The sequence below is a fragment of the Heliconius melpomene genome, chromosome 16, assembly GCF_056956725.1.
Source record: "Heliconius melpomene rosina isolate 202511_hmr_F chromosome 16, ASM5695672v1, whole genome shotgun sequence".
In the NCBI taxonomy this organism is placed as follows: domain Eukaryota; kingdom Metazoa; phylum Arthropoda; class Insecta; order Lepidoptera; family Nymphalidae; genus Heliconius; species Heliconius melpomene.
In genome coordinates this window covers 2,673,429-2,745,517 of record NC_140404.1, presented here as the reverse complement: position 1 = coordinate 2,745,517, position 72,089 = coordinate 2,673,429, and the positions used below count along the sequence as shown (strand labels likewise).

General features: G+C 31.8%; 1 protein-coding gene across 1 annotated transcript; it reads right to left on the bottom strand.

The window, feature by feature from the left end:
* Positions 1–21,214: 21,214 nt before the first annotated feature.
* On the bottom strand, positions 21,215–54,400 carry LOC146530684 (uncharacterized). Its single transcript, XM_085199550.1, has 3 exons — positions 54,306–54,400; positions 31,191–32,252; positions 21,215–23,023 (listed from the first exon to the last, which is right to left on the bottom strand). The coding sequence occupies exons 2-3, from the start codon at positions 32,236–32,238 to the stop codon at positions 22,587–22,589; spliced, it is 1,485 nt and encodes a 494-aa protein (XP_085055676.1). The 5' UTR covers positions 32,239–32,252; positions 54,306–54,400; the 3' UTR covers positions 21,215–22,586.
* Positions 54,401–72,089: the final 17,689 nt, after the last annotated feature.

Here is a 72,089-nt window from a genome sequence, read left to right as displayed (position 1 = left end):
GTAAAGGAAACATGTGATAGGGGAAATGTATTGTTGCCTCTTAGATTTAAGTTTATGTTTGCTTTCTATTACTGTTTTTAGACATTTGAAATCATTATTATTTATAACGGCTTGTTATTCGTTATCATTATTCGCATTATGGCGAAAGTTAATATGAAAAGTAATACGTACGTGAAGCTCTGCCACTTAAAATGCAATATCTCGAAAATTAAGTGAAAAGTGGGTAAGAAAATTTCTTAATAATAGTTTAAATATGAAAAATCGTCTCAGGGCAATTATGATCTAAATTCTAAATTAGCATTATCAAACAAAGTAAGTAATATGTAGTCAATTGATTGACAATAATTATTATTTACTTCATACAAAAGACGTTAAAGGTTAAGCAACAAAAAAGTAGTAATTGTTTTTTATATTTAAAATTTCGAAACATAAACAAATAAAAAATAATAAAAAGAATAAAGGAAAAAAACAGCAAAACACGTGAGACATTAATAACAGCAAAAAAATAATACATAATATGCAAATAGCACTAATATAATTACTATAAAACGTATGACTTACGACCTGTTGTAGTCCACTTTAATATATGTACGACACGCACGTCAGTATTATAATCAAAATATGAAATATACTCCATATGAGACCTAGGCCAGGTTTATTGTTAATTCTATTGTTATCTCACGTTTTTTTTTACGAATTATAACTGTAGCTTTTAAGTGAAGTTAAAAATATCTTTTTTCTGTTAATTTTTTGACGTAATCGCACAAGCTTGCGACTGTAAACAGGTTTGTATTTACCAGGAAGAGATTTCTTTTAAAAAAAACCTCACCTTTGTCAATTAAGATTCTTATTGTTGTTTTATTTGCATGGAATATACATAAATAACTATTTTATTTTTTAATAAAAAGATATTTTTCTTTTGTCTCTCGAAACAATTCTAAAAGAAGGTATATATATAACAATAGTATAAATTAAATAATTTTTCATACACAAAAATTATTCTCAAACTGTATGAATGGTAGTTGAAATGTATGAAGTAATAGCTAGAGTTAATGTTAAAATAACAAATGCTTACTAAACTCATGTAATTAAATTAAATACCGCTATTAGTACTGTAGGTTATGTTTATTTTATTTTGAATTTCTACGTTTACAGTAGTAGCTTGTTAATTAAATGGTTATATTGTACTGTATTTATATTTTCTTAAAATATTTTTCTATTCTCGTGTGGAATAAAACTTGAAAAATGTAAAGAAAGCAAGTCAATTGCCAGTGGAATTTGCGGGTTCCGTTTCTATTTCAGGAGTATAGGTTAAATGAATTACAATAAGTACGACTTATAAAATATACGATTTTTTTTGTACTTGTACTAAGTTATCATTTCTTCTAAAATTTCATTGTATGTCCAGGGGAAGTATATAAGTTTTGATTTCGCGGTGAATTTCTACGCAAAAACAATGCTTTAATACTCGTATATTTTGATTGATTTGACTTAGACGCTTATGTTTCATTATAATTCGTGAAGCTGAAAAAAAACATTAAAAATTAATTAAAACGTTTAAAAATTTATTCAAAAATATTTTTGTCAGTTGAGAATAGAAATTTTTCTTTTTATTTTATAAACAAAAGTGAAAAGAAGGTTAAAAAATCACAAGTTTTAATCATCGTATTTATATTAATAATTAATAAATTATTAAAAAGAATATAAAAATCCAAAATCCTAACATTAACTACTCCACATAATAATAATAATCTATTAATAACTCCGTACAATGTAATCTAATTCGTCATCGCTTCTTCCACAATTCGTTTTATCTGACAACGAGCACTCGTGTATAATATCCTAATAGAAGCTTTGAAGGGACATAAATTACTGGCTATTCAAACGGCGCTTATTAGCCGTGAGGGTCCCTCATTCAATCACGGTAAGATTTCCAACTATTAGCCGGATTTATCGAGTTGCCTCATGTTATTAGGTTTCGTATACATGGGTATATGTTATTTTCATTTGGCAGTATTTTATTATTTAATTTTTTGAGGCCAGTATTGGCGTAGGAGTACGAGAGCGCGACTTGACTTATTGGGTTCAATTTCCACTCGAGGTAATGAAATCTTTTATGTTTGTATTTGCTCCAGGATTCGGTGAAAAGTGGTGAATGGTATTATCTTAATACTAGGTTTCTAGGTCTCCTCTGCCTCCCCAGCTGTATGCAGAATATAGGGTGAAGCTATAAAATATATCTTAATTTGTGGGAATTGAGTGTTTGGACACTAGGTTGTATGTGCCCATTATTCTAACTTTAATACGTAAAAATTTTCGTCTTGTTTATATAATGAATCAGGCTCATCATTTAATTTTTCGCCTCACAAAATACACATAAAACCGCAGTACTTTTACTAACTTAACTATTATTTTGGTCCGAATGTGATGACATAAACCAAACTATGTATATAAACTTTATGATGACACATGACTGTCACATTGTGTCATGTTGACTTAAAAGAACATAAAATAAAACTAGTGAATACGCGTATAAAGTAGAAACTCTGGTAGAATAGAAAGACTAGAATATTCTTTTATTTTTCAGCTTTTAGCGTAGGTGTATATATATAGATAGATAGATTTGGATTTAAATCTGAATCGTGATATTATTTAAACGCGTTATTAGTAAGATCTCAAGCAGGGATTTAGAGGTGGCATGTCTCATTTTTTTTCGAGAGAGAATTGAGATACTCTTTGTTTGGCCCAGAAAAATATATTTTATCCTTTTGAGTTTACGCAGCAGGATAAACAGTGAAACTAGTGTTTTTTGTAGAGTTTTGGAATTTTTTCGTGTTAAGTAGCTCAACGCCGCACTTTTGCTTCTACGCCAGGAAAAAATGAAAATATTAAATATTACATTTTCTCGAGTAAGAATCGAATCCATAACCTGCCGTGTTTACAGCCACACGTTTGTTCCCCTGAACTACAACTGGCCTCAGTTTCCATAAACAATAAATTGTACAATTACAAATATAAATGAAATTATAGCGTTATATAGCCCAAAACACAAACAACGACGTGGCTATGCGAAATATGAGTATTTCAAAATATTTCTACATATTAATATGATTATTTCAAAAATATTTTCTGGCAACTGAAATAAATAATTACGACTTTCATCGAGTTTCAGGAAAATAAGCTTTGTATTTACATGTTTTTAAACATGAGCCTTATTAAATAAAAATACGAAAGAATACACATTTCGCTTAGTATTTCTCATATTTTTTAAATTTTTCTCATGTACCTGTCGTAGCTCATCCTCTAGGTGTTCAGCATCGCAGAGGTGAGGTTGGGCTTTCTGAAACAGCAAACAGCATCGCAGATTCATTTTTGAGGTTTAGATGTGAAGGTATTGGAGTGCATGGGCTTAAAATATACTGTACCATTAAGATTTTTTATGCAATACAAAGTGCGGCACAGAGTTCTGCCACTCAGGAGTGTCTAAACACTAGGTTTCGTCTGCCTACCGTAATGTGTGCGGGATACGGATTTTTTTTTAATTTAAGCAAATATTTGAATTCAATGTATAAACATCAACATACATGCATAAATTACATAAAAATAGCAAACATTTCTTTCACTTGCTCTCTTGCTCTGCTATCACACTGTTTGAAAAACTTAAATCGAATACACAAAGTTGCTAAGGATAAGTTTTAACTACTTCTTTATGTTTCCTCAGTTTACCACGTAATTTAAAAGAAATCCTCTTAAACAAGATTCTAGGAATAAAAAATACGACGAATACAGATACGTAACTCTAAATAAGAGCAAGTTTAACTAACAATTCATACTATAAATAAATATATATTTTTTTTTATGGAAAAAGGACAAGGCAAACAAGCGTTCGGGTCACCTGATGATGATCACCGCCGCCCACGACCCCGTGCAGCACCAGAGGAGCTACAGAAATAAATAGAAATTAAGATTGGATGCCATGTTCAACCGATGGTTATAAGCGGAATCTTTATTAAAAATACCATTATATTTATTAAAATTGATTGATTTCCAGACCGTATTTTGAAAGCGGCGCTGGTAAAATAATTTCGAATTTCGTTGTGGTGAGAGACTCCTCTCTCTCTCTCTCTCGAACAGCGGAGACGAGCATTAATGCTCATTTCAAAATGGTTCGTAAAACCACATTTGGGTTACGAGTCCCTCGCAGGCTCTTTCTTTCAGGAATCTCTTTTTTTAAATCAGTGAATAAAAATAAAATATTATTAAGTCCAGTCTACACTCGGTCTAGGCAGGAAATTCCTGAACGCAATCACAAACGCACATGTCACCTTCACTGATTGAACAAGTTAAATCGAACGCCCAACTCGCTTACGGAGAACTAAAAAATCCCTCCATGGAAACTTTTATGTAGTTTCGGTAATAAGAAAACTAATGTGATCAATTATTTACTTTGTTAGAATAGGGAACTTTCCTTATTTCCTTCTAACGTAAAAAAATATGGGGTTTTTTTATTATTAATTCATTTTGGATGAAATCATTTGTTTAATGAAATTTAAAGCTTATTTGTAGTTGGTATGTTTATTTGTTTATTTCTGTCAAATAAAAAAAATAAATTTTCACGAAATAATTGAATATTTAAAGCATTTACGTTTCCTCGTATCACAAAACATTTTCCAGGCAATGCCTGGAATTCTCGCGAAAATAGCGAAATGTTGGAAAAAAGACCGGAAGTTATTTTTTTAAAAAATCTTTCAAGGAAGTGTGGAACGAAATTGTCTTAATGGGAACGGCGTTCCTTAACACCCTCTCCCTATGTTCCCTCTACCTACTCTGCTATTTCCGGGATAAAGCATGATGCTCAAAAACTAAAAACACGTTATACCTATATCTTATAAAAAACTTATTCTGTATAGTTTCAACAGCTTTCATATTAGCCAATAATGTAGTTTTTCTAATATGGATGGCCGAGGATTTATTTATTTCATAATAGCAAGCGTGTATCTGACAATGTTCATTATCGCTATTTCCAATAAGCCACAGAGTAGACGCAACGATATTTTATTATGTCTTATAATTTATTGAGGAGACTGATTAAATATCAGGCTTTTGAAATACCAAATTAAAGGCCAGTTCTTACTCAGGGGTGACTGCAAACGAGATTGGTTGTAGGTTCGATTCCCACTCGATGAAATGAAATATTTAATATTTTCATTTCTTTCGCTCTGGTGTCGACGCGAAAGTGGCTTTGAATTCCTCCACTCAACACGCTATACGTCCAGAATTCAAGATCTAAGATTCAGAATTTTTAGTACAACACCACTTAACAATAAGTCGTGGTCACAGGCAGAGAGGCAGATTTATAATTTGTTTTTATCACGTGATAGGCATTTGGCGTGATAGGATTGCTATTTATACACAAAACATATAATATATTCTCTAGGATCAGCAGAGGGAACCCCCTTCCCCCTAGTGCCGGTTCCCTAGAAAAATAAAACACTACGTCCATTATTCTTGGAGTAGAATATGAACCCACTTCTATTATATTAATTTCATTCTACATCAATACTTTTTTAACGTAGAAGCTAACGCTAAAAATATAATGGAATATTAAATTTGATATTTTTTCATATAAAGTTTGACATTTTGTTTTATCGCCCGGGGATTACAATTTCAAATTACTAGAACAGAGATTAGGTCAATTTGTCCCTTTTCACTTTTATGTGCCACTTGAACTTTTACATCACTTACGTTTTATTTAGCTTATTTATTACTATTCCTTTTTTTGCTTCACGCTGTATCCCGCACATAGTGGGAAACAGCGGGAACCTAACATTTTCATTTTCGACTTTCCGACTTTTCTGCAGACATTTTGATCCCAAATTCCGTCTAATTTTAGAAACATTACCTTTTGAGTGGCGAAACTCAACGCCGCTCTTGGCATGTTACCGGAGTATTGAATTAAAAATAATTAATTTTCCTGATTAAGAATAAAACTCCACAGACAATCCACCATGACGGTCTCGTCAAATGAATTTTCATTTTTCAACCCAACAGACATAATGTATTTTAAGTATCAAAACCCAATATCCAATAGACGAATTAATAAGATAGAGTTCCTCGAATGGGAATCGAACCCACAAACACACGCTTGTGCCCTTCCACCACGACTAATCTCATAACTGGCGTCTGCTATTTATGAAAATTAAGAAAATAAGGTAAACCTTCAAAATATATAACAGTGGATTCCTTATCCGCGTTGGCGATGGCTAATGGAATAACAGATGAAATCAGCATTGTCAGGCGCACGCTCATATCTTAATGAGGGGAAGTCAATAAGACTTCGTGACATGCATGTTATTTATTGTGATAAACGCCGTTATGTCATTTTAGTAGTTAGATTATTGCAGATTTTCGGCAGGTTATGGGTTCGATTCTCACTCGAGGAAATGAAATATTTTAATAATCATTTCTCTGGTACCGAGGCAAACTGCATCGTTGATTTTCGCAACTCAACACGCATTACCTCCAGAATTTGGCTAAAAGTGGGCAGTGGAGTGTCTCAATACCAAGTTACCTCTGTCTATCCTGCTACATGCGGGATACAGCGTGATGCTAAAAAAAAAAAAAAAAACTTATAATTAAATATTCTCATAATTTTGTAAGCATCATCAATTTGGCATCTTTCCTTTGGCGTAGTACCGACGACGACTTTCGACTGTCAGACTCAGTCTTAAACTAAAGAGCAATTAGGTCTCGTGTTATTAAGAACGTTTACCTAATGTTAATTATGTTTTACAATTAATTATTTAATATTGAAAAGTAATAGGTATGCTTAAAATAATTTTAATATAATTTTGTAACATCAATTGTTTTTTTTTTATTAAAATAAACACATTTCATTAATAAGGTTTCATGTATCTATGAAGTCAATGAAAAATCTAATTGTAATTGTTTGAAGTCATAGTGGCTCAGTGGGAGTAGGTTAGACTGTAAACGTAATGTTTGTGGATACAATCCCCACTCTGGGAAATCAATTACATATGCTAGCTTCTAAATCTATCTGTGACAAGTCAAAGTGCTATCAAATTCCGCCGCTCAACACTTAATGTCTAGAATTCTGTTGAAAAGCGGAGAAAAGTCACGAGTAAAGCTAACGAGAGAAAAACCTTCGCCTATACCTTCTTGGTTTTGGATAAAACGTCTTAAATGATCCATTATGGGGTGAACCTTTTTGCCGCGCGTGGTAACGGATGTACAGAACATTAATCAAAAAATTTCTTCCTTTTATTTTGAATTTTAAAGTGAAATTTTATAAACATAAAATAAAATATGTGGTGCTAATATTTTTATATTATTTAACATTAAATTTTTATTATATTATTTTTTTTAGCTTCAGTCCGTATTCGAATATAGCAGAGAAGAAAAAGAAATCTTAGTGTTAAAACATTCCGTTTTCCAATTTCTAAACATTTTTCGAGAAATCCCATGTTGAGTAGCGAAACTCGACGCTTATTTCTGCATTGTTTCAAGCAATTCAATATAAAGTCTCAATTTAATTCTGTTTCTAAATAACAATTGCCCGAAAATAAAGTGAATTTATGGCCAAAATTTACTTATTATCTTAATTAGAAGAACCCTCTGTATTTTACAAGCAGCATATTTTAGAATATTTTCCAATATTAAATATTCAAATACATATTCTAGATACTATAATAAATTATACTGTAATAAAGTATCTATGTTTAATATAATAAAGCTAAAATTATTGTTTGGTTAAGCGCACTAACCTCGGGAAGTACTGGTTCGAATTAAAAAAAACTTTTGTGTTGGATATTCCATCTACGAAAGTAAGCTTAACATCACATTTATCATTTTCATGTAATCCAGTAATCATGCGGTCAGAATTACACTATTAAGAATATTAGTTTATATTGCTATTCCTATCTCTCTTGTAAAATGTCTTATTTCCACTATGTATGCAATAAAGAGTTTTATCTATCTATCTATCTAAGAAAATATTGAAAGATAATTTTAAAAACTTTTTAGTATAATCATTAAAAATATACTCACTTAATGTAATTAGCGTTTCTCAACTGTGCCATGGGAATAGAAACAAATTATTGTCGTAGTTCAACGACGTAGCGTCTGACTGTAAACACTATAGTTTCAGATTCGATTTCCACGCGGTGCAATGAATTATTTTCATCTCTTCACTGTGGTAGACAAAGATAAGAACGTTGAAAAGTGTGAAGGCGAAGTGTGTTAACACTAGATTTCCTTTGCCCATATCCACCTCGCCATGTACGAGTTACAGCTAGCTAAAATATATATATATATATATATATATATAGAGAAACAAATGAAAACATAGAGTCAGTCAAGGAGAAGTATAATAAATACGTACGATAAGCCTTCGCTTTTAGAACAACTTTGTTTCAATTTATCGTCGACGCTCGTAATACATTTAAAGTTAGCTTCAGAATGCTAATATATTATTATTATTTGGATAAAATATATTATGCAAGAAGTTATTTGAGTAATCAAAATCTATTTCCATGTACAAGGTAGTAAGCCAAGAAAAAATAGAATGAAGACACTCCCTTCTTAATTTTCCGGAAGAACTCGAGACATTGTGAGTCGTTTGGTAGTATTTTTAACCGACTTCTGTAAGTAATGTGAGGTAACCTCAATCCTCAAAACCTCATAACTTTTGACTGGGTAAACCGATTTTGAAATTTTTTTTGTTTGAAAGGAAGCTTCCCGAATGGTCCCATTTTTTTTGGTCCATGTCTGACAATGGTATCTATGAGAAAATCACATAAGTCTTAAATTTGCATTAGGTATGTGCGCGACAAATAGACGAATAACTCAATGTCGCGCCAACCGATTTTGATGATTCTTTTTTTATTTGAAAGGAAACACTTCAAGGTTTAATTTGGTGAAAGTTTGGTTAGGTTCCGATTATGGGATCCGGTGAAAATTGAGAAAGTTTGTTTTTTTTTTGGTAAAAAATTGATTATACTATAATAGTTACAAAAACTTTTTAAATTGATGTCAGAAGTTAGATTCCTGATCGTTGCATTTCTTTTCGACCAACCTCAAAAAAGGGGAGGTTCTCATTTTCAACCAACTTCAAAAAAGGGAGATTCTCAATTCACCCGAATATTTTTTATGTATGTTCTTGTCAATATACCAAAGTGTAACTTTGCACAAAAATAATACCTAATTAAATAAAGTTTTACTTAAGACAACCACAACCACCCGTTGACAACCACTACCACCACCATCACCACTCGATTAAGAAGCATCATTTTAAGATCTACCCATCACTTAAAATTGTAAAATAAATTAATTTTTAACTAAAAGAAAACCGACTTCTAACAACGAATTAAAAAGTGAAAAATAATTATACAAAGATTTTATAATTTTGAAGTCGGTGTCGAGCTAATGCTACAACACCTTTACTACAATATCTAATAATAAGCCTGTTTGTTTTACTGAGCAGCGACTTCAAAATTATAAAATCTTTGTATAATTATTTTTCACTTTTTAGTTCGTTGTTAGAAGTCGGTTTTCTTTTTGTTAAAAATTAATTTATTTTAAAAATATACTGGAAGTGTATTCCGTTCTCTGTTTTAAGGAATGGAATATCTTAACACAAAGTTTCCATTCATTTATCTACCCTGCTATGTGCGGCAGTATAAAAAAAGCCTTAAAATTGTAGATTACAACAAAAAAAAATATTTTGCTAACGCTTCATACATTTACAAATACTGCTAACACCTAATAAAAAAAATTAGACTCGTAAAGGAAAGCGAAAGATTAATGATGCGTAAAAAGGATCTACTTTAAATAATGGGAAAGGAACCTGACTTGTGTTTTTATATTTTTATTTATCTGCGTCGTTAGGTATCGATACGAATACATTTGTTTTTTTTATAGCTTTTACAATTTTTTCCTTTGCTCAGTTTTTGACTTAACACGGCTGGATGTGAATACGATGTTTTATTTATATAAATATTTATGATTATTATGTTGTTTCTATATTACATTTTTCTTTTATATTTTACTTACCGTCGTGCAGGTATCGTTTACGTTCCGTACAGGTCGCCGTGGTGCAAATGTACAAGCGTGCAGTGGTGTAGTAGCAAGGGGGGCATCATGCCATGGGCGCCGCTCATAAAGAGGCGCCAAACAATCTGCAAAACTATTTAAACATATATATGAAATTATATTGTGTTCGCCTGGGGGGCGCTGTAAAAGTATGTTTCCCGGGCGCGAGTTGAGCTTGCTACGCCACTGCAAGCGTGCAACGGGAAACGTGACGGCAGTGGGTTCAATTCCCACTTGGTGATCGAATTTTTTATTATTTTTTATTTGTTAGCTCTGGTAATGAGGCAAAGCACGGCGTTAAGTTCAAAAATAGAAGTAACATGAAAAATGAAAAATTTTAATTGGATTTTTATTTACGTCATACAAACGATCAAATACTATGTACGACTCGTACATCGTAATGTAAAGAGACAATAACTCAGTGTAAACATTGTTAACGTGGCGTCTACCGGTGAATTGGGAAACCGTTTGATAGCTTTCGCTCTCTATTCATCGGACAGGCCATTAAAATGAATAGAAAGAGTGAAAAGCGAATTCTAATTTGATATTACTTAACCTATTTAGGTTTGGTTTTTCACGTTTTATCTTAGATACAGGATAGAGGGGGTAAATTAGAGTCAAGATTTTGCGTTCTCCACTTTGGTAACACATATAATAGGGTAGATAGAGAGATCTTGGGTGAACCTTTCAGCTTCAAGCTGTACAGCTGTACCCCGTATGTAGAAGGGGTTACTACATACGCTACTACTATTGTGTTCTCAGCTTCCTGCTGCAGTCTCGGGCCTGTCCGTGTGGTCAATGTGACCAGAATCTCGTGTCTCTATTAGAAAGAATAATGGAAATATCAATAAAATATGATAATCGAATAAGCAACCATCGCGATTACACTCAGAGGTTTTTTCACTGCGCCAAAACGATCTTTTATAGATGGCAGCATAGCCTATGTATATCAGTTATCAATATCTGTCACCATATCTACGCATAGAGCCTAATATGATCAAACCCTGAGCTACAATGGTTCGTATCAAATTCGATAAGGGATTCCAAAAGCCCTAAGGCGTTACTCAATAAGCCTAGAAACCTAACACTGTATTAGATATTAAATTAGCTTCGAACTTACATTTAAGCCCCGAAGGAGATAACTTTCATATAACTTATGAAAGAAAAACCTTTGACATTTACAATACTTTTTCTTCAGTTTCATGCTTTATTTCGTGTGTAATAAGGCAGAAGGAGCTGAGTGTTAAAACATTCCGCTTTCCACTTTCTATAGAATTCTGGAGGCATTGCGGAACTCAACGCCGTCTTTACACAGTGCCAAGAAACTCGAATGGGAATCGAACCCAGAACCTGTCGCATTTACGGTCCTACACTTGTACCTCTGCGCCGCGACTGACTTAAAAAAATCATATAACGATAAAATTCCCACCACCCACAGATTTTGAGGTACAAATCTCTTATTGTCTAAGCTAAATAACCTTTTATCTCCAGTTCCTCCAGCTTGCTCTCATTTGACATTCCTCACCCGGTTGTTTCATTACACATTCCGGGTTTACCTCTGAAGTGCTACTGAAATTTAGTAGTAGTTAACCTCTTAATAATATTCACGTAGAATTTTAAGATTTTTTTTAAAAAAAATTTTGAGATTGAAATTTGTAAAGAAATAACTTTTTTTTATTTAAAACTAGTGGAACCGAACGCGGCTACGCCCGCTTCAACTATACGGATTTTTATTAAATATATTTATGTAATTATTTTCAGTTTTCAATAGAGAGATGCGTTAAGCAAACTCATTTTGGGTGACGTTTTCTAACAATAAACTTTGCAAATCGTTGCTTAGCAACGGCGGTTGTTATAAACATGGCGGAATAAATTGCATGTCAAATTAATAAGTGTTTTAATATATTGATATATATCGAAAATAAGACAAATATGAGAAAAAAAAGTATCCTATGTTCATCCTGAGACCCTCAAGTATCTCTATATGAGTATTTATCACAATTAAATTAGCGGTTTGGCCCTGATTGCGTAAAAGACAGACAGACAGACAGACAGAGTTACTTTCGAATTTATAATATAGGTATGGATAATTCAAAATGTATTTATAAAAATCAATAAAAATAACTCCATTCCCCACTTTTTGCCTAATTTCGAGGCATTGCGTGTTCAGTGGTAGAACTTAACGCCGCTTATTGTCTTGTTGAGAGTGAGAAAGCCACCCGAATTCCCCCTCTATCATCAGTTATCAATTCCACTAAAAAGGCTATTTATTATTCTATTTTCTTCTGCTTAGTTTGCCTTTTTTATAATTTATTTTAGCCTAACTAGTTTAATATAACTTTTCTATATTTTACAGAATTACTATTAAAAAAATTCTTTTTCCGAATATTTGAATCTTATCTTCCAAAACAGTACTATACTTAACAAATGTACATACAGACACGAACATGAGAATATTGGAAAGGTACTTAAATATTTAATTAACGGTATACGAAATAAGCTCGGTCTTATGGAGGAGGATATACGTACAAATGTGTATTTTCCATTTCATGTAATTCAAATTAACAGGAAAATGTAATGAATGTGTTATATTTATTGATGTAGAATTTTGTAACGGGTATTATGAAATTATTTTTAGTAATAATGTTATTATCTTAGATACAGGTTAATAATTTTAATTTTGAACGGAATCGTTGAGTGGTGGTGGAAATCGTCTCTCTTGGTGTGCTTAATGATCTTTAACCACATTTTGAACACAGGAAGCCGCTACTCACCTGAAAAAATAAAGCAGATGCAAGTGCCTTACTAAATTAGTCCCTGCAGTGAGACCTTTCGGACGCCAAAGGAAGCGTTGGTTGGAAGTCGTAACGAAGAACATGAGAGCCAATGGTCCAACCATCGAGGACGCTAAAGACCCTGAATAGGATGAGCCGGCAGGCAGACCCTGGCAAACGCCGAAATGAATGCCAGGAGGAAAAAGGAAGAAAAAGGTTAAATATTTGAAATATAGTGGCCATTATATACAATGTTATCATAAAGAAAGCATATTTCAAATTAGAAAAAAAAAGTCGAAAATAAATGAATTTATAAAAGTTTATTGGTTGGGATAGGATTTCCAATAAGTTTTATTTACGTAAAACATTTATATAAATAAAAGTTCTATACTTTTTAAATTGTTATTAAAAGGCTTTAATTTTAATTCTAGGCTTAAGATATAAATAAAACAGTATAATTGGGCTAAGTGGATCAAATGTAGACAACGTGTTGCTAACTACGAGACGACACTTCTTGGTGTTTTGTATGGCGCTCTCGACCTAATCTCATTTACAACTAAAAGAAAAAGGCTTTTTATTTATGTGTAATATGAAATATTTTTGTTTCTTATATGATGAAATAAGAGTACCGCAGGATATGTGTAAATATCTATACTAATGTTAATGTTATGAAATTAAAATGTTTGATTGTTTGGAACGCGCTATACTCTAGGAACAACTAGTTTTATTATTTTTTTCTTTTTTATTCAGATGATTGTACCTCATATATTTGTGTTAGAAAGCGCATGTCGATGCACCTCACTGAACCGGTGGGGGTTAGAGTCACTTCATGCACTAAATTCATCATACTTACCCTGAGAAGAATTTAGGAAGAAGCAAAGAAAAATATGCTTGCACGACATTGAAACTCATACATTATAACAAATAATAACTAACGGAAATTCCGTTAAACACTATTCAGAACCAACAAAAAATTCGAAACGCTACTAAAAATATATCCATATACAAATATTCGAGTACATTTTGCATACATCAATAGTTTGATAGAACATCAAAGGAGTATGCCCATCGCCAGGCAACGGAATATTAAAAGTTTCTTTTGAACACGTGTTTGTGTGAGATATTGAAGCGAATATAATACTTTACTTATTTTATTGACAAAAGGTAGAAATATCTTTATATCGAGTTTATTATGCTTAATACTGCTCTAGTTTACAAAGCCTTTATGAAATTGGAAGAGGTGCTTAGAAAATATATATAAAATGTTTAGACATGAAGTGTTTTTTCAATGTTTTATAATAAGATTAGTTGGGTATTATTTTCTATTGTGAAACTTATTGGGTCCGAGAAATTATTTTCTTGTGTTTTTGATTATTATCTTTTGTTGAAAATATTTTTGATCGATTCATATGTAAATTTTATTTAATTTCATGATGTTAGTTTAAATTGTGGATGTATTTTTATATATCGGCTAAGCAATATAAATATAGTTTCTCATGTCCTCATTAACAATTAAATTTCTTCCTACATATAAAGATAAAAAATATTAATTTTCTCGTTCTGGTAACGAGGAAAAGCGCGGCGTTAAGTTCCGCCACTTAACAATACGGTGGCTCCAGATTTCGGCGGAAACTGTGGAACGAAGTTTCTTAATACTAGGTTCCCAAGTTTACTTCTGTCTACCCTGCTATCTGCGGGATACAGCGTACCCCGAAAAAATAGCATATTCTGAATCGTATGTATCGATTTTTCCTTTGAAATGACTAAGAATTATATTAATTCTATTGTTCGTGTAATCTTTTAGGAGATATTAACTACTACTATTTAACATATCCCAAAATTTAAAAAAAAGAAATTATCTGAAAAAAGGAGAGATGTTCAATAAATCCATATCAATAGAACTTATAAGTGACCATCAGGATATAAATCCTGAGTCAAGACCAAATAAACGTATGAAAGCTGGACAAGAAGCACTATCTGTGAGTGGCCAGGATAAACATGATGCATTTGGGAATAATGCTGAATATTCACCGGAAATATCCTCTGTCAGGTTCCTTTCAACTCAGCATTTCGCAATTTCAAGTTAAATTCAAAGTTCTATTGAGGTATTTATATTATAAAGTTTGATAAAGTGGAATATGGCCACGTCTGTCTACGTTTTCATATTCACACGTCTAATAATATACCGTGATATGCTAGTTAGAATAAATGGAGGTGGTCTTTATATGTAATTTTTTAGTTATTTTCAGTATAAAATGACTTGCCTCTCAAATGATACTTGTCTCTCAACTGTTCTTATAGTTTCACATCTGATATAGAAATTGTGGGGACGATAAATCTATTAATAGATAGTTATATTTTTTTATCTTTTGTTTTATCTTTATTTAAAATCTAATGTCGTTGTGAGATGCAAGTAGTCTGATTTGACCACTTATTTAATAGAAAAATAAAGATCGATAGCTCTCAAACTTCCCTTGCAATAGCATAAAAAAATCTGCCAGCACCATTATTGTTTATGTATTCTTTTCTTTCAGCTTCACACTGTATCCCGCATGTATTAAAGTAGGCAGAGGGAGCCTAGTGTTAGATACTCTGTTCCCCAATTTCCACCATGCTTCAGCTCGACACCAGAGCGAAAAAATTAAAAAATATATTATATATATTTATATTCCTCGAATAGAATCAAACCCACAAGTAGTTGCGGTTACAGTCACAGATTGGGATCCTGTGCCATGACTGGCCTCAAAATCAACTATCAAATAAGCAAACAATGTAATCAGATAATGTAAAAGCATAATGTATATATTTTTAATTTCGCTAAAAAAACAAAAAGCTTCTTAATTTATATAAAGCCTCAAAATCAATAACTTTCAGATTAACTTTAGTCACAAGCAAGATTCATTTTCATTATTCGCGGCGTCCCCGAGGAACTCACAAACGATTACTATACTTTATTACTCGCATTAAAAACAAAATTGTTCCGGAGTTCCAGAGATCCCTGAGACACCGAACCTTCTAAATAAGATTTAAGGCCAGCTCCAAGCAAAGGCTTAGGCGTTGGAATTTAAATATTCATACTGTATATCCTTGGACGGATGAAATATCTGTGTGATGCGTTATTAAGAACACATTTTGGAATGGGCAATTTGTTTTGGGGGGTAAGCGGAACAGAAAATAAGATATATAAACATTGTGATATGATAAAACTTGATAGGAACCTATGGCCTAGTGCTGCTTTTTAGGGCTCCGGACTCAAATTCTTAGATAGGATAGGAATAAGATTCTGCTATCTATCCTTTGTCTATCTGTCCGTCTGTCGAAAACTGATGTATATCTATTGCCGTTATAGTACCAAATACTAAAAACCTAATATAATAAATATTTAAGTGGGTTCCCACACAACATTTTTTCATTCCACAACACTTAGCTTCGTTAGTATGATAATCCGCAATCCAGTACCAGATTACACTCGAGGTAATTTGAGATAATACGATTCGTCGTTCCTCTTTTGCTTCGTTATTTACAAAGGTTAAGCCGTTGACGGCGCGTAGGTGAACTTTGAGGTTCCTTCAGCCTATTTGTCAGCTTAGTCTGAAATATACATCCATTTTCAGAGAGTAAGCACTTTATTCTTATTTTGGGAAGTTGACATGGTTAATTATAACAAAATTACATAAAATTAATTTGTTTATCCTTTATTTATTATAGACAGTCGTGGCGCAGTGGTGACTATAAACGCGATGTTGTGAGTTCGATTTCCTCCGGGGGAATGAATTGTTACTGATTAATTATTTTACGTTGGTTATCTATACTATTATGTATTTAAAAAATCGTAAATAAAGTTGGGCGTTAAGTTCTGCCACCCAACACGGAATTCTTCGAAAAATTCGACTTAAAGTGGGGAACGAAGTGTCTTAACAGTAGGTTTCCTTTGCACGCAGTAGGACGGCGTGCGGGACATAGCGTGTGTATAAATGTCAGGTGGTAAGTATAAGAAAATACGCGAGTCAGAATAACGACGTACTGACTCAATCCATCAAAAACGTCACTTTTTATAGCCGTTCCCTTCCTCTTTTATAAATAATTATGTGGGTATTATTATTTTATTTTCTGTAAAATACCTTCACACTGACAATTGTCTTACACATGAAGCCTATTTGAATCTTTTGGAATTTTATTTTATTTTGTTTGCCAAAATGTAGTATTAGAAAAATGTGTAGATTTAATCTTATTTATTTGTGTTTTGGTATCGAAAAGGCACATGGAAAAACACAATTAATTTTAAATCACAGACAGACACTGCAATACTATTCATATATATAGATGTCACATGAAACTGACATGTCAAAAGAAAAATGAACTTCAACAAAATAAAGACATATTGCAGTAAACTAGCTTAATTCAAACATTATTCGCCAGTTTGAAGGTCAATGTATTCAATAAAACCACGAAGTATACAAATTGAGTAGTTTATATGTCAAGGTCATTCATGGCTGCAATGTGGCGTGCGCTGTGTAATGTCGATCTATACATTATGAACGGGTTTTTTTTTTATTTTAGGTTCACTATTTATTCCGCTTAACAAGGTAGACAGTTACAACGGAATGTTAAGACACTATGTACTATGTCTCTTAAAGTAATGTCGAGACATTGCATATTTACAATTGTTAATGTGGGTTTTTTTTAAGTTTTTACGCAATTCTTAAACACCGTTCGTTTTTTTTTATTTAATTTGCCCACTCTCTTGCAAGGGAAAGTGAAACGATGCAAATTTGTTTTATTGCTATTTTTAACTATTAATGTGAGTAGTTAGTCGATTAGATACACGCTTAAAATATGCATATTTTCTTGAAATTTAGAAAAAAAAAATCAATTAAACTTAAAAGATTAAAAGCGCAATAAAAATATTTGCTAAAACTATTTTTTATTTTTCTTAAAGAAATATAAATATTTTTAATTTTTCATTTTCGATATACTTAGGAACCATTGAAGTATCTTGTAGTCCAAGTGCAAATTTAAGGGGCCCCTTTAAAATTATATTATTATTAATTTTGTCTTATATTTATTATTCTATCATTATTATTAATAATTAAAAATTTCAAAAGATGTGATAAGTGAAAATGCAAATACGTGTAGAAATATTTATTACAACAGAAACTGAGCTATCCACAACATTAGTTAGTACATGAGATCTATTTTCTTACAAACTTTTGTACAATCGTTGCATAAATGAGATGAAAACGCTAAATCTTACAGGTAAAGAAAAAACAATAAAAATGTTATTAATTTTAAGCTACAACTAAAGTTGAAAATGTATCTATACATATTTGTACAGAATTATTAAATGAATATTGTTATTTGTATTATAAATTCGAAATTTTAAATTTAAAACTCTTTGGCGTTATACTAAGGCAATTGTTGCACGCTATGGTCATAGGTTCGAGCCTGTTCGAGAATGTTTGTATTTTGCTTATTTGGTGGAACAATAACGTAATTCTACTTTGTCTAAAATTTTGATGACGCTTCCTAAAATATTTAAAAAAGTGAAAATGAGAAACGAAAGTGTTATGGAAAACTGAATATCTTACTAGGTTTCCCCTAGTACCCTCTGCTTATCCTGCTATGTGCGAAACAGCGCAAAGCTAAAAATATTATCATTGTCGTGCCAAATAAGCCATTTCTTCAATAGTGGTGTTCATCATCAAATCGTAGGAATGTGCTAAAATAAAAACTATTTGAATGAAAATAAATCAATGACACACTATGAAACATATGAATGTATATGTACCTTAAAAGAAGAAGGAAAATAACGGGAAAATTATTTCAAATATCCGTAGAATATAGACAAACTTGAAAACCTTAAAATATTTTTCTAATATAAAACTTGCAATATTGAACATTTAAATACCGTCTAATGAAAGATATAGTTGAAAATACGTAATGTATATAACAAAGATTTTTTTAAATATTATCCACCTAAAGATATTACTATAAATCGAAAAATATTAAACAAGTGATTTTGTAATATTTCATAATTATATTCTTGAACTGTAATTAAAAGTATAAGAAACTATTTTAATTAATTATAATAGTTATTTTTACTTTACGCAATTTTTTGCACATTTTTTTTCTATGTTCATAAATAAAATAAAAATAATTAACATGTAATGATCCGTCCAAATATTTAATTTATTACTATCATTATTTACATTTTACTTAACTTAAAAATCGTCTTATATCTATTGAAACAGATTTTCTAGAGTATTTTAAAGTTTTATGTAATTGAAAAACTATTTTTATGAGTATTGCAATTTTTCGTGATTTAAAAAGGCTAATATAAAACAAAACTTATTTAATGAAACTTTTTCTTTCAATAATATTCACAAAACGTGTAAAATTAGCTTATAATTGCGGCTTTTATAATTTAATACAATTTTTAAATTATAAACAACTAGCGGACGCGCGCAGCTTCGCTTGCGTATTTAGGGGGTGAATTCTAAAAAACCATGAAACACATGTTCAATTAAATATTTTTAAGAGTCTAAATTTCAAATTTTATAATAATAGGTGGCGTTTTAAGATTTTTCCATACAAACTTTCAACCCTTTATTTGCACCCTTAGGGGGTGAATTCGAAAGAACCATGAAACACATGTTCAATTAAATATTTTTAATAGTCAAAATTTCAAGTTTTATAATAATCGGTGGCGTTTAAAAGATGTTTCCATACAAACTTTCAACCCCTTATTTGCACCCTTAGGGGGAGAATTCTAGAAAACGATGAAACACGTTTTCAATTAAATACTTTTAAAAATCTAAATTTCAAATTTTATAAAAATCGGTGCCGATTTAAATTTTTTTCCATACAAACTTTGAACCCCTATTTCACCCCTTTAAGGTTAAAATTTTTCAAAATCCCTTCTTAGTGGATGTCCAGATTACGAAAGTGAACTTTTGTCCAAATTTAACGTTTCTACGCACAGCGGTTACGGCTGTGCGTGCGTCTTACCTCAGTCAGTGAGGACAAGTCCTTTTATATATATAGACTAGCGACCCTATTGCGGCTTCGCCCGCTTTTACTACTGGATTATTCATATAATGTATGTTTGCAAAGCACTTAAGATAATGTGAAAATTAATTAAACCCTAATGCAACCCGCATTTTCGTAGTTTCAATAAGGATTTTCCAATTGTTTTACACAGCAAGGATTTTTTAGTAGGTACCGTAATTTTAAATCTTTGCTACTAATCTTTTCAAGTACTTATTAAAATATGTTTAAATTACTATTTTTAGATAGTTATAGACATTAAATAATACATTCAACTCGAATTATCCAATACGTGCAAACGCATCTAAATCTTCGTTGCTATAAAGGCAGGCGGGTTTTTTTTTTTCGAGCTTGTGGTTAATGCTGAAGGGGGTATTCTGTCTCTGATGAAAAGCAAGCACTACGTGGCTGCCTGTGACGAAAATTAAATAGAATGCATCGGCCGGTAATTGAACCCGGGCTGCCCGCGTGGCAGGCGAGCATTCTACCACTGAACCACCGATGCGTGTAAGGCAGGCGGGCGCGGCGCACTCGCTTGTATAAGCATAACGTCGCGAGGCGCGTTTCGCAGCAAGGATTTTTTGATATTGTAACAACTTCTAAAGTACTTATTAAAATGAAAAACAGAAAAGACAGTTTTGATCTATATTAAATGGCCAACGTAACTAATATACTTATTTATATGCTGAGAGTAAGGGATAAGTGAAACTTGACTCGATACAGTTGATGTGTGAACGGCGTGATGTGTCAATAATTAAATGCGTTTTTCTCTAAAACTATTCGCAATTTCGAAATAGTTTAAAAAGCAAATTTTATCTTCGTTTAACGTAGAAATTTAAAAAAGTATTTTAAAGGATAAGGATTAATACCATTATGGAAAAATATCCCTCACAATAAAAAATATATTGAAATTACTATTTTTAGACAGAAATATGATCACTACACGTTATTCTTAAAAGATATGAATATGCCATCGCGGACTTTTTTGTAGATCTTATTAAGAGAAACAATACTCCAGTACATTTTTTTCATGTAGTACTTACCATTAAAGCAGCGCATGCGCCAAAGTGTCTGAACGGGTAGGACTTTATACATATTTATCGTATTTATGTTAATTTACATAAGAATGTACAAATAATAAGCTATATATAAACCTTCCCTGAGAAATACTCGACCTAATGGTGAAAACCGCATCCAAATCCGTTGGGTGATTTAGAAGAAGAAGAGTTAGAAAGTTCAGACAGACACAAAAAGCGACTTTGTTTTATAAGATATAGGATTATTCAATTCGCGCCACTATGTAGTTTCGGAGATTAACGCGACCAACCAAACTAACGCTTCAGCTTTATAATATTAGTATACATACAGATTCTTAAACATAATAAAACCAGCAAAAAATTAAAAATAAACAATATTTTCATAAAATGTATATAACATAAAATATTGCTTGGCAACTAATTTCAAAAATTGCCAAAAAAAATTTGAATACGAAAATAAATAAAAATAAATCAAGACCTGTCTAAGTATACAATTTCGTTATCTTCATAATATATTTTCCACGAGGGATCATATTTTCACTTAAGCACGGGATCGCGACAAAAGTTTTCACATTTCATTTAATATTTAAGAGTAGCTGCTTAAGACTGTAAAAACTCGATCAAAAGAAACTTTGGACTATTTTATGAGTGAGATTATTATTTTAAACGTGTCAATTAAAATTATTTTGAAAATTCTCTTCCTGTGCAGATATTTTTTTATAAAAACAGAAAAAAAAATCAATTAAAATAATGAATCTATAATATCCAAATCCTTTTTGCCACACCACTGCAACGTATCGATGTAAATATTTTGCACACGTATATTCAATAGTTCACAGATTTTTACGATTTAATCGACCTCTTTCAAGAAATAATTAATATTCAATTACGTAATAATATTCTATACACAGTATATCTTTTTCTATATGTATTTACCTATATATTTTTTAATTGTCATACAATAATAGATGTTTTAATTAATTTAAAATACAAAGTTTGCTTGATAAATTACTAACTAAACTAAATGAAACATTAAGAAAAACACCAAAACACCGTTTAAGATCAATAGCAGATACTTAAATTTTACATCTTTTTAAATATTATTTTTAAATACTATTGCTTTGTTATAAATTACTTTATCCTTACGTACATCGTTATATGTGAAGACTAAATAGAATCGAGAACTTGACATCAACATTCTAAAGTAAGTGCGTAAAACGACGATAATTATATAAACGACGAGTTCGATCGCTTGGTGCAACAATGACGCAATTGTATTAAGAAAAACGAACAATTTTATATACTCCAACATAAGCGGAAAGACGGAGTATTTATACACTAAAACGAATGTTCTGGATTTTTTTGCGTAAATACGTCGTTTTGCACCAATAGAACGACATGCATTAAATACAACGTTCAATATAATATATTCTCACGGCAATCATATTACAATACAAATATTTACAATAATTTTCAAATTTGTACACTAACATGACATTTAAACAGAGGCTTAGCCTAATTTAACACTTATCTATATTTTACAAGGGATCCGATACTAAATAGATATGCGAAAATTTATACTAATATCACAAAGATTTTGTCTTTAAATGTTTAAATTTCAATGCAGCACTAGTACAGTCACTATAACAATTAACATCAACGAACTGGAAACAATTCTTTGGACATTAGAAAACGCCTTCAGCCTAATTTCATTTTGTACTGGATGTCCGTACGTCTCTTCTATAGTCTGCATCAATTCCTTAGGACACGGTAAGGTCTCCAGAGGATAATCGATCAATTTGATAGATTTATTCGAATTCCCCTTCTCTTTGTCCTTATCTGTGTAATCGTCGGTTTTGTCGTAATATTCGTAATTATCGTTAGTCAAAACATTACCGCCCTCCACGTCCTCGTCTTTCATCTCGCTTCGTCTGTCAGCAGTCGGTTCTGGTATACAGGATATCTTTTCCAGGGCATGTTTCATTGTGTTGTCTTGGGTTTCGTTACGCAGCATATATATCCAGGAAAGGCGGCAATTACAGTTGAGTGGGTTACCTGAAAACAAAAGAGGGTATTAGATTTAACGTGCAGAACCGTTGCAAATGAGAGCGATTTAAAGATCCACAATTAGTACAGTCAGGCTTTGTGTCATTAACCCTGGATTTTGCGTCGGATACTTAATATGCATTAGTGGAGCTGAGATTTCGATTAGAATTTAAATTTTTCATATATTTTTTTCTCTAATCCACCGAGATACTAATGGGTCTAATTAAAATTTTATGCGCATTTAGTTCATTTCAGTTCAGTTCACTTCAGTTTAGTTCTGTGCAAATGCATTCTCTTTCCATATATATCCGTTGCCATTACGCCTAGAGGACTCATTATTTTCTGGAGTAGCAACTAAGAAGTGCCATTATCAAACAAAGAGAAAAGTGCGGTGCCTACCCACCGGTGTCATTAACTGCGTTGAGTCTTTAAATCATTATGATAAATATACGCTGTTGTTATAGAGGAGAAAAGTTTGTTTTTATAATAAGTGATTCCAGTTTTTTTTCATTTTTGATATTACATTTTTTGATAATATTTTTTAATTAATAATAATATCTTGATAGTTTTGGGTTGTGGGTTCAATTTCCACTCGAGGAAATTAAGTATTTAATATTTTAATTTCTGTCGTTTTGAAAATATCATACATTTTCTAAAATATATAAACAAAGAGGCATTTATTTTCTTTTGATTACTATTACAATAACGGTACACGAAGCAACGTTGACGTTGAAATATTGTATATTGCTATTACAATCTCATGTCTGACAAATATTGAAACAATCTAAGACAGTTTGATAGCATCTATTAGTTAGGGAGGCGAAGCAGCAAACTGTGGAGTCACTCGAGCGTCATGGAGACCTATTGGGTTGCGAAGCTTAGATGATAACAAGAAAAAAAAGTCATATAAAAAATTTCGTTTGACCGGTGGGTTGAGGGGTTATAGATTTTCAAAAATGTAAAAAAAAACTGTTCCATGGACATACTCGAGCGCGTCAGATATTGATATCATCAATTGCCTACGTCTTCTTAAGCATGAAAATATGTTAATCTGACAGTTTCCATGGTGGAGGTGGTCGTACGTAAGAGTTAAAAATGGCAAAAAAAAAAATATTATCGAGCGCGTCAGATTTTCTAAGGGGGTGTTAAGTGAACCTAAAAAAAAGCTCTTATGTAATAATCTGACGATTTGGATGTGACGCAAGCTCGTAATCGTTGTTTGAAAATGCAAAAAAAAATCGTCATCTTGAAATACTCGAGCGCGTCAGATTAAGATATATATGGTTCATCTTCATGCCCTAGACGTGATATCTCAAAATCAGACGATTATCTGAAGGGACTTGCTTAATCTGACAATTATTAATATTTTTTTAAACCAATACAAGAAACAAGTCAGCTTTACGTTGTATCCCGCACACAGCAGGGTAGGCAGAGGGAACCTAAGGTTAAGACACTCTGTTCCCCACTTTCTGCCAAATTTTGAAGGCATTGAGTGTTGAGTAGCAGCACTTAACGTCACTGTTTTGCCTCGACACCAGAGCGAAGAAATGGAAATATAAATTTCAATAAATATTTCATCTCCTGGAATGGAGATTGAACCCACAACCAGTCTGTTTTACTGTCACACTTTGTGCCACTGCGCCACGACTGGCCTCAATTTTTTTATTCATTGAACGCAATCAATAGAAAAGCTCAAGAAATAGAATGTAACTAAAAGAATGTATGTTTGAAATAGAATACTTGTATTTATAAAAAAAAAGTACAAAAAAAATTTTTTTTTTCAAGTATTTTTTTTAATTTATCATCTTCATTGATGAGTTAGGGACCAATAAATTAAAAAAGAGTGCGATAGGAATAGAAATACGGTGAGAGGAATATATGCAATTCTTAGGTATATTAAACTTTATCAATCAATTTCTATTACTTCGGTTTGTGGAATTTGTCAGATTATATGTTTTTCGTAATCCTTGAATGATTCCCTTCAAAATAAAAAAAAAATTAGCCGCGCTCGAGAATGTCCAGATAACGTTTTTTTTTACAACTTTGGAGCCCTCTCCCTCCTTTGCGTCACTCTCAAATTGTCAGATTAGTGGAATATACACGATTTAGCATGTAACTAACTTACCCTATCTTAATCTGACGCGCTCGAGAATGTCCGATGATCAATTTTTTTTTACTAATCTGATCCTATATCCTAGACGCGCGGCCATACATAGGAAGCTCATATTTGGTGGAAGTACGTAACCGAGTACAAGGAATCCCCAGTATCTTAATCTGATGCGCTCGAATGACTCCACAAAGTCCCCTCTTCGCCGCCCCTACTATATTTACAAATGTCACGTAGGTATTAATATTTATATATAAACACTAGTATTGTTTCTTGTTTGCATTAGCAAGGTAGTTTTGGGTTCAATTTTTTTAAGAATATTTATATGTAGATAGAAGTAACTTGTAGTTTCTTTACTATGTCATATTTTTTTACTCCTCGCATATATTAGTGTAGGCTAAGAGAACTTTCTGTCAACACATTCAGATGACTGAGTGCGAATATTACTTACAAAAAAAATTCAAATATTGTTTAAATTTTTCATATACTCGTACGAGTATTTTCAAATAAAAAATGAAAACAGTAAATTTTAAAATACTACCAACATTTAAAATTCTCACTAAAGTCAAAATGCTACTCGAGTAAGTTTTAATTACTTCCTTTAATTAAAAGAGCACATATGAGTTTCTGACAGCTCACGTAGAAAATATCGATACGTATTGCGTCGGCTGTGAAGAATTATTATTATTATTATTATTATATATATGTCAACCTACTTTTATTGTATATGTATAATATATATTATAGGATTCATTGTTTAATTACAAAAGTAAAATTTCATAATTAATTCATTAATTTATTTATTTTAAGCTTAAAATTAAAATTCATGATTTTGTTGTAACTCAACACGCAATACCTCCAGAATCCGGAAAGTGAGGAACGGAGTGTCTTAACACTAGGTTCCCTCAGCCTACCTTGCTGTGTGCGGGATACAGAGTGAAGCGTGATCACATGACAAAAATTCAGCTGTTGCAAGCAAGTGTTGAGTGGCAGAACTAAACTCCGCGCTTTGCCTCGAAACCAGAGTGAAGAAATGGAAATATAAACGTAAATAAATATTTCACTACCTCGAGTGGGGATCGAACTCACATACGTCGCGTTACAGTCACACCCTTGTGCCGCTGCGCCACGATGGCCTTGATTTTATTAATAATTTAATTCATTTAATCTCTCTCTAATAAAGAATTCACTTATTAGAGTTCTATAAAATCATAAAAAAATATAGCTAATAAATTGTCTACTTACAGACATTAAGGCTCTGAACATTCTCAACAATTATTTTAATTTAAGTTTCTCCAACAATGAAATGTGAAGAACAGAGAGAGTGCTTTGTCAATAAATTTTCATTGTTACGTCTGTTGGTGTTTGGATTAGATGTAATTCATTAAAAGTACTACAGAAGCTTTGTAATTTCAAAACTCGCTCGAGTGTAATGTTTGACTTAAGCTATAAGTTTTAGACAAAAATAATAATATAACAACGGTATTTTCAGGTAAAGGTAAAGATAAAGGTAAATTATAATTCAATATCTTAAACTTACAAGTATTCAATTAATTTTAGTAAAGCCACGGTTTACCGGTAAACTTTAGTGATTTGAAAGCACTAGGGAACTACTTTCAACAAATCAACTAAAACAACAAACTAATTTTGTATTTATAAATAGTTTCTATGTTCCGTAGCTTTTGCTTGCGGTTTTCATACTTAGTTTTACGTTTCCTTTACTATAATCTGACATCGGCGATGGGAACGAGCAGCTCCTTCTACTAACTACAGATCTTAACAAAGGTATGAAAATTTTTCAAGTAAAATGTAAAATAGCAATTTATTTTTATTAGAATAAACAATCATCTGAAAAAATATATATTTCATTTCTTTGAGTGGGAGTCGAACTCACAACCTGCCACGTTTACAGTCACACGCTTGTGCCCTTGGGCCACGACTAGCCTAATACTAAAATAATCAACCATTTTTTCTCAAATTCCAAATTCTCCTAAATAATATTAAATAAATATTCGTTTAGTTCAAGCCGCGCGGGGGTCGCTAGTTTCTAGTGAACTTAAAAGATTTTGTGAAATCAAATAAAAACTTAACTTATCAAAAGACTTTTCTTTTCAATAGATTTTTTTACTAAATAAATCGTACTATTACATTGTACTCAAAGAGAACATCGGTAATAAAGTTAAGAAATTACAACATTTTCTTCTAATTAAATTAGTAAAAGAAATCTACGCATTACATCCAACTTCATCCCGGAATTGATAAAAAAACAATTGATCATTTTTTAATGAAATTCAAGATGAGTAGATTAAGCACGAGTTCATTATCAGTTCTCATTCATTATTAATTCTTTCGTGTAAATTAGTCGCTAATGTGGATTAGAATTAATTATTTATTATAAACCGTAACCATGTGTTAAGGCTATATTGGCGTAGTGGGACAATATCTGCCTATTAACGCAATGGTTGCGAGTTCGATTCCAACTTCAGGAAAGTTATTATTTTTATTTTTGTCAACGTGCGACGTTTCAAATACGGAAGATAAAGAGAAAACATAAATTTCTTCAGAATACAGTTTGCTACATATTCTAAAAAAAACTCTCCCATTAAAACACTTCTAAATTCTGAAGGCAATGCGTATTTAGTGGCGGAACTAAACTCCGCTTTTCTCTCATTATTTGACCGACAAAATGAGAATAATTATGAAATATTTCATTTGCTTCCAATGGAAATGGAACCCACATCCTTTCGTGTTTACAGTTGAAAGATTGTGCCTTTGCGGGCCTAAAACTGGCCGCTTCTGTACTTACTATTATTTCAATCGTAAGAGGTTGCTTCATTCTCCAGAGTATTTCAATATTTACCGCATGTAATATTCACAATGACACCGTCGTCGTTTGAGCTTCATGTATGTAAATGTTTTATCATGGCCCTCGTCTTCGGTATTTAGTAGGATAGATAATAAACTAATGTAAAACGTTTGTATATTATTTAAATTTGAATTTCCTAGTGGTATATATCCACAAATAGCATTAAAGATAAATCGTAATAAGTGCTAACACTTCTTTCTCCATTTCCACTCCTTTCCAGATAAATGAGGAGTTAGGTATCACCAACGAATGTACTCGTATTTACATAAAAAGTGATGGATGAAACAATATAACCTTAGCTACGATTTGGAAAGTAGAAAAAGCTTGTGCATATGATGAAAACGATAACTTAATAAAATATTATTTTTATCTTCACGCTGTATCACGCATATAGCAAGATTCCCTTCAGCCTGATGAAACACTCCCTTTTCCCCTTTCCGCCCAATTATTAAAACAGAAACTCAACGCAAACAACGAAGATGAAATACAAATTCTAATCGAGAAGATTCAATATAAACCCATATCATGACCATTTAGAATTGAAATTTACAACAAGTTTCGAGCCAAAATTCAATACAAGTTCAATACAAGTAAACTTCCCATATCCTTTAGTACGAGGCTTAAAATTTTGGTAACAAATGAAGGAACAGTTTAAGCGCTGCTCGAGGCGCTTTCCTTTCACGAGCAAGGAAATATAACTTATGTTGAAGTTGTTTGTACGATCTATTTATAGGGATGTGCGATACAAATTGTGAAAGTATATTACGATATACTCGTATGTGGAGAATTTTATTTAAAGCTTTCATAGTAAAAGCTCAAGCTCAAGATCTGTATTTAGAATTTAGAATTTAGTAGAAAGTCCGACTTTGATCTTTTCGTCGGTTTACAATCTTAAATTCGTGTCGTGACCTGTTTTACTGCCTTATGTTTTATTTACACTAGTCAAAATGTTATTGATGCTATAAAAATGTTAGTAAGCGCGACGGTTGTAGGTTCGATCCCCACTGAGGATAAAATATTTCCTATTTTAATTTTCTCGCTTCATTTATGTGGAAATTCTGTGGCTTATGTGTATGCATAAAGATCACGTTCAAATTCCACTAAGATCATTTTTTTTAAATAAAATATCTTTTCTAAGTGAGGAATAACGTTTTAAAATTGTTAAAAATCTATATTTGCAAATCAGCGTAGGCATATTGATTATATATTTAATAGCCTAATACAAAATTAACCATAAAAAAAAACCACAAACCACATTTTTAACAATTCAACAGTATACGTACTCAATTCGTATTAAAATTCAATCTAGCACCATCCGAAACCATTCAAAGACCTAAATCAGATCGTAAGACCGAGCTACTTCACCTGGATTACCTACATCAGAGTACGATTTTTACATCAATTCGAGCCTCACCCGAGGTACCTATTCATGAATAATATACTCTATTGCGCACAATGAAGTAATAACAGCCCCAATAAACGAGCAATGTTATCTAATAAAACCCCATTCCATGGATCGAAGCGTGCGAAATTTATAGTATCCTTTTTAAAATATAGGTTTCGGTGACACAGATTTACGGATACGTTAACGGAAATAAAAGTGTAATAGTATCTGTAAAATACGATATTGTATATCTTTGTGACGTATACGTTACGTTACATCAAATATCTAACCCCGAACGGGTGTACGGTAAACAACGGGTGAGTGGTGTTCTATCATTTTGGGGCGATATAAGAAATAATATTATGTTATTTGCTGAAGAAGTATTGTATTTTTTTTTGTATTTTGAAGAATATTTCTCGTGTTGAAAAGAACTTATTGAGGCCGTGGTGGTGCAGTCTAGGGTTGTACATTCGATTTCCCCCATATTTCCGTATTATCCCGCCACAGCGTTCAGTTCCGCTACTTAAGGTGGAATGTCAATAATTTGGCGGTGCGCTTAGGACGGAGTGTCGTAATACTTCTGGGTTTCCCCTACTTACTGTGGGACATAGCGTAAAGCTATAGAGGCCCCTTATTCCATTATTACGTAAGTAACCCATTAATTAAATTGACGTAAAATTATCACAATGTTTCGAAACCAGCGTATTCATAACTTCGAAGATTGTCAATTCAAGAACAATGCAAAAGTATAACAAAACCTTGCTCGCGGCGTTTGGCGGTGAAATTCTTAAAATTATTCACCAAATAAAATTGAAAAATATTGCAAAAAAGTGGCTTTAACACCTATTCATTCCAACTTCTCGAGCTTCCTTACTTTTGCATTGAAAAAGGACAAAAAAGAAATGAAAATTTGATTTTCATAACCGAGCCCCGCTCACAATGAACTTCTGTTTACGGAAATAAAAAGAAACATCGAGGCAAAACTAAATTTGTAACAAACTCCACCGTCCAAAGTTTTAATCCTATTTGCAATGAGGGTAATGCAAATAGCTTACTTAAAAGTTAATGATGAATATTTCATAGAGGATTTGTTTGCTTTACAGTATTAATTTTATACAGGCAATATATAGTATTTTTTTAACAATTACGTTAATATAATTAAGAGAACTTCGTGGCTCAATGGAATACTATTGAGCTCTTAACAATCGTCCTTATTCCAAGAAATAATTATATATAAATTATATAAGAGCATAGTACAAACCTATATTGGCGACGAGGACTATAAACTTACATGAATATTAATAAAAAGAAATATTAATATAAAAATATCATTGGATTCGAAGCTGTAACTTTTTCAATTTGTTCATTACTCTTAAAATTTAAAAATTAAATATATTATTTATAATATCTTATTCAATACAAATATTAATTAAAACTATATCCATTCTATTTTGAATGTATTGTCAATGTTGAGAAATTGTGTTGGATATTTTCTCATCTCGTATATTACAATTACAATCTCCAAGTAATACATTATTTCCATCTAACATAGACCTCTTTATAATGCACTCATATACTAGTCATTCTATTCATAATTTTTCAAAAGCGCCCATATCTTTTGTAAATAATATACTAGAACTACCCTTTCCCTATACTTTGCCAATGCACGTAACCTAGTTTTAGAAAGTATGCCTTTACAGACTTGACAAGTATTGTATTGTGACATTAATCGCAGTTCTAGCCTCATAAGTAGGCCACAACTAAAGCACAAAAGACTAACGTCAGGAAATTTTAATCATGCAAAATATTGGATACTCACCGTCTAAATAAACCACAGAGGATAGAGCCTTGTCGTTCTCTACAACGGGCCTTATTGTTTCGTACGATATCGTCGTCAAAAGGTTATTCCTCAAATCTAATACGATGAGACTTCTTATATCTTCGAGAACGTACTCATAAAAAGTTGCCAACTTGTTACCAGATAACGTCAACTTTCTCAATTGCGTCAGCCCCCCGAACGCTCGCTCCGATATAAATTCTATAGCGTTATTATCTAACATCAATTCTTTCAAGCCCCACAACTCACTGAAAGCTAAGTTTCCTATCATATTTATTTTGTTATTCCTCAAGTTTAATCGAGAAAGATTCTCCAAGCCCTCCAACATTTCTCTCGTTATAACTGATATGTAGTTATAATCTAATTTAAGTTCGATCAAGTTGTTCAAATGTTTAAAACAACCTTCGTGGAGAAGACTCAGGTTATTATTAGATAAATGTAAGACGTGAAGGTTGGGCAAATTGAAAAACACGTCAATTTTTATTTCCGATATTTGATTATCATCTAAACTTAAGTTCGATAGCATCATCATTTGCGAAAAGGAATGCTTCTCCAAATTATTCACTTTATTGGATTTCAATACAATTTGGCGTATCGTCGAAGAATTTGTGAAGGCGTAAGGATAAATTATTTTAATTGTTCCAAATTGTATCGACAAGTGTTTGAGCCTATCGAGCCGTACAATAGCTTTAGCAGGTATAAAATTCAAAGCTTCGTCAGTTCGAACGTTGAACATGAGATGTTCTATTTCAGATTGGGACGAAAAGCTCGGCCATATTGGATCGTCCTCTGTTAATCCACCACCGAATATCCAGCAGTCGGCCCTTGTCGCCATTTTAGGCTTATTACTGTCGCAGTAGCAATGGACCTTCGATCTTCTGTCGACTATGTCGCAAATGTTAATGAAAATTGGCATTTGATAGTGGCGTCTATCAATTTTGGGTTTCGTCTCGTTTTTGCTCTCAGTGACAGTCAGCTTGGCAGTCATCAACGAGGCGATTATTATAAAATATTTTATGATTTCTTCCATAATGCTCGTGCTATCTGTAACAATTTAAAAGAAATTATGTTAATATTTTATGTTAATTAACCACTGTGAATAGGGTATTTAAGTGGCAGCTTTTAGATTTCAGCAAACATGGGAAGCGGAATTTTTAACACTAGGTTCCCTCTGTCTACCCTGTTAAAATTGAACCCACAGCGACCGCGTTTATAGTTACACGATTTCCCATTGCACTAAATTAGCATATATATTAAACATATATATGAGGTATTATTTATATTAAAAACATATTAGTATCACTTTTAAATTACAATCATTTATAATATGACCACGGTAAATTGACGCGGGTGCCTATTTGATTAGGAATTAGTGGTAATTAGTGTAATCATAACTCATAGTTTATGAAGTGTTATTAATTTTAACCATCACGCGATAGTGTGTACTTATATCTAAAAGCTGAATTCTTACATGTTATTGTTAACTATAAATATTTTACATGCATGTGTTTTTTCTAAAAAATGAAAAACTTTTTACGACTAAGCAGAAGAAAAAAAAATCACAAGTTGTTCTTAATGACCAATAAAGTACAGTGAAAACGATAAGGCAGCATTTTCGAGACATTTTTTACTGAGTGGCAGAACTCAACGCCGCGTTTGTCTTGTTATCAGAGAGAGAAGGTGAAAATATTAAATTCGTGCCCCTGAGTGGAAATCGAACTCACAACCCTCGCAGTCATACGCTATTCCACCCCTTCACGGCCTCTAGTGCTATAGTATTTATTAAAAAATCAACCACAATCGGGATTCAAAACCACAATCATCGCGTGTGCAATCCGATAATTCAACCTATACCATAGTGTTGTTAATTTGTAATTGACCTTTATGTATAATTAATGAATATTTACAATTTTAGGGCTCATAGTCTAACATGGAGACATATTAGCCTAATTAATAACTAAAGCTAATTTGTTTCACGTTATGTCGTGACAAACTAATATATTTCATTGTCAGATTAAAGGATTCCAAAGTGAAGTCGTTGTTGGAAGTTCAAAAGCGGATTAAAAGTTCACTGAGGATTTTCATTGTTAAAAGTAAATTTTAACGCGGAAAAATGTTCGACGATATTTATGAAAATACAGTAAAATTTTAGTTCTCATTTAGTTTTCACAACTCAGAGCGAAAGCTGCTCAACTTTCCGTCGGGGCTGTTGCGAACGTATTATATACAAGTAAATATAAATTTAAACAGCCATGTTCATTTTGTTATTTAGTTATTTTACACTGATAGCTTATAAAAATATATTTTTGGTTTAAAATTTCTGTGCCTGACATATTAATACCCATTTTTTTATAATACATAGCTATTAATTTTGAAACATAATTGAATGAGGCATAAATATTTGGGGTCGTCGCGTTAACTTTCAACTCGATGGTTGGGTGTTCAGTTACTACCCGAAGGACTAAATTATGTAAATTTTCTCTGATAACAAGATAGAGTTAAAAATACTTAGCCATAGAGGTTTTTAAATACAAATTTAATGTCGAAACTATTTTGAACTATTATATCAGAAACCTTAAGTAATTTGTTATAAAAACTATCTATTCAGAAGTATGCAAAAGATATGAAAATAATTTATTTTTCCCAGGAAGGACACAAAATTTCCTTGCCTTGCTATCACCACCTAGCTGTAAGAGGTCAATTGCACCTGTAGATGGCGTTAATATCGGAAACTCCTTATTTTACAATTCAAATCATTATTTTCTCATTAACCCTTTCCATATAATTTTGACATTATCATTAAATATAAGCTAAAATAGATTATAGGTAAAAAAAAAACTTTCCAAGCCAACAAATGAAAGAATGAAGAGAGCATTGAATTGATAAAGCATAACTTATAGCCATTAAACTTACTTACAAACAAAAGTTTCGAGTTTTGTTAACGATATTTTCTTTTTGTGGGCTATTTTAACGAGTTCATAACGTTGCCCTTTTTTTATTTGGAGTAGTCAATTAAGTTGGAAATGGGGTATTGAATTATTTATTCAACAAATGGTCTGGCCATTTATATACAATATTTCATATTTTAATTTGGTATACAGCATGTTGTAAAATCATTAAAACATGTTGATTTTTAAATGTAATAAAATTGATTTTATTTCCAATATACGTTTGAGGCTATTTGGAGTATAGCGAAGAATTGTGAAATTATTTTGCTTGAAAAATAATTAAAGTTCTATAAATTCAAATCGTTTACCCATTTCATATAGGAAACAAAATATTTGAAAGCATCTCCGGCTTGGGCACAAGTCGCGATATTTTTTTTACACATTTTCTTAACATTTATCTTCCAAAGTGTGAAATTAACATATTTTTAAACCACACACACAAAGTCAACTCAAGCATTTACCTTAAGCAGACACTAACCACCAACAATTCTAAATTACTTTCATCAAACTTTGATCACGCCATTGTCTTCAGCACGTCCTCAGCATCGATCCATTGAATTTGCCGTTACATTCAAGTTTTCAATAAGTTATCTGTGGGGCACGAGCAGTCGAGCACGCTTGCTTTTAGAGAAAACTCGGTTAGACGATGTGACGGCAAAGGTAAGTAAGGTAAACCTAACTAACTTTAGTACCGCATTGTTTGTGGTTATTCTATTATATAACGGGATAATGGTGTATGGATGTATGGTTTTTATAAACTATAACTATAAACGTATATTGAAAGTCGATTTTGGCTAGTTTCAGTTGAGCGTTTTTTTAATAAATTGATTTTTTTGCGCCTTGAAATATCAATAATATGCATGCCTTTTCACTTTCTTCTTTGTCTTTATGTGTGCTATTGATATGTTTTGCTAATAGATAAGCAATCAAAAACCAATTTCTAAAAATTAATGCAAAAAAAACAATTCTTATTAATGGTAGATGTACAAATTGCATCACTAACTGCTATTGGGAATATCTAATATTTACTTATAGACTGTGGTAAGTATATTTAGTAGACCCAAAACTAACATTTATCAAAATACCTTATTTGCGTCCCAAAATCTTAAATTCATATTCTATTTATTCATTTTTAAAATAATAAAAGCTATAAAATTCAATTTATATGCATTTTTTTTCAAAAAAAAAACATACCAATACAAATACTATTAGAAGTAGGTATACAATATTTAAGTTCCACGGTTTCACGGTATATAAAGGCCGATTTTATTATTCGGTTTTGCAAATATTTTTGATGAAAAAATAAAAGTATTTTTCGGTAGTTTTTAAGGTCAAAAGCGTTCTGTTTATTTGCCCACTCTATTCCTGACTTGAAAATATTTATTTTCATACTTCATGTTTTATTTGAAATCACAATAAACTCTATTTTTTTCGTGCTTTTGGAGGTTTGTGATAAATCTAAAAGGTTTTAGTTATTTTCGTGTGTTTGTTATGTTTGTTGTATATTTGTTTTATCGTATTGCCTGGTTATTTATCTTGTTGGTGGTTTTCGCTATAGATGAATATCATAATCTTATTTTAATATTTCAGAAAAAGTTTTATGACTGCCAGTCTTGTCCAGTTTATTCTTGTCCAGCTTTAATTATCTACCAGTCTGCCAGAGACCAGCAGAAACAAATCGTAGCGCAGGGGCACAAAAAACATGTCTGGTCGTGTGTTCGATCCCCACTCGAGGAGATGAAATATTTATTTAATTTCCATATCTTCGCTCTGGGTTGAAGGCAAAGCGCGGCGTTGAGTCCTTGAGTTCTGCCACTCAACACGCAATGTCTCCAGAATTCGTTAGAAAGTGGGAAACTGAGTATCTTAACACTAGGTTCCCTCTGCCTACCCTGCTGCGTGCAAAATTCTGAAGGTTCTTGTTTATGTGAAACTTAGACTCCAATTATCATTAGAGATAAACATCGGGCATCAAGCACTTAGGTTAGATTGTGGTCGCTTTAGGGAGGATCGTCAATTATACTGGCAAAGTCAATATCTATCAAGTAAGAAACTTTATAGTAAGTGTAGATTCTACTTAGTTCATAGTAAAGTTACCTTTAACAATAGAACTTAAATTAAAATTATATTTTTCTATTTTATGTTTAAATAAATTGTTATATGGTTACTAGTCGTTACCCGCGACTTTGTTTGCGTAAACTTGACGAGGTATTTTTTTTATTTTTTCCCGTTTCCTTAAGAATTTCGAGATATCTTATACATACCTCAAATTTTATTATTTTATCATTTTAAAGCTTCGTTACACAAACAATATTATAAATTCTACAAAATAATAATACGAAATACAAATGTGTTGTAAAGTCGGCCTTATCACGACAGGTGATCCCTTACAGGATTCTTATATTACTATTAAATGTAAAATCCCATTTAATTTCGAATCTTTAATCGTTTGATAGAAATTACGGGGCGTCCTAGGCACGTCCTCCCAAAACGGACAAAAGAGTTGATATAAATAGCTAATGGACTATAGAAAGACTTTGCTTATTAAATTACACTCAATTGCAAACTTTGACAATGCTGATAAGAAAAGGATTTCTATTTTTGGCATAGAAACTTTCCCTTTTGTAATTTTAATATACAATCATCTAGGATGAAGATAAATTTCAGCTTAAAGGTATATTTCGCATATAGAAGAATAAGTGGGCACAGAAATTTAGTGTAAAGACACTTTGTTTTGCGCTTTTCGTTTGGATTTGAAATATTGCATGTTGAATTGCTTAACTCAACGCCGCGAAAATCAAACCCACATCCATCGCATTACTATAAGACGTACCACTGTGTCACCATGGTCTCTACCATACTAATGACATTTTTGATGACAAATGACAGTTTGTACATGAGCTAGTCATGACAATAAAAAAATAACATTTTAAATTATATTTAATAAGCCATAATGGAGTAAAGGTCATTGATTAATAAGATGGAAATTCTGAAAATAGATATAGAAACACTGTATCTATTTTCAATGTCCATAGTAAAGCTATATCTATATATAGTTGTATAAATATAGACTCAATATTAAAAGGTTTCTTTAATTTTAATTAAGTAATTGAATAAACATTAATGCTTCGACCGCAACACACTAGGAACGTTCTCTACGAACCACTACTGAGTTGGTTTAATCGTTGTCTATTTGACTTCAATTTTTTCTCGTATCTCAATTTTTTTCTGTCAATATAAACGAACATTTTAGACTCTTAAAGTGTACTTTACGCATCTATGCTTACGTCAATAGTTGTATTTTATAATAATATTTGTTTAATAATTATATCAATAATACTGACAAAATAAAAAAAAAACTAGTACTTTTCCTTTTTTAATTTTTTTCCTAGTGCTGCCATACAAGAACTCCCAAGGAAGCGGAGAGAAAGGCACTCAAAATTTTCTACTTTCCATTGTCACCGATCTATTTAAGGGTTGAACATCAATCAGTTACTCAGTTACGAAGGACTTTTATATACTTAGATATAATTATATCGTCAAATAAGATTATAATTATGTAACACGTTTAATATTTAAATTAATTACAATAATACTATTCTTTATTTTATATCTAACAAAATCCACAGCTTAGAAGGCATCAAAAATTAAATTATAACCCTCTAAAAGCAGGTTCCGTATCGCTATATGCCTAATCACCCACAATATACATAACAATATTAATTATACTTCCCAGGCTAGGTAACATTAACATAATTAGTTGGGGAACTTCTGTCTCAAATTCACGCCGAACTAAGACTATTTCTGAAAACGTCACGTAAGTAGAACACCGATCTGATTTATGAATTTAGTAAAGTCGAGAACGTAGAAATGTCTAAAGTTGTCTATTTTGCATTTCCCAGAGGAAAGCGTCAAGCTTTAATTTTTATGTACTGAAGAGCTACTGGAAATTTTTGTTTCGGTAGTGATAAAGAACTACCGAAGTAGACTGTTACTAACGATAGTTTGATTTTGTATTTCTTTTTGGTTAGTTTTTGTATTAAAATTAAATATTTATATATTCTGTACAAAAGTTAATTTCTTTTTTTAGATTAACGTACAGCTTTCATCTATATATATAAAATCGAAAGGTCACTCACTCATCACGAAATCTCAGAAACTACAAGTGCTAGGAATCTGAATTTTGCATAGGAGTTACTTATAGGACGTAGGTGCTCGCTAAGACGGGAATTTGCAATATTCGACTTCTAAGGGGTTGTTTTTGGGGTCGAAAGTTTGTATGAAACTTCGTTACTACAAATGCTAGGAGTCTCAAATTTTGCATAGACATCACTAGGACGTAGTCATGGAGACAGAAATTAATAATAACATAGTTTACGCGGGTGTAACCGCGAGCGGGCCGCTAGTCTTGTATATAGCAGGGTAGGCAGGTTTAAACTTAATGCTAAGACACTTCGCTCTCCACTTTCTGCTAAATATTTGAGTGTAAGCGGTAGAGCTTAGCACCGCGCTTTGTCATACGATCAGAGCAAAATTAAAACAATTCTGCCACCCAATAGGAATCCAAACCTGCCATAGTACGAGTAAGATCTATGGTAGAAATATATATTTAAATTGCTCTATTCTCCACTTCTCACCTTTCTTCCTTATTTTATATCGATATTGCATGTTGAAAAGCAAAGAAAGCTATTATTGCTAACTCTGCTATACAACAATTAACTTGGATAGGAAAATATTTTATAAGAAATACTGTCAAACACTACCCAGCTGTCAAAACTAAAGCTCAGGTTTTCTTCACAAGTTTGTATAAACATATTTATTTGTATGAAGTTACACAGCAACATAATGAAATGTTAACTTAAAAAGATTTCCATTATTTTCATTCAACATGAATATTGTAGGGTTTTCTTTGAATTTAAATATCAAACTTGCTGATGTTAGTGCATCTTTGCACGTTATCTTGGAGATTTCTTGAAAAGATTCTATAAAATCCAAGTCCTTGGCTTGCGCTATTCGCCGTTTCTACATCGAATTAAATTGAAGTGAAGAAGAAACTGATAGTACTTAATGTCTAAAGGAAAATCAATGTTATTATATTATTTATGTACTATGAATTAATAATGCAGTAATAATATTAATAGTATTTTAAAACGTAATGCATAGTTGAATAATTAAAGGATTAATTTAGTATGAATAATTGTTTTAAAAGTTTTGTTTTTATCTAAATTGACAGCCAGATTGTCGTTGTAAAATTAATACATATTTTTAGGGCCATATTGTCACTTAATATTAAAAATTCACTCCAAAATTAACTCTAAAACTTCTCAACAGATTATTATGAAACTTTGATTGTTGAAAACAATTATTTATAGAAGGTTCCTTCTGCCTACTGTGTTATCATGGGCTAAAGGTAGTTTCCCTCTGAAACCTAGTGTCAAAACACTCTCATTCCCGACATTTCGCCGAATTCTGTAGGCTTTGCATGTTGAGTAGCTCACCGCTGGGCTTTGTTCCTAGGGCGAGCAAATGGAATTTATAATAAATATTTCCTCAAGTGGGAATCGAACCCGCAAGCTGTCGTGCCACGACTGACCTAAAAAAAATATTATGTTGATTATATCGAAATTTCCATAGCATAAATATAATGATATATTCCTGCTAGTTATTGATTTAATGGAACAAGAGGTGACTCCGGCCATCAATCACATTCGCTAAAGTGTATGTATTGCTTTCTAACGACCCGCCCACGTCCGCTCAGGTACTGAGCGACGATCGATAATAGTTTATTTAGTTTCGTTCATTATATGGTGATTATGAAGTGGTATGTATTTAAAATTAAATTAATTTAATATTATAGTATAATATTAAAAGTGTAATATTTTTTTTATCGTAAGATGTTTATATAATCATTTATAATTAAATTTATATAACAGCTTCACTCTTTTTGTAGTAAAGAAGAGTCAGCTCTCTAGTCTGGTGTTAAGTTTCGTCAGTCAATAAGCAATGCATCGAAAATTCGTCGGAAAGTGAAGAAAGGAGTGTCTTAACAGTATGTTCTCTCTGCCTGTCCCTAAATGTGCGAAATAAAACATGATGCCCATTCTCTTTTTTATAATACCTTTAATATACAAAAATATCTAAAACAGAGATTCTGTTCTTAATTTACTTATTTCAGTTTATACTTTAATCTGTATATAATGTAAGTTTACCAACTGGTTAATAACTAAAACGGGCTATACTTACTTTAGTATTGGATGGCCGTATGGGCTAGATTTCAAAGATATATCTATTTCCAAAGTTACGAGCTCCTGCCCACAACTTTATGTTCGTAGACTATAAAATTAGATCCGAAATAAAGTTCCAGAAGTAGCGGTCATTGTGGTCAGTTAGACAACGAATGATTCTAGGTTGATAGTGGATTCGATACCCGTTCAAGAGAATTATAGCGAGTAGTATTGAAATTGTTTTTTTTTTCGCTCTGGCAGTCAAAGCGTGGGGTTGAGTTCCGAGTATAATGTCTCAAAAATTGGGTGGAATGCGGGGTGCGGTGTCTCGATGGTAGATTCGCCTTGCTCATGTGAGACAAAACTTAAATATTTTTGAATGAAAAAATGAAAAAGATAATTTTGTCAGAAAACTATGGAATTCATTTTCATCGCTTTTTTGTAGCTTGATGCTGTATCCCGTACATAGTAGGGTAGACAGGTAGTATAGAGTGGCAGAAATTAACTTCACACTTTGATTACCAGATCGAGGAAATGAAAGTCATGCATTCCCTCAAATGGAATTCAAACCCACAACCATCAATCGCACCGCTAAGCCACCACATCCTCTTAACTAAACTGAATTCCTAAATAAATTAAATTTTTTAAACCCAAGACGCTAGTTTACTAGTCCCCTCACTGACTGAGATAAGACGCACGCACAATCGTAACTGCTGATGGTAGAAACGTGAAATTTAGACAGATATTTACTTTAGTAATTTGAACATCCATTAAGAAGGGATTTTGAAATTTTTTAACCCTATAGGGGTTGAAAGTTCGTATGGAAAAATCTTTAAATCGCCACTGATTTTTACAAAATTTGAAAATGAGACTCTTAAGAATATTTCATTAGATACATGTTTCGTGGTTCATTTTAATTCATCCCCTAAGCAATAAGCAGGCGAAGCTGCGCGCGTCCGCTAGTATCAAATAAAGCATTCTCTTTCACACAATTTAACAAGCGATCCTACTCGTGAGCGTATGTATTTTTGGCGTGTATTTACTGTAGTTCCAATCGAGCTGTATACGTCAGTGTTCACTGTGGTCACAGCATACATTATTCAGTATAACAATGCACCTATTTTACTACACTATACGAGTACGTCCGTGGACCGATGCAATTTATCGGCTTGTCATTTAAAACTGGTAGGGAAACTGTCCTTTTGGCCAATTTACTTGTTATTTGGATTTGAGTAAGAAATGTTTTTCATTTTTTTTTATTAAAAAAAATAACCTTATTAACCTAGGATTTTTTTATCAGGTTCCCGTACACAGCAGGGTAGGTAGAGGGAACCTAATATTAAGACACTCCGTTTCCTATTTTCCACCGAATTACAAACACATTGCAAGTTCGAGGTTCCTCGAATAGGGATCGATCCCACAACTAGTCACGTTTATAGTCACACTTTGTGCCCCTACGCCATAACTGGCCTCAAGAAAAATCATAAGTATTATTCAATCGATTGGTCCCTAATTTCGACCCTTTTCGAGATTAGGTTTAGGCTGATTGAGTGCTACTTAACAAAATTTAATACGGCACTTTGCCTAGATAGAAATATTTAAGTATAAATATAAATCTTCAAGAGCAATTTATAAGGTAAGTATATAAGTTAATTACTTCTAATGGAGTAAAATAAACTCTATTCAATAGAAACAAACCATTTTTTATATATTTTGCATTATAATGAAATCCATGCACCAAAAAAACCCACTGACCAAAATCTCTGATCATTTATTTAACATTTACATATTAAATAAAATAAATTTACCAATTAAGGGTGAAAACACCCCCATAGGCATATTATATATTCATGATTTCGTTCCCTTAGCACCGAGCAATATTTCCATAACCATTTAATATTACCATACAAATATGTTAATGAATGTAACATGTGTGACATTTATGTCTTGACTGTTGACCCGAATTTCATCAAAAAAACCTTCAAAGGAACCTTCAAAAGAACCTTCAAAGACAGAGGTTTTTATACTGAACATGTTTTCATCGTGTCATTCACTTAATATATTTTATTGTGTTAGATAGTGCCAAAAACAGGTGGTATAAGAAATATTTAGGGCAGGTCTACGACGTAGAGGTGACGTAGAGGTTCATGCTACGTAGAAAAACGGTATTGAATTAATAAAGCGTTGAAAGTAATAATATCTAAATGGTTATAATTATGTACATTATCACGTCATACGGATATGTTCAAAATATTATACGATATCCATTATATATAATTTTTATATTTAAAATTAGGTAAATAGCACCCTAGAAATCTGAAAATCAACACGTTGTCTCGAACTCAGGTGGGTAGACTAAAAGGAGTGTCTTAACATTCTATAACCTCTTATATAGAGATTATTAAAACGAGAAATAAAAAAAATATATATCTACAAGCAATTATAGAGAACTAGTTTAACAAATATATGAAAAATCTCATAACATAAAACAAACAAATATTATTTTACTCATGTTATTGCAATAAAATGAAAACAAACAGTATTTCAATTTCAATTTTATGAGCTTCCTCTGTAATCTAATGAAGTTGTATTTTGAAATGTTTATTAGTTTTAGAAATATCGTTGATTGTTTGTTTATAATGTTAATTGAATCAATTAAGAAATTAAATTTCGTGGCACAGTACGAGTAGAGTAGCACCTGAATGTAGACATGATAATAGTGGGTTCGATTTCTACACAAAAGGTCAATGCTATATTCCGCATATAGGGGGTATAGGGTAGGCAGAGGGAATCTAATGTTAAATTTCATTATCCAACTCGTGATATCTCAAAATATCTTGAGACAAGAACCTGACTTGTTTCCTATACTACTGTACTACTGTGAGATAGTATGAAAGTAAATCTAAAAAATAAAACTAGTTTTTTAAAGTGGCACTTACATTAAATAATCTATACTATCTACATTTATAAATAACACTAAAATGCCTGCGTGTGATCTCAAAATAATCAAAATCATATTTATACGATATTAAAACACTAACAATTTTTAATTATTTGTCTGTCTTTCATTAATTAATTAATTCATAAAAAAAAACCTCATATACCTACTAAACGTTATCAAATGTACTAAAATTGCGAATCCCCACTTAAAATCTATTTCCAACGTCGAAATGAATAGAAAACCAGCTGACGCCTGACGCTCGGTAGATACGAGTGCGAGTACGTAACAAGCAGGAAACGTACCATCTGATGGTGCTAGTTGAATCACGAAAGCGTTGGAATTTATATTTAAATTTAGTGCTTAATCTGATAGTTATTTACTTGGTAATTATATAAAATTTACTTATTTTTTTTTAAGAAAACGTATAAAAAATTAACGAAATGGTATTTGAACCCATACTTCTTGGAATCCGTCCAGGCGCTCATGACCAATAAGCCATACGTTCTCATCGAACTACTACTATGTCGAAGATTTTGACTTCAAGAACTACAGTTAATTTCTGAAACGTACTTCGAAAAGTGTTAGTGAAATCGATCATCAAAGCGAGCTACTCAAACGGTGGAGGCAAGTATTAATGAGCATTTTGAACGGGCCCCATAAGCCTATATTTGGGTCGATTTTTCTACCAAAATTGACCATAAGCTAGCATGATTTTTTTAAGCGTGAGGCTTCAAATCACCCAGTTTTCTTGGGATTAAGAAGAAAATGAGATTTTAAACCACAACTTTCACAAATAGAAACGTTATGTTATATTACCAAATGGTCCATTGTGGCATCACAATTAAATATTTAACTTATAATCTACTGACAAAATATAACCAGTGACCAATACCGGAGATTAAATTTACAAAATTAACATAAACGCTTTATCCAATTCCACAAACAACATTATCTCGAAATATTTTCACTTATATTAAAATATTTCATTTACATTGAAAATTTACGAATAGAAACACAAATCCTCATGCCGTCTCTTTCGTGACCTACATTTTGATATAAGGGAAAAACGAGACGGTTTTTACAATCTGTTACTAGTTTAAAGTCAGTCGATAAGCTGGTTTATTAGTTCAGTATTTACATAGAAACGATGCAACGCCTGTTTGTTTACGACTTATTTTATACAAATATAGTATAACGCGACTTAATTAAAAGTGAGGGAGAAATGTACTGCGTCACAGATGTGGTGGTTCATATTTCATTTGGTTCGTTATTTAGAGTAAGAAAAGTTTTAATAATATTTTATTGTGTTGCTTTTATGAAGCGTACAATTTTCACTGTTTGAGCGGACAAAAGAATTGTATTTTTTCAACTTTGTATTTCACTCGCATATAAATTCTCATAGAGACTTGCATAGAGTAGACTCATGTAATCTAGAGTTAGGACACTCCGTTCGCCACTTTTCGTATAATTTTTGAGATATTCCATGTTGAAGATGTTGTTAAAAATATTTCAAATATAATTAATTTCCGTGCTCTGGCGTTGTTTCCGCCTTATAATTCTGGAGTGGATAATATAATGTTTTTAAACTCTGTCTTATGTTTATCTGTGGCACTATAGCTCCTAAATTAATAAACAAATTTGAGTGCCTTTTTTAATAGAAAGCCTTCTTTTTTGAAAAAGTTTTATGAAAAACGGATAAGTAGTTTAAGATATACAAGCACTTCATCAAACTTAGGTTCTAATATTTTTGATCGAATTTTTTTATTTTAAATTTTACTAGTGTCACTATATATACCTACTTTTAAAGGTAATTGGGAAATTTAAATCTCAATTGCAAATATTGATGTCATGAAGCTTTTCAGTTTAATTGATATTTTATATTTCTAAGCTCACATTTACCAGTTATGATTTAATTATATTATAAAAGATAACAAGAACATAAAAAAGGCTTCTAACATTATTATTTTTTCCAAGAAAATATAATTTACTAGGTTATAATAGTTATATTATTTTATATTTTATTATACCTACTAACAAAGGTCAAAATATCATAGGCCCATTATTACAATAGAATAAATATTGGTACAGTTGTAACGTCTCTAAAAAAATATGAATGTAAATTTAGGACTAAAATAGCTTTTTTATAAAAGGATTCATAGCTATTTTAGTCCTTCACATATAAAAATTAAACTTAAAAGAACTATATTTAAGATTTGCTTAATGTTAGAACAAAAAAAAATGTATAAAATTTAAATATCATGATTTGAACCAGTGCCTATTGGAAGCCATCTAACGGTTGGAAGGTACCAAATAACTTGAAGATTACTTGTTCTATCGAGGTATAATAGCTGTTTCTCTCCAAACTTAATAAATGTGGGTTTAACTTTATGAATAATAATAAACTAGGGTTAGTAAACGGCTATGTAATATATTCGATTGACAGGGTCAATGTCGTCATACTAACAGTGTGTATTCAATAGGTTTTTTTAGCTTCACGCTGTTTCCCGCACATAGCAGGTTAAGCTGATGGAACCTAGTGTTACGACACTCCGATCTTATTAAGATGTTTCTGTTACCAAATTTGTGCCAAATTCTGAAGGCACTGTGTGTGGAATGGTGGAACTCAACGCTGCGCCTTGCCTCATTAACAAAGGGAAAATGAAAAAAATAAATATTTCATTTCGTTGAGTGGGAATGCAATCCACAACCTGTCGCGTTCGGAATAAGTAGTATATCCGTGTCAAACACACCATTTACCATAGAGGGACCATTTTCGAAATAGTATATATATTGAGTGCAGGAACTTAACGTGGCGTTTTGTCTGATTACCAGAGTGACAAAATTAAAATAATAATCAATTCCTCTGAGAAATTGAACCCATTAACATCGCCTTTAGTCACACTCAGCACACACTGAGATACAAAACTAAGCCTATTTCATTCGTACAAGTCAAAAAGGAAATACCATAACAAGTACAATAGTATTAATAATAATTAACATGTAAACATTTTGTACTAAAACCAAAGCTAATAAAGGCCAAAGTTTACTCCAATGTCCACGAACAAAAACAATAGAATCTTAGCATTATTGTATCACGAACAAAGCCGAGCGTCGCGCTATGTATAGTTACTTGATTTATTACCCTTGAAAGGAAGAAACGGGAATTAAACACAATTGCTTTGAAGATTAATGTTGAGGATACAACGAATTTAATGCGAACCCACCCAGATAAGATTTATTTTTGACCCTAAGTTAACCTTTTAAATTTTTTATTACAATTATATGAATATTTTATTTTATTTAATATATAATAGTAGACTATTTGGTGAAATTGAATAAGTAATATCTACAAGAATAGTGAGTTCAATTTTCGAAAAAACATACGCTTTATTCACCATCCTGTGTATGGAATACAGCTATACGCTGTAGGTGGTAGGCAAAGTTAACCTATAGTTAAGACACTCTGTTCTCCATTTTCCGCTAAATTCTGGAGACTTCGCGTCTTAACTATACTATATTACAGAATATTTATAATGTCTAGGCAATAATGTTAATGGATTTGACCTTAGAATGTATTAAACCTTTCACAAGTAGATACTTAGTATTTAAGTTTTCAAGTAATACTACATTCTAATTCAAAATTTTCTTTATTCAAATATACTATTGTAAGCACTTTTGAATCGTCTATTGAACGTAGCAAAAGTTAATTTTATTATATAGTGAAAGAAAGAAACTGTATTTATTATAACAATTATGTATATAAAACGACGAAATCATATTACTGGAAAAAGTAAGTTCTTTATATACTAGATATATACTCATACTTTGAATATAACTTGTTTGTTGGTTGTCGTAGCCATTGTCGCAACGACGAACTGTAACTACGATGATCGTACGTTTATTTCTCATACGGGGGTGAGAAGACAAAGTGATTCATTGCCTTTGGATAATTAATACGCAATGAAACAAAAGATGGACGTAAAGTGGGGAACAGACTGTTTTAATAATGGGTTACCTCTGTCTACTCTGCTATTTATGTTAAATGAATCGTTTGAAAAAACTTATTATTAATTATTTATCTTCACGCTATATCCTGCACATATCGGCGAACCTGGGAACATAGTGTTAAGACACTCCATTCCCATTAAAACAGATCTATTCTTCACTTTCCCCCAAATTCCTTACGCATTCCTTACGCATTGCGTCTTGCGTCATTTACTTATCAATTTGTATATAATATTTAAGTACTAATATAAAATAAGATATAATAAGTTCATGAATAATTAACAAAATAAACATATTTGTTTACTTTTGACATATAAATAAGTTTAAAGCCATCATATTAAATCCCATAATCCCAAGACGAGCATTTCAACTCCAGCTACATACATACACTCTCCCTAACGTCATATTCAATTTACGTGCAATGACTCATATCATACTGTATATTAAATAGTTGCGAAGCTAACTTTGTAATAGGTAAATGTCTTTCAGAATGCAGTGTCTAGACGAAGCCTGATATTAGATATCTTTAGATAGAATATCTAGTCTTACAAATTTAGATATTTTTTTGGTAAAATTGTTAGAAGAAAATATTTTGTAAGATAATCTGATTGCATGTATCATACACTTAACAAGCAATGCCTTCGGAATTCGGCAGTAAGTGGGGAACGGAGTGTTTTAACACCACGCTCCCTGTACCTGCTATATTGAAAAGCTATATATATAATCGCGGATATATTGAAAAGCTTTATAGCCAAATATCTTAATCTAGGCGACCGCATATAAAGAACTAAAGCCATAAACCGTCTTTAACTTCCTGTCTCTGGGGTGTCATTAAAATAGCGAAGTTTGGTCAGTGTCACATATGTCAAGTGGCGAATAAAACAGAAGGAAAAACTACCAAGTTTTGGGATTTCACCAAAACTTCCAACGTCCTCAACATTTATATTGTGTTACAGTACAAGGGCACGGAAATACTTTTGTTTTCTTTTATACAATTCTAAACAATGCAAAATATATGTAATGTTCTCTAAATAAACTTTTTAACTGAATATGAAACAAAGCCTATTGAAATACGAAATACATATTTGTTAATGCTATTTTAATACATTTCGCTCTAATGCCATTATGCCTTACATGCCTTAGGTTCACGCTGTACCCTGTACACTGGAGAGTAGACAGAGGGAACCTAGTGTTAAAACACTGCGTTCACAACTTTCCGCCCAATTTTCAGTATTTCGTGTTATCTCATTTACCCAAGATTTGTTTCTTTCGTTACGCCGTATCCCGCACACAGTAAGCAGCATAGTAGAGGGAACCCAGAAACCTAGTCAGCCCATTAAAGTTCTTCCATTCCTCACTTTCCGCCAAATTCCGAGGGAATTGCGTATTGCGTACACGCAACTCAACGCTGCAGTTGTAAAATGGTTTTTACAATAGATCTCTCTCTCTCTCACACATTATCATAGTGCATACTGGAAGTAAATTTGTTTATCTATTTATTTATCTATCTATGTATTTTATCGTTCTTAATAACTCCAAAAAAAACTTTTATTTCGAGAAAATATTTAATACAGACCATAGTTTCCAGAATGTAGAACTAGGAATTTGAAATTCACGCCTCTAAGGCATTTGAGGGATCTACCGTTAAAGCATTCTACGAGAGATCTAACCTCGTCACGTATTTATTAGAACGGTACGGTAAGTTAAAAATGTTTAATTCTATTTTTATGTAATAAACAGTAAACAATAATTGTTGTAAAAAATAAACACAAACAGGACGTGCTGACACGGCACTGCAGTGGCACGGCGTCTGACGGTTATAGGTTCGACTCCCGCTCACACAAAACTGTATTCTTTTTATTCTCTGCGTACCTTGCTGTGTGCGGGATACAACGTAAAGCTGATTTTTTTTAACAATAAACTCTAATATGAAAAATATAATATAAATAATATATGAAAAACACCCAAGTAAACTAAAGGCGAGGTTGTAAAAAGTCATTAATAACAAAAATACAATAAAATTGTGGATGTCCGTGCCTGTTTAATTTTTAATCAGTTATCGAATTGAGCTCAGGGGATTCATCCATCAACTATGTCAATACTAAACTTTGTTTAATGATAATGAAATATGAAAAAGCTTATAATATTGTACTATAATTTATCATTATTTAAGGCTGAACGCGACAGGTTGCGGGTTCGATTTCCTATTAACGAAATTAATTATTTAATAACTTTATTTCTGCACTCTATCGCGCTTCACGCTGGTGTCTATACAAGTGTGGCGTTAAGTTCCACCACTCTAAAAACAATGCCACCAGAATTCGGAGAACAGAACGGAATTAGAACGGAATGTCCTAACACTAGATTCCCAGATTGCTTCTGTGTACCCGTTTATAATTTTTGTTCCGTTCTGTTTTATTTTATGATAGTTTAATAAGACTTTAAAAAAATATATAAATATATATTTAAACATATTCTACTACGACACCAACTAAAAAAAAAACAATCAAACGTAGGTTTGACATTATGTCTGTCATCCTCGCCTGCGACAGCACTCGAACAAATATTTACAATGTCAATACATAAAGAGGTCCCATGCGGTACTATAGCCTTTTCACGAAAGCGTTGTTAAAAGTTAAAAACATTTTACTGCGCCAAATATGGACTTTTCATGGCAGTGAGACCGCAAAAAAAAATGGTCGCTTTAAACTTATCTTTTAGAGTTTAGTAGGCACAGACTTGAAATTTGAGTTAAATATTTGATTTAGCATTTTTCGGTTGCATATTTAGATTTTTTATATTTTATCTTATATAATTAGACGTAGGAAGGTAGGTAGAGAATGCGTAGCGATAAGTCACTCTGTTCGGGACGTTGTTGGTATGTTGTATGGCGGAATTTAACGCCGTGTATTGTCTTGTTATCAAAACGAGAAAATGATATTAATTAATTACTCCGAGTGAAATGAACCTAAGATCGCCGCTTTTATAGTGAGGATCTGTTTGTCTGCGCCATATGAGCCTTAAGAGTTAACAGAATATACTAAATACTTAACATTCAAGATGTATATTATATTAAATAAACATCGTATAAACATGCAAAAGGTGAGGTTTGATAACTGAATTTTAATAAATTGAAAATTAATGGGAACGGATTGATAACTCAATACACTCTGAAGTTAATACAAAAAGAAAAAATATACATTTAGTACAAAGTGCATACATTTAATAGCGTGGGAGCTAAATTTACTCGTTGTATATGAAATTGTATATCTACTGTACGTATATTCATTTCAAAAGAAAAAAATCTAGGACAAAGCCTTTCGACTGTCACTAGACCCGTGTCTAATAGAACGTCATGTTATTTTCTTACAAACATGTCTTGGTAAAGACATTTTTTTTTTGGTTATTGTTATTTAAGTTTGATTGATATTCAAAGTAAATGTATATTTTTTCTTTTAAAAATGTCTTATGATATACGTTTCACTTGCGGATTCGCTTGCCTGATATGACATTTATAGAAGAAAGGTAAAGGTTGAACACAGTGTAAGAGTTTTTTGTGAGAGAATTGTAACAATTCACTCTAAGGACCACTTTCATCTCATTTTGTATTGAGTGGCAAAATTCAACACTCTATCTTTTTGATACTTGACTTTTCCATTCCCAATAGTCGTTAAAACATTATTTTATTTTATTTTATTTTATTTCACTGCTTTCTCTGCAAAATATCTTCTAACTATTTTCATATATGTTGTATTTATATTTTGGATGAAAATACGTTAATGGTTTTGATCGGCATTTCTCACTTAATACGCCTAAGAGCTTTGATCATTTAGCCCACAAATAGATTTACTATTCGGAATAGTTGTATTTCCTATAAATAGCGGTACTCGAAATGTTACAGAACCATTAATATTAGAAATGTAACAGGAAAATGGATATTGAATAGTATATTTCACCTGTCTTGCTACTCAATGCGACGGAAAGGACGAAGATATTATCAATAAGTTTTTTGTACTCATCTACACGTAAAGTATGAACAAAATCTTAAATTATTAATAAGAAAAATATTTTTTAGAAACTAATAAAATTACACACGATAAAAGAATTTGATAATGGCTAGTTAATTACAAAAAATATATGTAATACGTGTATTTTTTTTATATAAAGGCATAGTTTATGTTTAATTTAATGTTCCTATTTTATAAAGCTTGATTATTATTTCCAAAATACCATATAAAGGTGAAGTTATCGATAGTTATCAATGAATAAAATAAATGCTAGTATTAAATTATTATGAATCGCGTACTAAATAATATTGTTGGCATAGTAAGGTTATCGGTAAGGGCATAAAGTTGATTATATTTGGAGAACTACATAAGAATTAAATAACTGTATAAGAATATTACTAGTCGATAAAATAAAAATATTTGCTTACAGAGCAAAATCAAAAGAATTATTTTCAACTATCTACTCCAAATTGATGTAATTGATACATAAAAGACGAATAAGACTGTTTACTAAAATTATTTATGATTTTACTATTTATGATTTTTTCTAGTAGTCAAGAAGGAAAGATATATGTATAGATATTATATAAAACTTTCATTCTGTTTCTAAATGACTAACTGACAAGGCATAGCCTGAAATATGCAATGTAAATTAGAATTTTAGCAGTAAGGATTCCTCGAAATTCATACAAAAACTGATTTACAACCTCATAAAGGTTTTTTTATATACAAATCTTACAAATAGACATATAAAACACCATTAGAACAATATTTGTAACTAACACATATAATTTAAAAGTAAGCAGGTGCTTGTTTAGAATTAAATGCGAAGTAATAACGGAAAGTGAAAATTCCATTCAATTACTTAGTTCATCGTAGTGTGAGTGAAACGAATGCTTGTACATACTCGTATACAGGAGTACGCACGCTATAACAAATTGATATTGTTTAGAACGAGTGAGACAAATCTATTCATACTTTTTTATATAAAAGTCTTTCTAAATTTAGACGGTTTCTAAAGGACGCGAGTTTGAGTCCCGATACCTCCAAATTTTAATATATATTTTTAAATGTATTGATAATATCAAGGGAACCCAGTGTTACGACACTCTGTTCCCATTAAAACATACCATTCTCCACTTTTCACCGAATTTTAAAGGCATTGAGGTGAGTGGTAGAGCTCGACGCCGCGCTTTGCCACGTTATCAAAGGGAAGGAAATAAAATATTTAATATTAATTTCCTCGAGTAAGAATCGAATCCACAACCTGTCGCATTCACAGTCACACATTACTGCATCACGACTGGCCTCAGTTATTCAACTGTTCCCTAAAATTAAAGAAGAAATAAGAACGTAGCATATTAGTTGAATAAATCTAGACCTAAAAGCTTTTTATGTAAATTATATACACCGATTAAAAAAAAGCAATATTAAAAAAAAATAAGCAAGTCACTACCATTTTTTTAACCGTATTTTTAAAATTTAATATTCTCATCATTTCATATTAAACAAACTGACCGTATTACTTTAAAAAAAATGTCAAACGCAATCCATTTCCGTGAAAACCTTGGGAGCTTATGACTCATGTGTGTTGAACCTAGATAGCTAACCTAAAGGTTAAATGTAAAAAAGGTCAACTTTTTTATTAAATAAAACTTCTATTTGAATTTAATTTAAAATAGTATAAAAGTTGAAATTGGGAAAATTATTAAAGTATGACCAATACAAATATGTAACAAACACATTTTAATAAATTATAATAACATTCTTTCTTAATGGCAACGGAGTGTCTTAACACTAGATCCCCAAATTCCCTCTGCCTCAGTGAGATACGACGTGAAGCTAAAAAAATATTAATTATGTAAATTAATTTATTAATTAATGATTTTAATAGTTACTCATTTTAATAGTATTATTTCTAAAAATAAGACACTTCTGGAAAGTAAATCCAGACAACACTCTTCTTTTACTAAATCACTACTTAAAAATCTTTAAAACATTTTTCAATTTACCATTCTCTCAAAAAATATATTCCAATATAATTGATGTAACTAGATACTACAATTTTTCGGTATTTCACCATTATTTTATGTATAAATATCATCAAATTTAATTCGATTTCATTTAATTTTTAAATGTCACTCTACGAAAAAATAAAAAAAAGGAAAGTATATTAGTATAATTAAATTCATTCCAAATTGGTAGACACCGTATTTCCTTAAAGGAACAATTTATCATGTAGCTTACCGTATTTAACATTTTTGGTCACGCTAAATAAGGATTTATTTCAAATAGATTATAACTATGTTCAAATAAAATTATGGTGTCATTTTAAATTCTAATGACTTATACTTAAATTATTTAAGTTATTTATGTTTATTTTAAACTGCTATTTGAATAAACATTGTGATTGGAAACGCCATTGTGGGCTCGACTCCCACTCGAGGCAATGGAATATTTAATATTTTATTATTGAATTTTCATTTCCTCGCTCTAGTAACGAGGCAAAGTGCGGCGTTGAGATCTGCTAATCAATGCCTCTAGAATCGGCGGAATATGGGAAACGGGAGTGTCTTAACACTAGATTCCTTCTGCCTACTCTGCTGTATCCTGCTTACAGCGCTAAACTAAAAAAAAAAACGTATCATATTATTATTTAAGTTTTAATAATGTTAGTAAGCAGTCCCTTATACATTTACAATTTATTATCATATTATTACAATATTTCAGCTATGTTTTAAATTTCTTTTGTGTTTTTATCTGTTTATAAAAAAAAATTTTTTTTCTTTTAATTTTTTTATTTTATTATCTGAAAGTTTTCCTATTCAGGCCAACAGCTGTTCTTTTTAAAATTATTTAGATTATTTTAGATATTTATGTTAGATATTAACATACCAAAATATATCATATTTTTTTAAATAAAAAACATACTTAAAAAATATTTAAATATTTAAAATAAAAAAAATCCTTACCGTATCAAATCCATATAAACACAAATTCAAACACGCACATAAAGTCCAACGAACTTAAACTTTGTATCACTGAACACGTCCATACAGGACGGCGGTCGGTAAGCTACTGGATTTAAACTTGGAACGTCACATGCAGAATTCTCTAAACATGCGCAATGAAGAATATTGTACAGCTTAATAAATCTATTATAATATATATATATATATATATATATATATATATATATATTGTTAATGTCGATAGCAAATAAATATCGATGGTGAATGGTCTTTATTGATGAAATGCGATGAATATAGGTTCAAATCTCATTCATGGAAATATTTGATTGTAATATACATAGATTTTTCTTTTGACATTTTTGCTTACCTTCCTTTTCCTCTCTTTGATTTCCTTACCCGAAACGTACATATGTACGTAACACTAGCACTATTTCTTATTTGAACCAATAATATTTTGGTCTACTCATCTACTAGATGGGATGTGGAAAATATTTAGTAAAAAAGTTATTTCGTGTTTTTGATAAGAAACCGATCAGGGAACATTCCCTTTTAATGGAATGGATGAAAGAATGGTAAAAAAAGATTATAAAGAAAAAATGAGAGGTAAAGGAGGTAGGGAGAGACCTCCCGGAAACACATAGGACGAGGGTAAAGAGATATGCAGAGACCGTAGTGTTCAGCCCTGTTCTTTCTAGGTACGTAGCAGTTAAAAATTCTTTGCCGTCTAAGGGCCTCAAAAAATCCCATAGATACGAAAAAAATATTGATTTAAATAAGTTTTTTTACAAAAAGTATTTTTTTTTCTTTTTTTTTAAATTACTCACATTAGTATAAATATAAAATTTTTACTTGTTAAACAAAAAGTTGTTAATAGAGCAATTAAACTCGAACATAGCTTAGAAAGTAGTTACGCGAAAAGGTATTAATGCTTTTACAACAACGAATCATAAAAATGTGGCGCCGTTATAATTCTATGTTGTTATAATTTAAAATGGTTTAGTATACGTTTGTGTTATTTTATATTAATAAAAATTATTACATTATTACAGAGACCAGTTGTAAGCTCGGGGGCACAAGCTTGTTTTACCGTAGTAGCAACTGTAAACGCGAGTTGTAAGTTCGATTCTTGCTCAAGGAGAAGAAATATTTACCGTTTTCATTTTAAGGGTAGATGTCAGGTCTCTCCGTTCTTCAATCAATCCTCAACATTCTAGTTTACAATTAAATGCTGTGCTATAGTTATAGCTGCAAGTGTAAATATTTTAAAACATCAATGAAAATTACACGAATTAAACTTAAATTAATTAGATATGCCATAGTACCTAGGTACTCGCGCATGAGTTCTCCACTTAACACGCAATGCCTCAGAGGAATATCGTAGTGTCATAACACTATCTTCCCTCTGCCTAACCTGGTATATGGGATATACAAGGTGAAGCTGATAGTATCTAGATTGTGTAAAGTTGAACGCACACTCAGCTACGTCAACGCGGACGAGTGTCAAATTGTAATTTGAATAATTTATACGTTGTTTCCCCACCAATCTTTATTCGATATCGGCATAATGATTTATGCAAATCCGGAAGTTGGGAATGCAAATTTTATTTTCACTATCCGTTGTTCTCATTTAATTTGTAAATCGGTGCACTGACTGCGGTAAATATAATCAGGTGAAATGAGTTTTTTGGTACTTATTAATTATTTGTGATTTTTGTATGTATGTATATAAATGTAATGCTTTTCAAGATAGGTACTAGATGGTAACAGCTTTAATTTTTATTTGAGGACTCCTTTGTATCATCATCATCAACATCATCATACGACTCTCCTCGTCCACTGCTGGACATAGGCCTCTCCAATGGCACGCCACTAAGCTCGATCTTCAGCTCTTCGCGTCCAGCCGTTGCCCGCCACTTTCCTTTGTATATATTTATGTAATTACAATGTATAGAAATATCCAAACAAATAAAAATACATTAAATATGCAAAATATACTTAACATGTAATTTTAAATAGCATATATATATAATTCAATCTCTCAATTGTATATAAATCTTAACATTATGAAAAATATTAATTTATTTGACTATTTTATGTAATGTTTCGAAAAAAAATTAAATGCTTATAGTATTGGTTTCCTTTCAAATAAGGAGTTCAAAACAATTTTTAAGTTTCCAAGGCTAACAAATTTCTTTAAAGCCGCTTCAGAAAATGAATTAATTTGATAAATTGCTTATCCAATTTATTGTTACCCAAATGTTAGGCGTTTAGTTTTCTAAGTTATATTTTTTTACTTAGTTTCACTTTTTATACAGAATATAACAAGTATTAAGAAGACAAATCTGTTCAACACTTAAATCATCAGAAATAATTAATGAATGTGTAAAAGATAATGAATGAGTTTACATAATTATAATATGTATAATATATTACAAAGACCATATAAATTTCTAAGTCTAAAAATTATTACTTGACAGTATCCAATTCTCTTACGACAATTTCAGAAGTCAAAGCGAATGGGGGCCGAATGTTTAATTACTTTTGTTGTATATTCAAAACATCGTACTAGAAACGTCAAAATTCTGTATAATATATAAAAAATAAATACTTAGTTCTCGGTAGGTTAAGATTGCCATAATTAAAATATGGTGTAATCGATTATCCGAAGTCCCATCAACAAAATGATCGTTTATCCGAACTGCTACGTTCAACCAATTTGCGAGTTCATAATATTTTAAGTTTTTTGGCAATTAAAATAACACTAGGTGGAAATCGAAGCATTCATCTAACTAAACTAAAGAAGCTAGATCTTTTATATAACAATTATAGTAAAGAAATCGAACCTACAACCATCAAATACAATAATATTCCCAATTTTCCATAAATAATCCAAAAATTTTCAATATAATGTATATATTGAAAATAACGTCAAACCTTAGCTGTAGAGGAAAACGAAAATATATGGAGGCGGCGCATAGGATGATAGCGGAGTTTACCTTACAAAATGGGGTTTCATAATATAAAAAAACAACGCAAAAAATCAACGGGGAAGCTTATCAATATTAATGATATATACTCGAACCAGTGGTTTTCCATATATTTTATTATATTTACTTACTACGTTATTACTTATAAACATGTGATTTCAAGAATTAAAAAAATAACTTGTCATACATTGGGTTAGCTCGCATCGCAAATCTAAATCGAACACACTACCATCTTGTTTACAGTAAAATACTATATACCTCTACGCCATAACGTACTTTTATATATATATTTTTCATTTGACACTCTACAAATTTAATATTGTTTTATTATTTATTCACGTTGTCATCTATTAATAAATAGAGTTTAAAAAATATACTTTTTAGAGTTTTAACACTGAATTCACACAATGACAATCGCTCTACACATAACAAAAAAAATATAAAAAATACTAAATAAACTCTAAGTTCTAAACTAAACCTACTATAACTCTATATATATAAATAATTAAGTACATAAAAGTATTTAATGTTTACAATTTAAACTAGAAAGTACCACTTAGAACTAATTTAAACAAACAGTATCGGCGACCGCGTCGTTTGCGGTAAATTCCAATTTATTTGCACGTAAAATTGCATTGTGCATCGATACCAGGCTCTTGTGCTAGTGATATATTTTAATCAAAGTATTAATAAAAGAAGGGTATAAAAAATTGCTTAAGTACGCATTTATCGTATTTTAACAATTTTATATAAGGATTTAATTTATATGAAGAATTAAGCTTTTTTTTTTAGCTGACGCTGTATTCTATACATAGTGTGTTAAGCAGAGGGAACCCGGGAACTTAGTGTTAAGATAGTCCGTTCACAATTAAAACACCTCCGTTCTTCATTTTCCGTCGAATTTTCGTAGCATTGTGTATAGACTGGCACTCAACCTTCTTTCCAGAATGAGAAAATTAAAATATTAAATATTTAATTTCCTCAAGTAGGAACCAAATCCATAACCCATCTCCGTGCGCTACGACTGGCCACGAAATTTAATATTTTCCTGTAAAATTAAAACATCAACCTTGATATTGAACTTGTAAAATACGAGTAAATATAGACGTCCATTTAAAAATTCAATTACACACATGATGGAGCTTAAACTCATCTTTAATAAAAAACAGAAAAGGCTACCAACTTAATGTAAACAGCTTTAAGAGCTTTTTTAGGGTTCTGTACCTCAATAGGTAAAAACGGAACCCTAAATGTCAAGCTGAAATACGCAATTCCAACGCATTTATGCATAGATGTTGGTGTTGCATTTTGATTTTGTATGAAAAACGCAGTAAGAAATTACAATATAAATAAAGGGACAATTCCAAAAAGTGAATATTTATATTTATTTACGTTTATATTTCCATTTATTTGCGCTGGTTTCTGTTTGAATGGTGCTGCTGGTTTTGGTTGAATTCTGCCACTCAACACGCAATGCCTCCAGAATTCGGCAGAACGTGGGGAACGAAGTGTCTTAACACTAGCTTCCCTCTGCCTACCCTGCTGTGTGTGGGATTCAGTGAGAATTATGATTTATTTGAATATTTATAGGTTTTTCTAACTTATATTATTAGGTAATTTCATATAATATTTATGTGTGCATAGTGCATATACCTGCAAACTTAAGTTTGTCAACTTACATAAATTGTAATTCCCGATACAATCCTGAATTTGGTACGGAACCCTCAGTGGGCGTGCACAACTCGTGCTTAACCGGTTTTTATAATAGCTCAAACGTTTAAAAATAAAAATAAAGTATCTACTGGTCGTCACAAAGTAAGAAGTCTGTAACATTTGGTAGATGTGCTCTTAACTACACAAGTGCTTTAAATTGAAATATAAAATGGAGCGCCCTTTGTATCATAGTTAAAAATATTTTCCTTTACAAAATTATATTTTAATTGGTCATACAAATTTACTTATATTCAGTTTTGACGGGTGAAAAGCTTTTTTCAGCCGCATGAGAGATGTAGCGTATATCTCAACATATGCCAGAATAGGCGGGGGGAACCTGGTATCTGTCAACCTAGTGTTAAGACACTCCGTTCCCATTATGATACTTCCTCACTTTTCTCTGAATTATAGGCAACGGCTTAGTTTCGAGGCGCATTGAGTGGCGGAACTCAACGCCGCGCTTTGCCTCGTTAGCAGAGCAAGGAACTGTAAATATTAAATATCAAGAAGAAGTTGATCTCAGAAGACGAGGCAAAAGAGGTATGAAGATACTAACATTTGACGCTCCGTTCTATCTGGCTATTCCGCTAGGGATAATACGTACAGTACCAAACTAAAGAGGATTGCAGGAGGAACTGATTATGGGTTCGATTTCAAATTAATATATTATTTTCATTTATCCACTCTTACCTCCTTGACCCAAATGAAATGTTAAATTGAAAATTGAGTGAGACGAAATTTTTCTTATCCACCTTCTATATTCTATGAAGCATAAAACTTTAAAGCAAAAGCTAAATCAGTATATAAAGTCTACAGAACATTCCTCGATAATATTCCGTTCATTTTGATTAAAACTTTCAGAATATTGCATTAAAAGTTAAGTATTTGGCCGTTGAAGTGTGAGTATTGAGACGTATTTAATTATAGAAATGTACAGGAAAATATTTTCCGGGAATGTTCGAATGCATAGTGTATTACTTTTCGATGTTATGTTTTTATAGAGAAACAGTGTATGAGATACAATAAGCTTTTATGAAAGAGCATGCTTGTAAATAGAATCTGGTCGTCTGGTAGTGTTCGATTATTACGCGATGGTTTTGAGTTCTATCCCCGCTCGGAGAATTATATTAAAATAAATAATTTGAACACTCTGATAAACAAGGCACGGTGCTGAGATTCATTTAATGTCATGAAAATTGGACAAAAAACGAGGATGTCCTAACTCTAATTCTGTAGAGTAGTAGAGTTCTCTCTGTATGTAAATGTAAAAAAGCTTGAAGCTATATTTTTTTTATGAAGTACTACTAGGTTTTAGTGACGCGTTAAAACAGATGTGTACTTAAAAACATAAAAAAAAAAAAAATTGATCATTCATAGTTATTAATTAAAAGAATAACCTTTTCCATCAACAGGTAAAAGAAACGATGAAAATTACACGAAGCTATCTCTAGAAATTCTGTTGGTAATTCCTAACAAGTAGGTATTACCTCTAGAAATTTGCTAAAAGGGTTCTGGGGATTAACATCTAGCTTATTTAGAACTTTCCTTCTAACGAAAACTTTTATCTCTAAGAAGTTGTTTTTCTTTAGTAACCTAACACATTATTAGAACAGCTTCGATAGTGTATTTCAGTGCACAGTCGATTTAAACAGGATCTTTCTTATAAGGGTCTTGTTTAACTATATATAAAGTTTCACCTCGTCGTTTGTAGCTAACTTATTATTTTGGTTTTTTTTTAACCTTCACGCTATATCCCGCACATAGCAGGTTAGGCAGAGGCATCATAATGTTTTAGTACTCGCCAAATTTTTCGAGGTATTGCTTGTTGAGAGGTTCATGAGTGGGGTTCAAACCCATAACCGTCGCGTTACAGTCCCACCGTTTATACGTTTAACCGTTTAAACGTTCAAAACAAATATAATATATAAAGTACAAAGGCGTTTTTATAACATAAACAAATATTATAATATTTTTTTCTTAAAATAATCTTAAGTATTTTCTTATAAGAAAAGATGGTCTCTTAATCTTTTTAAATGCTTTTTTCTTCTGACCTCAATGTAGGTTTTAAGTAGCTTACTGACGGTTTCTTTATACATCAAAGATATAAATAATAAATTATATTTGTATTTAAGTAAATGCTTGTTTCTGTGTCAAAAAGTTTATAGTAAATACTCTACTCTCCTACTCGGGGGAGTGAAATATTTAATATTTTCATTTACTCGTTCTGGTAACGACACTAAAGGCGGCTTTGAGTTTCGCCACTCAACACGCAATGCTTCAAGAATTTGGCAGAGGGTGGGCAACAGTACTTTCACCTTAATGGAAAACGGAAATTCTGAACATTAGGTGCCCAGGTTCCCTCTGCTTGCCCCGGTATGGCAGCGTGAAGCTAAACATATTTGGATTATACAGAAATGTATGTACCGAAAACAAAGCAATATATTGCTATGTTTATCTCTTAACGCCCGTTTAGGAACACTCGTATAGTCAATTATCAGTAACGTTACTTAAAAAAGAAAAAAAGACTATCCAATAAAAAAAAATCACTAAAAAACTATTTCCACAAAAGCGCCGACAGTTTTCAAATAATGTAGAACAGTTCGGGAGGCGGGTCACGTGTCTAGTGTTATTTATATGTGAATGTATGCGGAAGAACCACGGCGCAGTCAATTTAGAGATTTGCCACTTCATCAGACACAGCAAAGGGGAACGTTGATTTCCAGCACAAAGTTTGTTAGCGTACGAATGGAAATAAATTAAAGCTGTGTGTGCTATAGCAGTTGACGCTTTAAATAGATTTTCTAGGTTTTTTTTTTAGCTTCACGCTGTATCGCCTAAAGTAGGGTAGGCAGAAGGAACCTAGTGGTAAAACACTCCTTTCCCCACTTTTCTCCTAAGGCATTGCTCGTTGATTGGCGGAAATCAATACCGTAGGAGAGTATTAAAAGTTTATTGTGACGTGAAATTATTGTTTTTACGAAACTAAACCTGGGCCAAAGTTTTCAATTGTTAACTTAATGATAAAGTTGTTTAAATATATATATTAAATATATAGAGTAAGTATGTATACGCCAGTCTATTAAATGTTATCTATTCATTGTGATTTTCTTACATTTTCCCTACAATATTTCCTTAAATACAATTTTCCCCTGTTTCTGACAGCTTGTCCAAAAAAATATATATGTATTCCTTTTGAAATATTGCTTAATATCCGGGGATAAAAAAGAGCGTATTTCATCCGAATGCGTAAGGGAGTCGAGAAATCAAAAATATTTGTACGTTTTGTTTGATTTATTTAAAAAAAATAACCAATATTTGTTTTTGAAAATACTCGTAGTAGATCCGTAGCAGCGATATTTACATATAGTTAAGGCCAATCGTAGCGTATGGTGTATGAGTACAAGCGTGTAACTGTTAATTGAGATTAAGAACAAATTGAATCAAATAAATTGAGAAATTTGAAAATTAAATATGTAATATTTTCTTTTTTTAGCTCTAGTAACGAGGGAAATCGCGGCGATTAGATCCACTACACTACACGCAATGCCTACAGAATCCGGCGAAAAGCGTTGAAAAGTTAGCCAGGTTCCCAGGTTCCCTCATTTTATCCTGCTATATGCGTGGAACATCGTAAAGCTAAAATTTAATCAAATTGAAAATAACTATTGTAAATATGCTACTAACAACTACTTTTAATTAGATAGGATTAGATTTAACTAGGCAATGCAGTAAATAAGATTAACCCTAACTTCAAAGGTTTCCTTATCTATCCGAGTTCATCCCTAGATTAGATCACACTCTAATAATCACATACTGTTACAATAGTAAATACCAGAACATTTTACTGTTTTACTCACATTTAATTAAAGTAAGTGTCTTTTTAGTCAGCTTCATGCTCTATTCCGCACACAGCAGGGTAGAGGGAACCTAGTTAACACTAGGCACTCCGTTGAGTCACTCCGACACAAAAATGATTAAAATATTCTGTAAATATCTTGAAACCGATACTTAAAACTTTACACCATAACGACTGACTGACCAAATCGTGAATTGTAAGGTCGATTCAAACTTAGGGCAGTGAATTATTTTCATTTCTTTCGTCGGGTACAAACACAAAGCGAGGGAATGATTTCCGCCACTCAAACCGCTATGGGTCACGCTATTGGGTGAAAAGTAAGGAACGGACAGACTTAACATTAGGTTCCCTCTGTGTAACTTGTTATGATTGGAGTATAGCGGGAACCTAAATAAAATAAAAAACATACTAACATTCAACAGACTACTTTTTAAGTTACGAGCTGTGACGTGCTACGAAGCGCTACGAAATGCTACACTAAGCCAGAGTGAGACGTCTCGTCGCGTCTGGACCACAAGTTTAAGTTAAACTTTAAAAGTTATTACTTCAACTTAATTTATTTTTTATAATATTAGAATTAATGTATATTTTAACATTTTTATTATTTTTTATATTTATCCACTCGGAGTTATAAATTGTTATTTATTAATATTTTTATTTCCTTCATATATATATATGTCCTATGATAAAATCCTTGCGTTGAGTCCGCCACTCAGCTCTCTCACTCATTTAATTAAAATTATTCTTATTTTCATTTAATAGTTATTAAAAAATTAAAACAACTAAAAAGTAGCTTATATATATTTCTTAGACAGGCTTTGTTTCTTGAGAAAATGGCACTATTAGCTAATTGCAGCAATCAATGAGACAAGGGACTCTAAGACATCTCTTTGAACAACTGACTTTTAAGACTCACAAAGAAGATTTTACTTTATTTAAAAGAAGATTTTAAAAGTGAAACGAATAATGGTATAATTAAAATAATTTAAGGACCTTGTAGTGCAGTTGCAGTGTATGCCTAAAATATGACGGTTGTGAATTCTAATCCGACTCGAGTGGATAATTTCATTTCCTTGCACTGGTAGCAAGACAAACTTAAGCTTGACATTCAGTTTTATGTACAAAGAATTCTGGAGGCAATGCGTGTAGGGTGGCGAAACTTAACGCCGCTCGTTGCCAGAAAAAGGAAACCTGTCGCATTTACAACAAGTAAATAAAAGTAACAATTTATAAAATGTTTTAAAATATTTTTAAAACAATATTTCATGTTTCCCCTACTTAATAACAGGGAAATTGAAGAATGTTGTACAAGCGATGTCTACAGGCGTATGATCGTTGTACACAACAGCTATATTATATGGATGCTTAAAAGAGAATGCTTCCTGCCTCACAGGAATATGTCACGGCCAATGTCATAAGCGATAAGTATCTAAATAATTTAAAAATATAATATTTTAAAAATTATTTTAAATAAATAAAAAGGAAGGAAGGGACCGAATATCAGGAACAGAAGTGTCTTACTATGTTCCCAGATTATGTTCCCATACACATTATGGTGCAATGCGTGTTAAATCGAAAAATGAATACTCAGAAGTGTCACTGACGTAAAACAAGAACTCCTTTTAGCTTTAAAAATATCCTAAAAATATCATATGTATAGACAGTTATTTAATTATCCCTACCGCGCACTACAATACTATATTTACAATTTTATATAGTAGACAAAATAAAAATAATAAGTTCAAATATTAAAAAAGCCCTTCTCTTATAAATTGGAACAAAATTTAAAAGAAACAGTACCAGGGCGACCGAACAAAGAGCGAGGTCTAACCACTCCACTCTCTTTGTCTTATATACATTGTTTAATTTCACTCCAGCCAAGATTTTCCCTTCAAAATAGATGCTGATGGATTTTCACGTTCGACCTCGAAAGCTCGATTGCCTTAATGTACGTGACGGCTGAAATATTGTATTGTTTTTTTAAATACCGTCTCGATCTTAATTTTTGTTTAAGATGTATGAAAAAATCGTTTTGATACGAATAGTTGTATTTTATATAAAAAAAATGTTTTTTTTCTTAATACTTCATATATTTTTATAACATTCCACATAAACACAAGTGACCCAATCGATCCACTAGTGGACACTGAAGGGATCAACTCAGCAAATTATGTAATACGGTTTCCTCGACCTAGCGAAACCCTAAAAATAATATCGTTATCTTTCTGAGTGTCCTTCCTTGGAATTAGAAAGTGTTTATAATGAAAATGCAAGACCATTGGAAACATTTGTATGAATTTTATTTTTGATATTTATTTTTATTAGAAATGCGGCTGGGCTCGGTTAAAGTTATTATTATATTATAAGCAAATTATATATTTTTTTACATTAATATAAGTAGGCTTCTGATGTAGAAGAAGTAAAGGAAGCTGTAAAGTTTCATCTAAATCTGTTCGGTAGTTTTTGCGTCGTTTTTTTGCAAACACAATAATTCTCATTTATAATATTAATAATATAGTGTATATAATATTAATATAGTGTAACCTTGACTTCCATTACTCATAACGTCGTCTCTCGAATTTGGATGGAATGCAAAGGACTTAGTGCCTTAACGTTAGTGCCTCTCTGCCTTTACTATTGTGAGCAACTTTTATTTATTAGACAAATTCACTACTTCCAAGAAATTTTAAATTTTACTCAATAATAAATACGTCGATTACCATATTTATTGTTAAGACCGGACATTGATACTTTTTTATTTATCTTTACACTGTTTCCCCACATAGCTGGGTAGGCAGAGGGAACCTTAAAACCTAATATTTAGACACTCTGTTCTCATTAAGATACTTTCATTCTCCATTTTCTGGAGGCTTTCCCCGATTGGGAATCGAATTCACCTGTTGCCTTTACAGTCACAAACATGTACTCCTTTTTCTATATTTAATGTATAAGAAGCGCTGTATTTTTTGTTTCAAAATTACTCAAGAAATATTTAGATAAAAGGTGCATCATAAAATTTTTATCTTTGAATTATAAAGAGCAGCTATTTCTTCTGTATTTTATCGGAGAAGTTTAAAAACAAAAGTTGAGGCTCTTCGCTTTGTTTACTGAAGTTTTTAATTTAAAGAGCCACAAACGTTAAACAATACACAATAAATAACTTTTAATTAGCGTATCGATTTAAAATTAATAAAGTATTTATAAATTTAAGATTATAATTTTAATTGAATGAGAAATTTTAAGATAGTAGTCATTAACTTAAATAATATATTAAAATTACAATGTACCTGTACAGGAAATATTATCAACATATATGTACGTATCAATAATATTGACGTTAAATAATCGTGAATACGGACGATCAACGAAATGAACACTGCATATTGAGTGGCGGAACTCAACGCTGTCCTTTATACTATTAATCAAAACCATAATAATTGACTCCGAGTGGGGATCGAACCCAAGAACATTGCGCTTACAGTCAAATGCTGTCCGCACGGCGCTACTATGGCCTTCTTTATATAAAGACCACAATGTTGTAAATATTAATAGCACGACTAAGAATTTATTATTTTATTATTTATTAGTTAGACTTATTTATTAGTACTTAGAATTTATTATTTTATTAGTTAGACTTATTTATTACTACTTAGAATTTATTATTTATTTAAGATAAACATTGTTCCGTAATTGATATAACAATGTATATATACTCGTACCTGCAACATCTTCCAAGCCAAATTGGCTTTCGTGAGTGACAACAGATTTCACGTACTGAAATTAGTGAGCCTCAGTAGGTTAGTACTAATGTATTATAAACGTATTTTGTAATCTTAAAATATATTATTTAGTAAATGGTTAAATAACAATATAATAATTTAAGAGAACTTAGTGGCGCATTGGCAGTAAAAGAGATGGTTATGCGTTCGATTCTCACTCGAGGGAATAAATAATTTTTATGTCACCTCTGGTGAAACACAGACTTCGACTTGCATCACTATCCCAAATTCGGAAAGTGGAGATCGGAGTGTCTTGTCACTAGATACTTTCTCAATATAGCTATATATGCAGCGTGAAACTAAAAAATAAATATAAGATGATTTCATAAAATATAATATACTACGCTTTCTCCTATACATAGTAGTCAACTTTGATAAATAGTTCAAATCTAACAAGTGGTATATAATTGTGGTGGTGGGATTTTCTCAGTCAGATTAAGATTAAGCAATTTAAGCATGGAGTTACATTGTATCACCCAACTCAAGTCACTAATCCAATTGAGGAAGACGTGTGTGTGATCATGTTAGTAAATTAGTTGAAAAAAAAATGTATTAAGTGATATAAAATAAAGAAAATTGGCATTTGATGCCAGTCGTAGTGCTGGGGCACAAGCGCGCAACTGTAAACGTATCGCGGTGTAGGTTCGATTCGCACTCAAGGAAATGTAAATATTTTTTTTTTCCGGAAAGTGGGGAACGAAAGTGTACCACCCTACCCTGCTATGTAAGGAGTACAGCGAGAAGTTAAAGAAAATGACATAAATAAGTATCATTAAAAAAGATGTGATATCACAAAAATATCAATCTAGATCTATACTTAATTAACATTTCAAAGCTAAGATAGCTTGGTAGATATCTGGAGGTGAGCTGAGGTGCAATTGAGAGAAAAAAAAATGGTCCTGGATAGTCCATTTATCGAGAAAGTCTATTTTCTCTCTAGTAAGAACAATTTCTTCTAACCTGTACCACATAAGTATCAACGAATCCTGTCCTAACGATATTCTGAGCATAATTTGCCTCTTTGAAAACTATCAAAGCTAGTGCAGCCAAATTTAATCCCTCCAAACCTTTCCCGACAGCCTAGGCCAGGTACTTGTTGATTACAATATTTAGCACTACCGTATTTGAAAATCGTCGTTACATTCGTAGTTTGCGATAGGCACGAAATGTCACATGGAACCCCACAAACATATTACATTAAAGCTACTATGAAATTCCGTGAACAATTTTCAAGTAAATTACAATTCTGTTCTAGATTGCAATTTACCCGGTGTTTGTATTGAAACGTACGCGTGGAAATAATTAACAGAACTAGTGTTGGTCCAAGGATTGCGTCGGTTTTAATCAATCCAGCAAGCAGTTGTGTGATGGGAATGGGTTTTTTTATTTTATATAGTTTTGATGTGGATTCGATTACCACTCGAGGAAATTATATGTTTTAATTTCTTCGTTCCGGTATCCAGAAAACATGTAATGTTTTCAGAATAAACCAAAAAGTGGGGAGCAGAGTGTTTTAATACTGGGCTTCCTCTGGGTTCATATTATCTATATATATAAAATCGAAAGGTCACTCACTCATCACGAAATCTCAGAAACTACATGTGCTAGGTATCTCAAATTTTGCATAGGAGTTACTTATAGGACGTAGGTGCTCGCTAAGACGGGAATTTGCAATATTCGACTTCTAAGGGGTTGTTTTTGGGGTCAAAAGTTTGTATGAAACTTCGTTGCTACAAATGCTAGGAGTCTCAAATTTTGCATAGACGTCACTAGGACGTAGTCATAGAGACAGAAATTAATAATAACATACTTCATGCGGGTGTAACCGCGAGCGAGCCGCTAGTTTTTCATATAATTTTTATTGAGATAAAATAACATTTATTTTTATTATTTTTAAAATGTTTAACGTGATGTAATATATACTCTATGACCTTACTCGATGGAATGGTCTGTCCAAACAAAGATTTTTTCTATTAGAACTAGTTGTTCCTGAGTTAAGCAAGTTCAACTTCTTCAACTTTCTCGTATTAATAAAGTAGTCGAATTAGATATAGTGCAGTATAAAAAACGTTAAAATATTTTCTAAATATATACGTAGTCCAGATTACCATTTATAGAGAAAGTATAACTTTATTTTAATGACAAATATTCTTTTCAAAGGATTGAAAGCTCTCAGACAGAAAATATTTAGTTGGAATCGGAGCAATCAGCGACAGTCACTGGGGAAAAGGTCAAGTATCTAATTTCATCTAACTTCGCCACTTATTTGTAAAAGGCTATCGATTAAAGATCAGTTCAAATATTGCTACTTAGTACCTAGCGACAGTGCTTTTTTTATATTACAATTCCTCCTCCAAGAATATCTATAATTTAAACAAAATTGTAACTAATTATGTCCTCGTATGCACATGAAAGATATTTGCGAGGACAAAGGAAAGAGTCGTGGTTTCGATTCCCACTTAGGGGAATGAACTATTCAATTTTCTTTTCTGTTCCGGTAAAATAAAAGAAGATAAATCGCGACGATGTGTTCCGAAACTCATGTCTAAGAAAATTAAATTAAAACGGAGTGTCTTTTAAACCAAAAAAAAAACAATTTCAAATGGAATAAAAAAAATAATAATCAAGTTCACGCTGTATCCCGCACACAGTAGGATAGGCAGAGGGAACCTAGTGCTAAGACACTCCGCTCTCCATTTTCTACCGAATTCTGAAGGCATTGCATGTTGAGTGGCAGAACACAACGCCGCGATTTGCCTCGACACTAGAGCGAACAAAAGGAAATATAAACGTAAATAAATATTTCACTTCCTCGAGTGGGGATCGAACCCACAACCGTCGCGTTACCCTAGTGCCGCTGCGCCGCGACGGCCTCTGTTATATTACCATATACTATTTAAAGGTATTAGGATTTTTTTTAATAAGAAAAGTTTCGTTATAGATTCAATATTAATACTTAAACAACGATAAAAATATCCCTTCATGAATATTCTATTCATCCGGTCTCGAGCATACTTGTTTATTCCGTTGCTTCGCGACTCAGCTCTAATCAATTTTATCTACTAATAAATTACTATGTAACAATATAATTAAAATATATTAAATATTTATTATTTGTACTAAATATTGGTTCGACGAGTGTTATGTTTTTGTAATAAGAAAATAATTTAATATTAATAAAACCAAAGATAAAGCTAGTTTTCCAGAAAAAAATATTTGATAAGTTATTAAAAGTTGGAATGTTATTTTAAGAAATGTATGAACATTTGAACGTAGCGGGACTTTATCCGGCACCACTAGGAAACCGTCCAAGCACACTGATGACTAAGCCATATGTTCTTATACTAACTACGTGGAATTTCTTATATGCTTCTTATAATTTACTAGCGGACGCGCGCAGCTTCGCTTGCGTATTTAGGGGTGAATTCTAATAACCCATGAAACATATGTTCAATGAAATATTTTTAAGAGCCTAAATTTCAAATTTTATAAAAATCGGCGGCGTTTTAAGAATTTTTCCATACAAACTTTCAACCCCTTATTTGCACCCTTAGGGGAAGAATTCTAGAAAACTATGAAATACGTGTTCAATTAAATACTTTTAAAAATCTAAATTTCAAATTTTATAAAAATCGGTGCCGATTTAAATTTTTTTCCATACAAACTTTGAACCCCTATTTCACCCTTTTAGGGTTAAAATTTTTCAAAATCCCTTCTTAGTGGATGTCCAGATTACGAAAGTAAACATCTGTCCAAATTTCACGTTTCTACCATCAGCGGTTGCGGCTGTGCGTGCGTCTTACCTCAGTCAGTGAGGACAAGTCCTTTTATATATATAGATTAATAGCCCAAGTCCAAGGATGACTTCCAAGAGGCACAGATTACAATATTCAATTTTTATATGTTTTTTTAAAAAAAAAAGTCTTTAGACAGACAATTCTGTTCTACACTTGCCCTCGAATTCTTCAGACATTGAGAGATATTAAGATGCGGAATTTAAGGCCACGTATTACATCGTTGGCAGAGCGAGTCTCCAGTAAAAAGGCTTACTTAACCCGTCTTAAATTCGAGCTAAAAGTAGAAAATTTTAATTTAAAAACATGAATTTCCCTTAAAGATACCTTATAATATCGAATATTAGCCTCATATTTAATTGGCGTGTAATTGGCAGTCGTCTTTTGTTTCATCGTATTAGCTTTTACGCTAAATCGCCCGAACTAGTATTAAGTGCGCAATAGAAATAATCCCGTGAATTAAATTATTATAATGCTATTAGCTATCGTATTTCGATATAGTGGAAGTATGACTTATTGGTAATTTAATTTAGAGATTATATTATTATATTTAAAGGAAAAATGTTCTTTTTGTATTACGTATAAAAAAAATAGTTATTTTTTTAGTTTCACACTATATTACTTCAAAACACTCCCTTTATGGCCACGTCCTACTGGACGATACTTCAGCATATTGGGTTTTAATGTTTCGAGTGACTGCCCGTATCGCGATCATTTGGAAAGCAAGGCCAAGTTGGCCTCAAAGAAATTGTGAGTCATCAGCAGAGCGAGACGGTACTCCTCGCCAAAATACCGATTGGCCTCATATGAAGTACTGTTCTCATGTCTGGGCTGGTGCACCGAAGGAACAGCTTCACCCATTTCTTCACTACTGGTGAACTCTTTGACTTTGTACCTGCCGCCGAATTTTCTAACTGCATAGTACGTCGCAGACTTAAAAATCATCCACACCACCTCCATGTGTCCATACATGGCACTCTATTACTGTGCGGTTCCATATATACTTCTTTCTGCGCACTATATAACTGTGGACTGATCTTCCTGCGGCAGTGTTGCCAAATCGATACTACATAGGTACCTTCAAAAAACGCATCTATCTCGTTCGTTCCGATCGTTCGTCAACTTCATATATTGCTAACTAAGGACTCTATAACAAATTTATTTTCACACCATTTTCCCGCACTCCACTCCAAATCACCAACTAACGAGAACCCCTCCACCAGGAAGCATGCATGCAGTTAATTAAAAAATGTAATCATTTTGAGACGGTTTTACGCCAACCTCCCTCTACGCTACGATGGTTTTAATCTAGCGACGCCCATTGTTACGTAAAGCATGTTTTAATAAACTTTTTTTTCACAATACCACTTTGATCTACAAGATCCCTGACAAATCAAAAGCTAGAACGTCAGTGAGGTACAATTATTTTTATACACTCAGGCGAGCGGAATGAAATATTACAGGCTCTAACGAAAATTGAACTCTCTTTTGAGCAAGGGACGATTTTTTTTTTATTTTTCGTATTTTTTACAGGGTTTATTCTAACAACGATAAAAAGAAAATATTTTTAAGCGACACGTTCGAGGAAATATTTGTTTTGTTTTAGTTATTAAAAAATTTTTTAATATATTATGAATTTTATACTTTATTTATTA

Coding starts and splice junctions, on each gene's coding strand:
- LOC146530684 (XM_085199550.1), bottom strand. CDS start 32,238: ATGGAAGAAATCATAAAATATTTTATAATAATCGCCTCGTTGATGACT. Junction 23,024..31,190: donor CTCTGTGGTTTATTTAGACG/GTGAGTATCCAA, acceptor TTTTGTTTTCAG/GTAACCCACTCAACTGTAAT.